The sequence below is a fragment of the Desmodus rotundus genome, chromosome 2 (assembly GCF_022682495.2).
Source record: "Desmodus rotundus isolate HL8 chromosome 2, HLdesRot8A.1, whole genome shotgun sequence".
Classification (NCBI taxonomy): domain Eukaryota; kingdom Metazoa; phylum Chordata; class Mammalia; order Chiroptera; family Phyllostomidae; genus Desmodus; species Desmodus rotundus.
In genome coordinates, this window is record NC_071388.1 from 87,551,105 (window position 1) to 87,622,522 (window position 71,418).

At 40.5% G+C, this 71,418-nt stretch overlaps 2 protein-coding genes, 1 non-coding gene and 2 pseudogenes across 5 annotated transcripts; 3 read left to right on the top strand and 2 right to left on the bottom strand.

Moving 5' to 3' along the window:
- Positions 1 to 8,130: 8,130 nt before the first annotated feature.
- LOC112320726 (U6 spliceosomal RNA) lies at positions 8,131 to 8,233 on the top strand. The gene has a single exon (XR_002976438.1). It is a non-coding gene; the product is annotated as a U6 spliceosomal RNA (small nuclear RNA).
- Positions 8,234 to 12,514: 4,281 nt separating this feature from the next.
- Positions 12,515 to 22,087, bottom strand: DPPA2 (developmental pluripotency associated 2). The gene is made up of 7 exons (XM_024577907.3): positions 22,004 to 22,087; positions 19,794 to 19,941; positions 18,278 to 18,423; positions 18,101 to 18,184; positions 17,459 to 17,720; positions 15,600 to 15,795; positions 12,515 to 13,231 (listed from the first exon to the last, which is right to left on the bottom strand). Exons 1-7 carry the CDS (start codon positions 22,034 to 22,036, stop codon positions 13,159 to 13,161), a joined length of 942 nt encoding a protein of 313 aa, XP_024433675.1. The 5' UTR covers positions 22,037 to 22,087; the 3' UTR covers positions 12,515 to 13,158.
- A 3,240-nt stretch (positions 22,088 to 25,327) lies between these two features.
- On the top strand, positions 25,328 to 26,089 carry LOC112320619 (RNA-binding protein 3 pseudogene; annotated as a pseudogene).
- A 2,773-nt stretch (positions 26,090 to 28,862) lies between these two features.
- LOC112320457 (ribosome biogenesis protein NSA2 homolog pseudogene) lies at positions 28,863 to 30,578 on the top strand (annotated as a pseudogene).
- A 9,095-nt stretch (positions 30,579 to 39,673) lies between these two features.
- Positions 39,674 to 51,181, bottom strand: DPPA4 (developmental pluripotency associated 4). Of its 3 annotated transcripts, XM_045186056.2 has the most exons (8): positions 51,096 to 51,181; positions 50,615 to 50,684; positions 48,659 to 48,812; positions 46,796 to 46,956; positions 46,643 to 46,693; positions 46,132 to 46,414; positions 44,095 to 44,290; positions 39,674 to 42,334 (listed from the first exon to the last, which is right to left on the bottom strand). In XM_045186056.2, exons 3-8 carry the CDS (start codon positions 48,777 to 48,779, stop codon positions 42,304 to 42,306), a joined length of 843 nt encoding a protein of 280 aa, XP_045041991.2. In that variant the 5' UTR covers positions 48,780 to 48,812; positions 50,615 to 50,684; positions 51,096 to 51,181; the 3' UTR covers positions 39,674 to 42,303. The 3 variants fall into 3 exon arrangements, with proteins under 3 accessions (XP_045041991.2, XP_045041990.2, XP_024433940.3); XM_045186055.2 differs by lacking the exon at positions 50,615 to 50,684 and having other exon boundaries at positions 51,096 to 51,177; XM_024578172.3 differs by lacking the exons at positions 50,615 to 50,684; positions 51,096 to 51,181 and adding an exon at positions 49,121 to 50,593.
- Positions 51,182 to 71,418: the final 20,237 nt, after the last annotated feature.

Sequence of the window (71,418 nt, forward strand, 5' to 3'; positions counted from 1 at the left end):
CTTGTAACCGTCATTCTATACTGACTTCCCAAAAGCACAGAAATGCTACCAATTTTTTAACAAAGAAAAAGAAATAAGGAAAATCAACTTCAGGAAAAACAGAAAATGGCATAAAAAAAGAAATGATACAATAAAGGAAAAGTAATTATACTTTTCTACATGATTGTGTTATGAATGTGATTTTCTTAGTCATAATAATATGAAATGGCTATAAGAAAAATAATAATATGAATATTAAATATGGTCTAACCAATTTATGATACAATGATATTTAAAATATTGGGAGATTTGGAGGGTGCTCATGCACATTAGAACTAGGAAAAGAGAAGAGAGCTAAATCCTTATCTTTCCTAGTAGAAAGACAACAAAGTCTACCATGTAAAATCAGGAAGCAGCAACACAAGCATGTTAATTAGCAATATGGAGGCTAAAATGAACACTCAACTTAAAGTATTGAAAATGTAGCTCTCTGAGCAAAGAAAAATGAAGGACTAGAGACTTCTGCTGATCTTAGCAAGTCTTGGGAACTGGTTGATTCGTTATGTATATGCAGTTAAATTACATGCATGCATTTAAACTATATGGATGCATGATTAAAATAATAATTGCAAAAAAAAGATAAAATAACATTTTAAGAGAAGGGAGGAATCACATACATTTTCTTCCAGTCCCATTCTTATCTTTGAAGGAGTTCAAGACATGCCTCACCAAAACATACCACTTAGGCATATGTATTATTATTTTAAGATGAAGGCACTTGAGAAACAGCAGATGCAGGAAGAGCTCTCTGACCCATTCTTTTCTACCTAAAAACATGCCATAACATTTCCTATGAGGATACAGGTGACTTCCCTGTACCAACAAGAGAACATCCTTATCACCAGAGACTGAAAATCAACACTAACACAACCCTCATCTGCCACAAGTTCTGTCCACTCCCTTCCCCCAAGTCTCCTTATCACCCACCCACCCCTACAATTTACAGCCCCTGTCCCAAACTCCTTTGTCTTGTCATTTCTTCACAAAAAACAGTCTTTGGTTTTTGTTTCGTTTTGTTTTGTCTAAAAGGTATAAAAGCTTTCACTCTGGTCACTTCTCCAAGCCTGCATTGTCTTATGAAGGCCCCATATACTCACAACAAAGCTGTATTCTTTTCTTCTGTTCCTCTAACGTCAGCTTCAGTCTTAGGCCCAGCCAGACATCCTAAGAGGGTAGAGGAGAACCCCTTTTTCTTCCTCTACATCCTCATGGATGTACATGCTGGCCCAGTTGTTTGGGAAGCAAGAACTGAGACTGAATTAGGAATGGAAATGGTTATTGGGGAGGAAATCTTCTGAAAAAAATCAGTAAAACACAGGCTTAGGCAGAGGCAGACCTGACAGAGTCACCCTCACCCCAGTGAGGAGTTCAGGAGCAAAGGTCAGAGAAGTCCATATTGGGCAGAAGTAGTCTGGCCCTTGTTCCACTACCTCACTTAGTCATAACAGAGAGCAAGGAAAAGAGAAACGACCCCAGCTGCATGCCTAGTTGGAAGCTGTCAGATAACCGGGGCAGTGGGTCCTTTCTTGAAGGGAGATTGAGCTGTGCTGTTCAGTGTCAGCCACATTTCTATTAGAAAACTTGTGGCCGTAGTGCACATGAAGGCATGCCGCTCTTCTACTTACTTGTAGTCTGTGTTTATTTCCACATTATGTTAATATTAATGAAGTGGTTTTTACATGCAAATAATTTTTCTCATCCTTACGTGGAAGTCAATTTTTTTTTACATTGCTTTTAGAGAGAAAGGAAGGGAGAAAGAGGGAGAGAAACACCGATGCAACAGAGAAGCGTCAATTGATTGCCTCCGTACAAGCACAGACTGGGGATCGATCGCAAGTACCGAGACCTGGGATAGCAGGTCCCAGGTCTGGAATTGAACCCACAACCTTTTGGTTGTGGGACAACGTTCCAACCAACTGAGCCACACTAGCCAGGCACATTCAAATTATTTTAATATTAAATATAACAATATTCATTTCAAACCAATATAAAAGGATACAGTGAAAACTAAGTTTCTAGGCCAGACTCCAGTTGCCCTAGATTCCTTTTCCAGAGGAAGCACAGTGACCAGTTTCTTGTATATTCTTTCAGAGATAGCCTATAGATTAAATAAGTTAATATACATGAAGTACTTAGAATATTGCCTAACTCAAACCAAATGCCATATAAATGTTTGCTGTTAATAGTGAAGGTGGAGGAGGTAGCACTGGCAGTAGAGTCTTGGCAGGCACATATTTATCCACCTCAATCTTTTTTAGTGGCTAGATGTTATTATAACTGTAATATAATACTTTAAACATTCCCTTATAGAAGGGAAAATGAATAACAAGTTACTGTGATTACCATAATCTCCTAAACTAATATAATAAGCAAATACAGAAATCAGATGTCAAAAAGCAAATTATCTATAAAACACTGCATACCCTAAGATCTGAATTAGAGCATTAGAGTGAGAAGTGGGAAGGCTTGTGCTAATTAGATGTTGAGTGTGGAGAAGTAGGAGTCATAAAATGATTCAACTTCGCTTCTAGTTACAGTAAGGTACTAGAAACTTAACAACTAGCACAGTCAACGGGTATATCCAAATAAAGTCTCTGCTCAAAGGGTGAGGCAGGCAATACTGATACCCCAAATATTTTGTATAGTACATGCCAGATTGTGAAGTTATCTTAATTTCAGTAACTTATTTCACAGATACATTCTTTTCCCGCATAGTTTTTAAGAGAAATAAATTTGTGTCTGTGATGCCTTGGGGTTTGAATTGTGGCTCTACCATTTATAGTTGGGTGACCTAGGTTCAACCACGTTAACTTCTCTGTGCTTGTTTTCTTACTAGCAACACAGGGGTGAAACGAAGCACTGTGTGAATGTTTGCTGTTGGCAATGGAAAATCTTATTTTCTGGTTTAATCTAGTTCTAGTCATTGAACATTTCTACACTCAGTTACATTAAAATAACTTCTTTTAAAAAGGGGAACCATATCTAAATGCTGGGTCCCAAGTGATTTATGAAGCCACAAAACTGTATCTAAAAGCCAAAGTTGCCCTGACCAACATGGCTTAGTGGGTTGGGCATTGTTCTGCAAAGCAAAGGGTCACCAGTTCCATTCCCTGTCAGGGCACATGCCTGAGTTGCAGATTCCGGGCCCAGTCTGGGTACATACAAGAGGGAACTAATCAATGTGTCTCTCACTCTCTCTTTTCCTCCCCTGCCCTCTCTCTAAAAATAAAGTAAAATCTCTAAAAAATAAATAAAACCCCAAATCCTCATTCCATCAACAGAGCTGAGGTATATGGCCCTAGGAAAGGTTTTTATAGTAGACCTTTCTATTCAAAACATGAAAATATGAATATGAAAAACACTCAAAGCAATACACACTTTTCCCAGAGGAAATCAGACCACTGATATGTTTAAAATAATTAATAATGTTAATGAGTATCAGCACTCTTAGAAGTACAGCTTAATTGACTACACGTTCTTTGGGGACTAAAAGTGCAGTGTAAGAATGGAATCCTGGCTTTATTTGAGTCAAATTTTGAAGCCCAGAAAATTAAACAAGGATAGGAATCCATATGTTTCAAAGATACTATTTGAACAGTGTTCTATTTAAAAAATCATCATGCCATTACTAGTGTACTCAGTGGGTTCAGAGTCATCCTGCAAACTGAAAGGTTGCCAGTTCGATTCCTGGTCAGAGCTCATGCCTTGATTGCCTGCCAGGTTCCTGGTTGGGGACATGTGAGAGGCAAACAATCGATGTTTCTCTCCCATATCCACATCTCTCTCCTTCCCTTTCTTTCTCACTGTCTTCCCCTCTATCTAAAAGTAAATAAATATAATCTTTAAAAATAAAAATAAAATGTCATCTAGAGCCATGGGGGTATAGTGGGACTAAAAGGGGGAAAAAACCCACTACTAATTTACACTGGTATAATGTCATTGCTTTAAGCATCCTGCCTTCTCCTGTAGACCGAAACTTTGGTATTGAGAAATTACTTTGCTTAAATTTCAGAGCATATCTAACCTAACAGCTGCTTGCCCAATAGGGGGCGCTCCTGAAATAGAACAATTTACAGTGGAAATTGGTCTCCATAATCACATGGAGAAAATAGTATTTGAGGCAGAAATAGCTGAGGGGACGGCAGACAAGTGTGGTTTTTGGATAAGAAAATACTAATTCTTTACGTGCAGTATCAAAATTATTAGTGAAGGGGTAATTGAACCTGCAGGCTCCTTTTATAGTATTCTTTAAAGAACGTAAATTACAGATATTAACATCTTGGTTGGACACCAAGAAGTATAACAGTACGATCACTGCCTTGATGAAACACTCTTATTGAAAAGACAAGTGATACATACTCTTAATGTAAAGTTAAATTATAATAAAAGGCACTAAATACAATAAGAATGCAGAAAACAAAAGGAGCAACACTCAATTCTTATGCAGGGAGAGAGCTATGCTGTTTAGTCTTTTTATTGGAGGAGGTGCAGCAGGGAAAGGTCAGGTGAGTGGAGGTACAAGGGCAAGGTAGGAGGACAGCTGGAACTAAAGCCTACAAGTGGACAAGGAAAAAAACCTTCTCTACTGACAGTCAGGAGTAGAGATTTTCCACTGGGAAATCTGAAAAATAAATTGGAAATAAAAAAACAGATTATGAAGAGACATGAACTTCCTATTGAGACAGTGGCAGAGACAAATTTCAAGAAGGAGAGTTAAATGAAGAAAGTTTGGGATTATTTCTTTGACAAGTCAGAATATTTTGGAGGAAATTGCTATGAATGGTAATAGACAGAGTGCTATCTCAGTTCCTGCTATAAACCCTTCATCATTTTCCAAGGTTCCTGCCTGATAATGGCATTGGTTCTCCTTCCTTTCCCACTTTCTCTTGTCTACTAACAATAATAATTGCTACCTTTTATTAAAGATCTGTTTTCTGCAAGGAGTTTTACAAGCATTCTCTCACCAAAAAAAGTAAGCAAGCAAAACATAACCAGAATCATTGAAATTAAAAACAAACTGATAGTAACCAGAGGCAAGGTGGAAGAGGGTAACGGGGGAAAAGGGGGAAGGGTTGTCAGGAACATGTATAAAGGACACACGGACAAAGCCAAAGTGGGTAGGATCGAGGGTGAGAGGTGGGAGTGACTGGGGTAGGGGGGAGTAGTGGGGGGGGGATGGAGACAACTGTACTTGAACCACAATAAAAAATAATAATTAATTAAATAATTAAAAAACAAAACAACCAGCTTGGTAAGAAACCTCACCACCCTTTTACTGATGAGAAGGAACTCATAGCTGTTAAGTGGGGAAACCAGAATTTGACCACTGTTCTATTTAATTCCAACATTAATATTCTTTTTACTCTGCCTTTAAAATTCAGGGAGGCTGAAGAAGACAGGCATGGGAGATTCTAATCTTCAATAGTGATGATGGGAAATGTTCTTGGGATGTCCCAATGACCCTCTCATTTACATGCACGGAGTAGGCAGCTGTACATTTCATTACATCATATACCATTGTCTAACTTCAAAGGCAAATTTTTAAAAAATAGGTATAATCCTTAACTCTGGAACATTCAGAGTTTCCAATAGTACATTTTGCTAATAAGAAAGTGTGGGCTTTTAGAAAAGCCTCTTTTTAAAAAATATAAAATCACTTTCAAGTGAAAAATAAAATCATCTTCATGTAATGTTAGTTTATATTTTGCCCACATACCCACTCCTTTGCCTTCGTGCAGTAGATGGTAAATAGCAGAAGGTAAGGAGTGTTTCGATCAAGATGTTTTATCTCCTTGACTACTACATGCTTAGGATTATACACTAATTATATCACAACTCTGAAACCACACTCATTTTCAGTTTGTGACACTTAAAAGATGGACTTCACAGCACTTTGCCCTAAGTTTATTTTGCCCTGAAAACCCAGCTAAGCACTCTACTGGGAAAGCTTTCAAGTGATATTTGATCTTTCTATTCTAGTCTCCCTGCCAATCGGGGCTCCCTATACAAGCAAAACACTGACGATAAGACAACTATGCTGTTAGCCATCAGGAGCCCAAGCTCAGGGTAGCCTCACTTTAATTCTACAAAATGTATTACAGGTCACAAACACTCATATTCTCAACACTGTAGAGTTCAAAATGTAAGAAATAAAGTGTAAAGGGTGAAATTTAGAGCTTACTTGGGACCATAACATCTCCCTTCCTTGCCATCCTCCCCCACAGAGGAAGACAAGAAAAATTATAAGCAGCTAAGTTTAAAAACACAGGCATGGCCCTGGTCAGTGTGGCTCAGTTGGTTGTAGCGTTGTCCCATAACCAAAGATTGTAGGTTCAATTCCCAGTCAGGGCACATAGGTAGCTTGTGGGTTTGGTTCCCGGTCTGGGCATGTGCCATTCCCCATAGGGATGGTACCAGAAACAGCCAATCAATGCTTCTCTCACATCAATGTTTCTTTCTCTCCCTTCCTCTCTCTCCTAAAAGCAATGAAAAAAATGTCCTTGGGTGAAGACAACAAAACAAAACAAAACCACAGGTATGAAATACAAGCATTTGGACAGGGTGCAATAACTAGATAGAATCCATTTGCATAGAAAAGAACAGCAAAGGAGACCATGGCTGGGAAAGAAGTAACAATGACATGCACTGGCTCATCTTCTCCTTGGATATTCCTAGTGGTGGTGGGAATCCTGCTGGCTTGCAGAGCAGAGATGTTGCCTTTTATGGTAGTGAGATAGGATACTAAGACGCAAGGAAAATTCCTGGGCAAGTGGAATAGGGAAACTGAGAAGATAGCTGAACACAATGGCTGAGTAATCTACAGCCAGGTGCAGATAGACGGTCACCAGGGCTGGAAGGCCCAGTGTGCCTGGCAGGTGGCAAAACTGGGAAAACAAGGACCTCACCCCCAAGGTAACCTCTCCTCCCCTAGAATTTCCTTCCTGAAGATACCATCTAGGCCTGTTGTATTTGAGCTGCAGGCCCAGGAAAGCAGGAAAATGGAGTGAGCTATGGCCAGGACCAACTGCAATGACTAAAGACGCCCTGTCCTGTCACTGACCAATCACAGCTGGAAAAGTGATAAATATTCTACTGAAACCCTCCTCGGAGACCTCCCCTAAAATTCCCCACCTGCAAGAAAGAGAAAAAAAAAAGCCTCAGGACAAAGGACCTTGTGCACACGTTCTCCCTCTAGGGAACAGCCCACACCAATCCTGTTTCCTTCTTCTTCCCCCACTTCTTTCTTCACAGGTCCGCATCTCCCAGCCAAAGTGTCCAACCTTTTGGTATCTCTGTGCCACAATGGAAAAAGAGTTGTCTTGGGCCACACATTAAATACATTGCAACACGTAATCACAAAAAAACATTCTCATAATGTTTTTAAGTAAATTTACAGTTTTGTGTTGGGCCACATTCACAGCCATCCTGGGCTGCATGCAGCCTGTGGGCTGCAGGTTGGACACCCTTGCAAGGCAATAAGCAGCTGACAGCTTGGCCCAGGCTAATTCCTTGAACCTGACCCCAAAGCCCCCTTTTCTCTGACTTCCCAGTGAGCTACAGCAGGCCAGCCTAGACTCTCCCATTGTTTCTTCTGTGCTAAGCCCTTTGTTGTTTTACCATCCCAAGCTTTCATAAATGGATCCTCATAGTTACCTGGACTTGTTAAATCTTTCCTACACGAAGTCAAGAACCCACACACTACAGCTGGTCCTACCTAGGCAGACTCTCTTAGGGGGCCTGTGTCCGGTAACAGTAGCACATACTTATTCTGAGCATTTATGTGGCTTGTCTGAAGAAGAGAAGGAAGAGTCTATGGAATTCCTTGTTCAGGATTCCTTCCCTCTGGCAAGTGTCTTACCACTCCTGGCCTTCCAGACACAAACCCAAGATAAAATTATGAAATAAAAGTAACAGCTATGTTGGAAGACAGTTAGCAGTATTTAGTAAGAACCCTGGAGAAAGATAAAGGAATAAATACAAGGGAGAAAATATTTTGAAGAAATAATGACTAAGAACTTCCCAAAATTAGAGAAAATAGTTCTTATAAGGAAACTTCTAGCTTTAAAAATATTGATCAGAAAATGGAAGGATTGTGCTCACTTTGGCAGGATATACTAAAGTTGGAACGACACAGAGAAGACTAGCATGGCCCCTAAGTGAAGACATGCAGTTTCATTAAGCATTTCATTTAAAAAAAAAAGGAAAAATATTAAAGTAAATATAAATGAGCCAAGAATTTAACTCAAGGAAAATTCCAACTCAAGCTAGAAAAAGAAACACTGAACAAATTCAAAGAAACAAGGAGGAAGGAAAGTAAAGACAGATAATAGAAATCAAGAAAACAGAAAACAAAATAACAAGGCAGGGTGATCAAAATCAGAAACCAATTGTAGTGGACTTGGACAGGAGTTGCCTAGATCCCCTTGCTGAGAAAGGGAATCTGATCAGGAGACAGCCTCCTGCTGTGAGTCCCTGGGAGAGCCCCAACCTCAGTTAAGAATAAATGCCCCAGGCTTTGGCCTGACTCCAGGAACAAACAACCAGTAACTAATTTGGTTACAGTGTAGAGCACAAAGTTTTCACCCCAGATGGAAACAACCTTGACATTTTAGCTCCAAAACTTCCTCCCGAAATTGACCAAGGCTTTTATTATGCTCCCAGATCCAGCATGCATAATATCTGATTTCTGCCCTGGCTAGTGTGGCTCAGTGGATTGAGTACTAGACTGCAAAACAAAGCGTCACCAGTTCAATGCCCAGTCAGGGAACATGCCTGTGTTGTGGGCCAGGTCCCCAGTAGGGGTACACAAGGAGCAACCACACATTGATGTTTCTCTCTGTTGTTTTCCTTCCCCCTCTAAAAATAAATCAATAAATCTTTTTAAAAAAGAATTTTAAAAATCTGATTTCTTTCTTTCCCCATTCTTGCTTTCTTCCCTTCCCCTTTGTGAGTGGTGATCCCAAAGTTCCTTCCCCAAATCCTGCACCCTATACTCTGAAAGTCTGATTCTTTAAGAACCCTACCTGGGCATTGTTCTTTAGAAAAATTAATATGATTAAATCTCTAACAAGACTGAATACATGAATAACACATAAATAAGAAAAATAAAAAAGAGAAAAAGACTGAAGAGGAAAACAAAACAAAAATCAAATAAAATATAGAATCTAAAAAAAATTAACTACTGACATAGCAGACAAAAAAAATGTAGTGATAACTTTGAAAACTAGTAGCATAAAAGGAAAACTTGAATAAGCCGATTGTAATCACATACTTCTTCCCCTCAACACACATCCTTACCTAGATGTTTTCACATGTAAATACCAAAGATTTTCAAGTGTTAAATAATTCCCTCATTACACACTTTACTCCAGGAAACAAAAAGGAGATAACAGTTGCAAACTCTGTTAATGAAACTGTATAATCTATATTATAAAACTAGGTAAGTCAATATATGAAAAATATGATAAAGTGTCCTGGCTGGTACGGCTCAGTGGATTGAGTGACAGTCTGTGAACCAGGAGGTTGCTGGTTCAATTCCCAGTCAGGGCACATGCCTGGGTAGCAGGCCAGGTCCCCAGTGGGGAGTGCATGAGAGGCACCACACATTGATGTTTCTCTCCCTCTTTCTCCCTCCCTTTCCTTATCTCTAAAAATAAATGAATAAAATCTTTAAAAAAAAGAAAAATATGAAGTTAATTATTCATGTAATACAATTTCAAATAATATGAGCTATTGAATCCAAGAATATTTAATGCATCATGATATTAATTGGTCATAACACATAACTAAAACTTAATTTTTAATTAAAAATAAATTAATTTTTAAAATATTTTAAATTCATGAGGCCATAATGGTACTCTAAAAGGAAAGTTTTCCTTCTTTTTTACAGAATTCCAGCTAAAAAAATGAATCAATACTGGTGAGAGTTTGCAACTATCAGTGCAATGATTGATTCAGACATGAATGAGCATAGATGATAAAACTCATTGGGTGAAGAGTTGTGGGGAAGGGGCAAGTTAGTCATATGGTGGCAAAAGTGTCCACCTGCGAAGTATACATTTCATAGTGAAAACTGCACTTACACCTCGGAGAAATAAGGTGGTCATCACTGAAACAAAGTTGTAATTTTTTTAATATAATGACAAGACAATCTGAGTTATGGATCTTCTTATGCAATGAGATATGAAGCACTCGATCTTAAGTATAAAGTATTTTTCTAAAAATGTTTTATCTGAATTGAATCAAGTCTCTAATCATAATTTTGGGTTTAAAGAAAATGTAGAGAATTAGTCAAAGAACACCATGAGAATGCAATCCAGAATGTGGAATATTGTACAAGAAAACTGACCTTTTCTCTTCAAAGACAATATTATAAAGAAAATATCTTTGATTTAAAGGAAGAAGGAAGATAGTATGATAAATTAAATGCCTGAAACTACTGAATCCTGTTTTTTTTAAAGTACAAAACATATTCTGTGGACAATTATTGAATATGAACTAGATATTAGGGGCTATTATTATTTTTTAATTGTATTTTAATCCTCACCTGAGAATGTTTAGTTTTAGACAGGAAGAAACATCAACGTGAGAAACGTAGATTGGTTGTTTCCTACATGCACCCCGACCAAGGATGGAATCTGCAACCGTTTAGTGTACAGGATGATGCTCCATCCAAATGAGCCGCCAGAACAGGGCAAGATACTATTATAAAATAACTATTTCTCAGGTTTGATAGTGACAGATTATGTTGAATGTCCTTATTCTTACACGGTGCATGCTTAAAGCATTTAGGGGCAAAGAATGTGTCTGTTTACTCTACAATGCAGGGTAATTAATAAAAAAGAAATGGAAAAGTTTTTTAAACGTGGGAAAAATGGTAATTGTAAATTGTTGCTATTTTTTCAACTTTTATTTGGTACAAAATGTTTAAAATAAAATATCTAAATATATACTGCATAAGCTAGCAGTATAAAAAAATACAAGCATGGCCCTGGCTGGTGTGACTCAGTGGATTGACTGCTGGCCTGTGAACCAAAGGGTTGCCAGTTCAACTCCCAGTCAAGGCGCATGCCTGGGTTGCAGGCTGGGTACCCAGTGGGGGCAGGGGGGTGCACAAGGGGCAACCACACATTGATGTTTCTCTCCGTCTTCTTCCCTTTCCCTCTCTAAAAATAAAAATACAAGCATGTTTCTACATTGGAATTGATCTGTTTTTTCCCAGATTTATGAACTGAGATAATTTCTTTCAGCAATGCTTTGTAGTCTTCAGTGTATGTGGCTTATAACTTCTTTAAGTTTATTCCTTTAATAGTGTTAGAGGCTATTTTGATGCTATTAGAAGTGAAATCATTTTCAGATCATTCCTAGTATATATGGAAATACAACTGATTTTGTGATTCGTATATTCTGACAATTTGCTGCATTTGTTCATTAGTTCTAACAGGTTTTTGAAGGATTACTTAGTTTTCTGTATGTAATGTCATGTCACTTGTGTATAGACAGCTTTTAGTTCCGCCTTTCCAATTTAGGTGACCTGTTTTTTTTTCTTCCCTAACTTTTCTGGCTAGAACTTCCAGTATCATCTTGAACAGAAGTGGTTAAAATGAGTATCCTTGTCTTATTGCTGACTTCAGGAAAAAAATACTTTCAGCCTTTGAGCACTCAGTATGTGAGCTGTGGGCTTTTCATAGGTGACCTACATAATGTTTAGGTTGTTCCATTCTATTCTTTGTGTACCGAATGTTTTCACATCATGAAAGGGGGCTGGATTTTGTTAAATGCTTTTTCTGTACCCAGATGTTGTTTTTTAAAAGTTTTATTAATAGATAATAAAATGCATCAATTAAAACCAGAAAAGGGAAAAAGACAAAAAACTAAATAATGAGGGCAATGAAAAATATCTCAATCCATCTGTATCAATCACTTTAATTATCAATGATCTAAATACACCAATTAATCAAGAAAATGAGAAGATAAGCCAAAGATTGGGGAAAAAAATATTTGCAACAGACTTATCTGATAAAGGAATGCCATCCAAAATATAAAAAGAACTTGTAAAACTTAATAACAGAATGAATAGCCAGGTTAAAAAAAAAATAGGTAAAAGACCTGAACAGATACCTCACCAAAGATATATGGATGATAAAGAAGCAAATAAAAGCTGGTTCACATCAAGTGTCATTAGGAAATTGCAAATTAAAACAATGACATAACACTACACAGCAATTAGAATGTACAAAATCTAAGTCACTGACAACACCTTATGCTAGTGAGGATGCACAATGGTATAGCCACTTTGGAAGAAAGTTTTGTCAGTTTATAATAAAACCAAACACTATTAACATCAAATCCAAAAATCATGCTCCTTGGTATTTACCCAAGAAAGTTGAAAATGTATGCCCACAAAAACCTGTACACAAATGTTTCCTTCCTCCCTCCCTCTCTCTCTAAAAACTCAATCAATTAAAAAATGAAAAAAAAGTGGGCTATCAAGTATTGCTGTAAAAAGAAGTCACTCTGAAAAGGCTACCATGATTCCAACTATTTATGACCTCCTGGAAAAGGCAAAGCTATGGATACAGTAAAAATTATCAATGGCTCAGGGGTTGGGAGGAGGGTATGTTGAATAAAAGTGAAGAATTTTAGGGTAGTGAAACTATTTTGTATGACTATAATGGTGGATATGTCTCATTATACATTTGTGAAAACCCACAGAATGTGAAACGCAAAGAGTGAACCCTACTGTCACCCATGGACTTTGGGTGATAATGAGGAGTCCACAACGTAGTTTCAACAAATTTACTATTTTGATGCACAGTGTTGATAGTAGGGAGAATGTTGGAGAGGGGGCAGAATTTCAGAACTCATTACTTTCTGCTCAGTTTTTCTGAAATCCTAAAACTGCTAAAAAATCTATTAATTAGGACAAAACCAAATTATATTCTACATACCTAAATACCTGAAGTAGCAGTGGCAGTCACTTTTTGGCAAACCTTAAATACAGAATCCAGACATTCACATCTGTAACCAAGGCATCAAGCAACATTTGGATACAAGTCAATTTAGCTATGAGCATTCCACCATTTATTCTTTATTGAGACATGACCCATCCAAAAGGAATTATGTGGGTGTATTCAAACGAGGTTTCTTCTTCCTCTTCATTTTAATTAATTTTTCCATCATCCTTTTATTCCTATAAAGCAAGTTAAAAAAGAATTTTGAAAAACTGTTAGAATAAGTTAACCATTCCAAACCACCCCTTGGAAATGACTGACAAAATAAGGAATCCTCTCCTAGAGTTCCTGAGTAGTTAGAATCCCCACCCTCACCTAAGAAGGGTGGGCAAAAGAATTTTATGTAGTAAACAATGTAACAAGATTGTCCACTTAATATCACTCCTCATATTCTATACACTATAATTCATTTCACTTCCTTTATCATTTTTTAAAAAGATTTTATTATTATTTTTTTTTAGAGAGTAGGGACAGGAGAAAGAGAGGGAGGGAAACATCCATGTGTGAGAGAGACATGCGTCTCGCACAGCCCCATCTGGGGACCTCACCCACAACCCAGGCATGCGCCCTGACCAGGAATTGAACTGGTGAACTTTTGGTCTTGAACTGGTGAACTCTTGGTCGGTAGGCCAGTGCTCAACCCACTGAGTCACACCAGCCAGGTCACTTTCTTTATCTTTATACCTCCCTTCCCTTCCCACAGCTTCTCCCACACCCCATCTCTATTCACACATGCTTATGGTTTTCCCATTAAAAAACAAAAAGAAAAAAGTAAGGAAGAAAGTTCGCTTGATATTACTTCAACTAACTGCATCTCCTCCTTTTCACTCAGGTAGTAGACACTACCAGTATGTCCTGTCACAGTGCTTCACATGCTCTACCCTAACTTGTCACTATCACATTTCTGCTTTTATTGACCCTCTCAACTCTCTCAGAAAGGCCACAAATTATTCATAATCTAACATGACCATCTCACTGTGAACCATTTTCCTCAGAAACTCTGCCCCTTGCTCCCTTTTCTCACTTATTTCCCAACCTATAAACTGTACCTTTACAGTCTTCATTGCTCACATGCCATCAATATACTGATTCTCTTTAGGGTTCTTTCCTGTGCCCCTTTTTAATTCCTACCTTCTTACACACAATTTAAATGAGAATGACTCCCCAGAATGTTCCTCCCTAACCCATACTTATTTCAGTTCTTTAGACCCATATCAAGCATGTACTACATATACACCTCGCCACTGAACTAGACAGACATCCAACTTTCCTCCATCTAATAAGATAGCATCCTCTTCCTTTTACTCCTACATGTCTTAAATTTGTCCCATTCCTCTTTAAATTCTTTGCCAAGGTCATATATTGTATCTTTTCAGAATTATTATAATTATCTCTTACTTACCCTCCAACCTAGTTTCTGTTGCAAGATATCAAACACTTCCTTAAAAAAAAAGGAAAAAAATCTGCCCTGGCTGGTGCAGCTCAATGAATTAAGCACTGGCCTGTGAACCAAAAAGTCACCAGTTCAACTCCCAGTCAGGGCATATGCCTGGAATGTGGGCCAGGTCCCCAGTAGGGGCAACCACACTTTGATGTTTCTCTCCTTCTCTTTCTACCTCCCTTCCCCTCTCTCTAAAAATAAATGAAATCTTAAAAAAACAACAACAAACAACCTTAGCTTCCCTCCACACACATCCCACATTACCTCCACCAATTCCATCACCTAAAGCTGAATTTTGTACTAATGGGTAAACATTAGAAGTTCTATATCTATATAAAAACACCAGTGTTTATGTGTATGCCCAATGTATATTTTCTCAAACAGGGGGTATGTAGTGTGTAGCTTTCACTATATAGCCTCAAGGTAGTCTGTGTCCCAAAAATGACTAAGAAATTATGACCCACAAAATAATATGAGACCTTTATTACAGATATAAACCTGTCAGTGGTCTACTCCTACCTTTCCTAGACTTACTTATCAATTCAAGCTTTGATCATACTGATCAATTTGCAATTTCTAAGTATGTCATGTTCTTTTACTTCCATATATTTTATTTGGTTGGGTTGTTTCCACACCTAAATGCCCAAATTATTACTTTCCAACTGATAAGATCTTCCTCAGTAAACATAATCCTTTCTTAAGTTTCCCTAAGCAACTCTAAATATAGGTACTACCCTTATGTTTTCACAACTTCTATTTTTATCACGCTACCTGGATTTTGCCTTACTAATTTTCTTTTTATCCCCAGCTACATATCTGACATGTTAAGAACTCTATTTTTTTTCTTAAAACAGGTCTCTAAAATTGAGGCAATTAATACTCTTACATGTCAGATACTTTGTTAAACTGGATAGGAAACCTCATTTATCTGAGTTTTAATCCACTGCCAAGTTCTTTTTCCTTCCTAACTTTGCCTGATCTATAAACCTGACCTGGTAAATTAAGAAACAGTATATTTGTTCTCTGTTTTCTTGTACTAAATTATTCAGAGACCCCCCTAGACATCTACTTTTTGATGTACCATACAGAAAAATATTAAGGTTTACCTCTTAACACATTCAGGGCATAACATATTGTCTTCTAGGTCTGAGGATGGGAAAGTGCAGGCCGGTAACAGGAGGAGAGAGATCAACTTCTTAGGACTGTCAGGCACCCAGGCCTGCCCGGCATGGAACTGCAGACGAACCCACCCCTCTCTGTCTCCCAGAAGAGGTCTGCCATGGACCACACACCATCTGACACCTGGCGAGGAAAGAGAATCAAATATAAACAGTTAAGATCAGGTAACTGCACCCCAATCCAACCTCTCTCAGCAAGTCACTCTTGGCTGTTCTTATATTTTGTTGATGGATCAACTGAATGAGAAACAAAAATTGTAAACCAAAAGACACTATGATCTAACTTCATGAATTATATAGCATTAGGGATAATAACAATTAACTTTTTGAAATGCTTGTTGTGTTCAGAATATTGCTAAGTGATATTCCTATATTTATTAAGAATGTTATTAACATTTACCTTCTATTTACTTTTTGTATGTACAGGTGAAGTAACTGAAGCCTGTGGTGTTAAATATTATAGTTTTCCCAGAACTAATACATGGATCCAGATATTCTAATTCATGGCCGATTTGCCTAGTTATGACATTGTACTGCTTCAAATATAAAAAACATGCACAAAGATCTTTGTTTAAAAGCCTAAGGAATGATATAATTGGAGAGAGGGATATTTAAGAAAAAACAAGGTAAATAAGGTAAGATATCAAGTGCTTGAAACTGACAGAAAGGAACAGTCACTGTGAGCCTAAATATCCATAAGAGCTCCCAGTCAGACTGTAAAACGACAGTAGAAATTGATTATGTTTAGCACTGTATATCCGGTGAGTAGGCACACTCCTGGATCATAGTTGGTGCTTCATAACTTCTAAATGGAGAGGACCTAAAAAGATAAATAAGTGGGGGGTGCTACTAGCTCATATAGCACATTAATGAAAATTAGAAAAAAAGTATAATTTTTGGGGAAGCAGTCCTCCAGAGACAGCTTTGTGACTGGAGAACAATAGTTTGGAAATTAGCAAAAGATGCCTATTCTTGTTCATAAGATGGAGTGCAGCTTAGAGATCAGTAGGCCAAATTTAGCTTCTGTCTTCTTTTTGGCTGTGTTCCTTGTGTAACAAAAAACATGCCTTACTATACAAGTCAGCCCTGGATAAAAGAGGATCCAGAAGACCTTTGGAAATGAGGTGGAGAGAAAAAACTCAAGCAAAAAAGAACGAGGGTGACTTTGTGCTAACCTGAGACAGGGTCTGCTGGAAATGAAGACAAAAATATCAAGGGGAGAGAAGTGGGAGAAAAGTGGGGCCAAGTTATCTCAAGATTTCTTAAGAGGCCAGGGGCTCCAAATATTTTAATTATTATTCCATGTTTTGTATGTGCCAAGTTGTGTCTTCTAAGTCTCACAATCATTCTGTGAAATTGTTTTATAAATTAGGACACCAGTGCTTACAATGGAACTGGTCAATGCCACATACCATTGAAGTCACAAGACAAGGATCTGAACCAAGGCTACACAAATGCTCTCATTCTTATTTACTATGTTATGGAAGCTTTGAAGGAAAAGAGACAAAAATGCAGAAGACCTTGGGCTGTGGCTGACTACATTATCAGATTATGCTTTCTCCCCAACTTGGCCTTCTGCTTAGTGGTAAGAAATGATCACCATTCAATCAACTGGCTTAGAAATCCAATTAGGCAAAACTTGACAATCAAAAGGTAAGTCTTCTATGAACCTCATATCCAATCTACAGACATTTTAACTAACTTTTCCTTGTACTACCTTTCAGTATTGGACTAATAAAAGTTCATCTTTTTCTAGAATGGTACTCACTGTTTAAGGTTGATCTTACCAGATGTTTGCAGCAGAAAGTTCTCAGCAGGAACAGGAATGGAACATGAATTCACAGCCTTAGCCTGCACGGCTCTTGCAGCAATTCTTGACCATGCTGCCAACATGGCCTCCTGAGCTGAAGTTGTCACTTCAACTGTATTGGTCTCTTTCTCTCCCTTACTCATATTACAACTTTTATTACTCCTTGTTCTCTTGGTCACCATTTTACATTTCCTTGAACTGAATTGCAAAGTGTCCTCCTGTGGTATTCCAGCAACACTCTGTAAATGGGATTCATGATGAGTATTCAGTGAAGTGCTGCCATACTGATTCTGTGTCAATTTTATCATCTTTATACATTGACCCAGGTAGGTCAGCGTGGGAGGGGTTGGTTCTCTTGGAGTAGTGGTTCTCAAGTGGGAGAAATTGTTGATTGCTAAAACCGTGTGGGGGAGGAAGGGTTGCTACTGACATCTAGTGGGTAGGGTCCAGGGATGTTTAGTCTGCTAAACATACTAAAATACACAGCACAGCTCCCAAAACAAAAATAGATTATTTGGCCCAAAATGTCAATAGTCTTGATTGAGAAACCTTGCCTTAGAGAGAGGTACAACAAATGTAGATGCTAGGAGAGGAGGAACAATTCACAATGACAACTCACCTTTACGCTGTATCCATATTCCTCACTCACCAGTTTTTCTTCGGAGTAAGCATGTTCCTTCAGCCTCATATAAATTTCTATTTTCTAAGAAAATTAAGGGGGAGGGAACAGAGTAAAAGTCGACAAAAGCTTCCAATACGTGCTCTGAGCAGCAGAAATTCCCACGAATGTACTCACCTTGCCTTCAGTACTCAAATTAACTTGTCGGCACCAGTCCCGCAAAGTATCACAACGTACTTTATTAAATGAAGGCAAAATGGTTGGCAAGGGAAGAATTGGTCTGGGGCAATCTTTGAATTGTTCAGTCATTTGAGGAAGATAAACTGAGAAAAGAAAACCAAAGTAGTAGTAATTTAAAATTGTAAGATTCTTTATAATCTTACAAAGTTTTCACTTATTTCTTATATCCCAATTTGCAGATACACACACCAAATATTTTACCTCATATTACAAATAAGGCAATAGATTCAAGAATCAAAGGACTTGCCCAAAAATCACATCTCCATTAAAACGGCAGACCCAGGACTTGAGCACATGTTTTGACATTCAAAATTCCATGTTTTTTAGACCTCGTACAGCAACCTGTTGTTTTCTGTGGTCATCAACACCACCTAATAGAACATTACATTGGAGTGCTCTTCCAAAATGTCTAGATTGTGGACCTATAGAAATCAAAGAAAGCACCCCAGCCAACAGTAGCACTCAATTCTGTCAGCCTGCCTTCTTTTCCTCTACAGCAGCTTGTCTCAACTCACACTTTGCTTAGCCATAACGTGTTATTATCTCCTTCATCTTGCAGTCTTTATTTTCAGCCCCCAAAATGAAATCATTCTGAAAGTATTTATTCAATGCTTTTATACGAAGCACTGAGGACACAAAGGGTCATGATTATTAAGAACTGCTAGATATTTGATCAGTAACTACTCACCAACAAAATATTAGATGTTTTCCAAAGCTGTTTTGTCTTCTAAATACTCTGATCTTACTTATAAGTAGAATCTAAATAAGCAGAACTCATAGAAACAGAGTAGAGTGGTGGTTGCCAGGGGGTTGGGATGGGAGAAATGGGGAGATGTTGTTGATCCAAAGGTACAAATTTTCAGTTATAAGATGAGTAAGTTCTAGGGCTCTAATGTACGGCATGGCTGCTGGAGTTAGCAATACTATACTGTAAGCTTGCCAAGTTGCTAAGAGAGTAGATCTTAAACATTCTTACCAAAGGGGGGACACAAAAAGCTTCCTGTGTGAGGTGATGAATGTGTTAATTAACCTTATTTTGGTAATCATTTCACAATATATATACATGCATGAATCATCACTTAGTATACCTTAAAATTACAGTGTTAGGCATTATTATGAATAAAGGTAAATTAGTTTTCGTAAGATGTTTGTAAAGTATGTATTGACCAAAATGAAGAGAAGATTGAGCTTCATTGGTTAGAAATTTGAACTCATGTCTAGCTATCCCACGAGACTATGCCCTGTCCCAAGCACTCCATATGCTGATTTGTGTGTGTCTGTGTCTTAATAGTGAGGCAGTACATGAGGGTTACTTAGCAAATGACAAGCTACAGGTAACTGAAGTGAAATTTAAGCTGGGCCTTATATGCCAAAGAATAGTAAAGAAAAATCTTTTTTCCTGGGCTTCCCAAAGCTGGAGAAACAGCAGACTGAGCAATCCTCATCCTCATACCTATATTGTTTGTCCCAGGCATCCTCAGGCTGGCTCCTGAGGTTGAAGATACACTTGATTCCATTTGATGTTCTTCATTATGTTCCTCATTAACTGGAACCAATGTGAGAATCACACTTTCTTCATCTAATTTATCTTCAAAGAAATCCTGGAAAAAAATGGTCCATCTGATTCTCATTTGATGCATACAATTAAATTGATTACTTTCTAATCACAACTCATAAATGAGAAACTGAGAGCGTGGGTGGAATAAAAACTTATTGAGATTTCCTTAAATTTGATGTTTATTTGTAGGCCCTTTACTAGATTTAAAAAACAAATAAGGAAATTGGCAAAAACAGATTTACAAGTATAAAAAGGAAATAGAAGGTGTTTGTGGAAACCATTTCCTTTATGGCCTTCCTTTCCATCAGCTAAAACACTAAATACTTTCATTTTATTTCCTAAATCTGTATGAAATGTGTTCCTGCTTTCCCATCTTCCATCACGTTTCACAATTCAAGCTATCATTAACTCTCACTGGCAGATGCAAAATTCTCCTGCTATTCCAAAATCCATTCTAACTCCACCCTTTCTTCAGATTGTTCTCCTGCTTGCTTAAAATACTTCCATGGCTTATCATTGCTTTTTAGGTTAATGACAAAACTTGCTCTGCAGCCCTGACTGTTTGTGATTCAGTGGGTTGAGTACTGTTCTGTAAACCAAAAGGTGGCACGTTCGATTCCCAGTTGGGGTGCATGCCTGGGTTCTGGGCCAGGTCTCCGACTGTCGTTGTGCAAGAGGAAGGTGATCAATGTTCCCCTCGCACACCTATGTTTTTGTCTTTCTCACTCCCTTCCCCTCTTTCTGAAAATAAATAAACTCTTTAAAATAAGGGGGGGGGATAGGGATGGGGAGAAAAGACATACAACTGTAATTGAATAACAATAAAAATTAAAAAATAATAATAAGGGGGGGAAAACCCTCCCTCTGTAGCTCACACATTCCTCAACACTCTGGCTCCTGCCTGCCACTCTAGCTTAAGAGCTTGCTGAGCTCAAGCCATTCTGGCCTTATTTCTGCCCCAGGACCTGAGGGGAGAGAATGTATCTGTTTCATTCAGCAAATGGGGCCCTCAGTGTTCTTTTTATGATGTAATAATGACTGAAAGGTAAAGTGGACAGGTAAGAAGTATTATTTACTGGTTTTGTACACTTAACATGCACTGTGCTAGGTGCTTCCTTTATTTCTCATTTAATCCTCATAGCATAGTGGTAGTAATGTATTACTTTTCCTATTTAAAAAATTAGGCAACCAAGTCTTAGAAATTAAAAGAACAATGCCAGAGAGTAACATATGCTTGAGTAAATCTCCGAACTTAGCTTTTCCTCTCAAAACGAAGGTAAATAAACTCCATTCCAGCCCTATTGTAATACTTTTTCCCACAGCAGCCAAGCGGGAGCTTATGCAGCCACCCCCTTTCCCTATTTAAATCAACTCAATAGCTTCCTATTGCTCTCCAACTCCTAGCTTGCATATAGGGATTTTGCATTTGTTTACCACTTTTTCAAAACACTTTCACACACTCAATGGTCAGCTTCAAAAAAATATTGATATTATTGGGGAAATATTACTCTACTCTAGAAATAAATGGGGGCTAAAAGCAGCTATATGATGTACCCACAATCAAACACTTAATGCTGGCCAATTCAGTCCTCCAACCTGGTACAGCAGACTTGTAAATACCTATGAAAACTTCTCAATCCTCCTCTCCAGGCCAGGGCGACCCAAGCCTAGTCTGGAAATCCATTTGACACAAGGCTAATGGGAGTAGGTTCCTTCTTACTCCCGGAGGAAAGAAACTATCGGTTACTTCACTTTCTGGCTTTATCCACATTACCCTTTCCCACATTTTTTTTACTGTAGCTCTCCACTTTTTTACCATTTTTATCTTGTCCACTTACACCATGCCTTTCTGCAAAAATAAGTATCTTACTTTGCATTATTAAAATAAAATCTTTCTCTTTTTTACTCTCACTCAAATACACAAGGCCACAATCACGCGAAGAAAAATAATAATCCACAGCAAAGAGAAGGAGAATCCAAGGTGGAGGGAGGTTTCTTACATCCGGAAACTAAGATTGGTGGCAAGAGGGAAACATAAGTGAGTTCCAGAAAGGCTTTGAAAAGTGACTCTATGGCAAAATTAATTATATTTGAACAAAACTTACCTTTTCATTGCTATCCAAAGTAGAGCTAGTCATTTCCAGGAACCTCAGAGGAAGGCAAAGCCAGCAGAGTTGAGGACACTTGCAGTTTACTCCCTTTAACCTGAGGGTTCCTAGCCTGATTTCTCCTTTTATAAGCAAATGTCTCCGTCTACTTCCTGTTTCTCAAAAGAGCTCTTTTCTTCCTCTTCTTCCTGCCTTCTCATCATCTGACAGTGTGATAATTTTATCAGTTTTATCTCTTATCTGGTCTGCTGGGCTTTGAGTTATTGGCTAATTAACATCACTCTTAATTTTTTTTAATTTATATATTTACTTATTTATTTATTTTTGTTATAGCACAACTTATATATTTCAAATGGACCAAAAAATAGTGTCATTTACAATATCTTAAGATAAAGTGCCTTTGAATGGGAGCTGCTTTTCCAGCACTTTATCTAGAGAATTTACTACTGCGGAAAATGAAACACGGCTTAAATCGAATGGGGGGAGGGGTGGGCCTACACTCTCCTTCAGGTGGCTGAGGAGTTTCATTATTTTCATTGGATGGCATTAGGTGCTGAAGCTCTCGCAGGACAGCTTTGATGCTGTATGAATTCTCCCCTTCTGCTGGCACCGATCTGGCTCTTGGGTCCACATTCCGTTAGAACTATTAACTCCATTCGTACTAGTTTTTGTTACAAATCTTACAAAACAGGGCGATTCTGGGTATTTAGGCCCACATTCTATTTTAAGGCTGTATGTTGTTTTCATAAATTTTCTAAGCCCCTGGTGGCTATCATCGCATGTTGCTGTCTTGCGTAATTTTTAAAAAGAGATTTTTAGCCTTAAGGAATAAAAACTTGGGAGAAAATTCCAAGTAGAAAACTCTCCAATAAAGTTTAGAATAGAAAAAACAGAACAGAAATAATAGAAAAAAAAAGATTCAGAGGTATTTGATAACAGATTTATGCCCAAGGGTGTGTTACTCACTGGGGGATTAGAATTAAATTGTAGGACTTGAATAATAGAATCCCTCCTGGATTTACTTTTAAACATAAATATTAAGCTTGTAATACTGATAAGCTGGATAAGAGAAAAGGGTTTGGCTGTTCAGAAAGGGAGCAGCAAGAGCCAAAACTAGAAGGCAGCCATGGACTAATGAATACAGAAGGAACTACAAGCACAGGGGGATTGCTGGAGCATAATGCTGGAGGCAGGGTGTGACAAGAGATAAGCCTAAAGAAGTCACAGACATTTTCATGTCACTCTAAGGCATCCAGTGGTCTCGCAGGGGACTTTCTCTGCCCTAGGAAAAAGGTTTGGTCCGTTAGTCTCAGCACCCATGGAGCCCAGAGCAGTTTAATTTATATTCAAAATGTGGTCTGCAAGGGCTCAGCTTCAGATTAGAGAAGAAATAAAATGACTTAAAAAATAGATGATGGGACTCCACCCTAGACCTCTAGGAATCTGCCCTTCAATAAGCCTTCAGGTTAAAGAATTCACTAAAGTAAATGCATTTAAAGAATCATAAACTAGATCAGGGTGTGACCAAATGGTTTTAGATTAGGAAGATAATGGTTGAAATCCTGGCTCCTTTCTTTTCAGTTTAGAAAGTGAATCAACCCTTGGAAATTCCCCTAGGAAAGCATTCCAGCCCCCTAGCTGGGTGTGTCCCTACCTGGTGGGGTATTTTTCAACCAGCAATTTAAGAGAGAGGAGCTGACCTGGAGTCTGAACTCTTCACAGTGCCTTAGGCTAGGACATAAGTTCACGTGGGAAAATCATTTAATTACCATTGTTTTTCTTCTTTCTTAGCATTTATGTTTATTTTTTATAAAGGTTTTTTAAATTTTATTTATTTGCTTTCAGAGAGAGGAAAGGAGGGAGAAAGAGAGGGATAGAAACACCGATGTGCAAAACATACATCGATTGATTACCTCTTGTACGCCCCCAACTGGGGGCCTGGCTGACAACACATGCCTGGGTTGTCAGCCAGGCCCCCATCATGCAAATTTAAGGTGTACAACATGTTAATTTGGAACATTTATATATTGTAATATTATCACCATTGTAGAGATAATTAGCATGTATAATACATTCTTTAAGTATCACTAAAAGATTTTGCTCCTGTTATTCTCCTACTCTTTCCTTCTTAGAATTCATTTGAAGATATAATTCTGTATATTTCTGGGATTTTATTTGTTTAACTTCATTTCCTCAGTTAGCACGCTCCAGAGGGCAACAGAGGACCCATGTTTGGGTCCCCCTTGCTCTGTCCAGGTCTATCCCTCTTGAACTGTATTTAGCTCAGAATAGAGGCTCAATCAATGCTAGTTATTCAGGTTGCTGCAGCTTCCTCCTGTCTTCCTCATCCCACCCAAGCCCCTTTTGAGTACATGTGCCTCTCTGCACTGCTGCTAAAGCATACAGTGTAAATGCTGACCACAGACTGACACCACTCTATTACCAGACTCCGACACTCAAATTCTCAAAGTCGTCTTTTTTCCATCACCATTTATCCCCCCATACCCCCTTCCACCTCCCTGACCACACTTCCCACAATCACCACACTGTTTTCTGCGCCCATGAGTTTCTTTTTTTCCCTTTTTTTCTCAATCTCTCCACCCCCAAGCCACCTCCACCCCAGAGATGTCAGCCTGCTCTCTACCTATGAGTCTATTTTGCTGTTTACTCTTTGTGACGGCATGGATGGTCCTGGAGAACATTATGTTAAGTTAAATATAAGCAGGGACCCCACAAAAAATGGGATTATCTTCTGGAGGGTGGGCCTCTTATAGTACAGGCTTCCCCCACTAGGTCAGAGTTCTAGGAAGTCATCGGTATCAGTGTATCAGCTGGCATTGTTTTAAGAGGATGTGTTTGGCTTCGGTGAATTTTTCTGAAGACTCAATGTGTTTCCCCATTTCACGATGGGTGATTTATGAGCACACCTGCCTACACCGCGCCGAGTGTTCAACAGTTGTTAACCAAAAACAGCACGGTCCCCTTGCCACACCCTCCCTATTCACCTAATCTCACCCTAGCAACTTATTTGTTTGTTTCCCTGGATAAAAAATCCCTCAAATGGAAATGTTTTGTCGATTTGGAAGGGATGAAACAAAAAATGGCAGAAGCATTAAAAGGCATTAAAAGCAACCAGTCGAAAAACTGTTTTGAGCAGTGGAAAAAAACGTCTCCACAGGTGCATTGCATCGAATGGAGAGTACTTGGAAGGTGACTGAAGTTTAAACGTGTAAGAATAAATGCACAATTTAAAAAAATTTATTTTAGCCTCAGTCGCTCTCCTCTTCAATGGTTGCTGTCTGTCTGACCCTTCTACTTAAATTCTAGGATTCAAATTCACTGCCATGTCCTCTGAAGAAGGGAAGCTCTTTGTTGGAGGGCTCAACTTCAACACTGATGAGCAAGCTCTGGAAGATCACTTCAGCAGCTTCAGGCCAATTTCTGAGGTGGTCTTTGTCAAGGACCAGGAGACTCAGTGATCCCGAGGTTTTGGCTTCATTACCTTCACCAGTCCACAGCATGCTTCAGATGCCATGAGAGCCATGAATGTACAGTCTGGAAGGTCGCCAGATCCGCGTGGACCACGTGGGCAGGTCAGCTGGTGGAACCAGAGGGGGTGCCTTTGGGGCCCGTGGGCGTGGTCAAAGCTACTCCAGAGGTGGTGGGGACCAGGGCTATGGGAGTGGCAGGTACGAGAGTCGACCTGGAGGATGTGAATATGGATATGGATATGGAAGGTCCAGAGACTATGGTGGCAGAAGCCAGGGTGGTTATGACCGCTAGGCAGGAGGAAATTACAGAGACAATTATGACAACTGAGATGAAGCATGCGCACCTAACATACACAAGGAATAAAACTTCTGATCCAGGATCGTCCTTCCAATGGCTGTATTTATAGAGTTTTGGAGCTACACTGAAACATCTGTTTTAGTACATAAACATATTTTTGAATTGAGCTCCCAAGGTAGCTTGTTGAAGACCTTTTAGAAAGCTCCGTGTATTTTTATTTTTAGTTTTTTCTACCGTTTCAAGACAAATTCTGGGGCATTTAGTTTGGGCTCTCAGGATTGGTTCTGGCAAAAAAAAAAAGTTTTTGACCAGACTTTTTTCCCAGAAATCATGTTCATCTAGGAACATTTTAAAAACTCGGAGACAGTGTTTACCATGTTTAGGAAGCAATTTCCAAATGTAACTATAAGAAATTAAGAACATGATTACTTAGAGGTGGTGTTTTTTATTGAAGATCACTGACCTGATATATAGATGCTTCTTAAAATACTTGTGAATGCCATATTTTTTTAATACTGGAAAAAAAAATATTCTGTTGTGTTTTCATGTAGCATTTAGGATGTCCTTCATGGAGCTGATTAAAAAGATGAAACCTAGAAAAAAAATTTATTTTAAAGATTATTTATTTATTTATTTTTTAGAGAGAGGGGAAGGGAAGGAGAAAGAGAAGGAGAGAAATATCAATGTGTGGTTTACCTTTCACATACCCCCTATGGGGACCTGGCCCACAACCCAGGCATGTGCCTTGACTGGGAATCGAACCAGTGACCGTTTGGTTCACAGGCCCATGCTCAATCCACTGAGCTACACCAGCCAGGGCAAAATACACAATTTTTTATAAATAAATTTTGGGGTTTTTTGGGTCCCCCCTCACAAGCTAGTCAGAGAAAGACAAGTAACTTATGATTTCACTCATATGTGGAAACAATGAACAAACTCAACTATCAAAGTCATCTTTACTCTCCTGGCAGTCAGCACAGCACCTGGTTCAGACAAGAGTCTTAATTAGTTGCAACAAATTACTCTAAATCATGTTACCCCAACTTAAGTTTGTTTAGGGTTCAGTATATACCTCATTGCTCAAAAGCAGCCACTAACAGGATGTAAAACTATTTTAAAAAATAACCTAGGCTGTAGGGTTAAGCTATTAAAATGGAAAAAAATTTATGGATACTTGCATCTTAATATTTATGTTAATAACAGAGTTCTGAAATAAAAATGCATTACTTATTTCAAATATATTTTATGTACTATATTATCAGTTAAGTATTTATAAATGCATTGTATTTTCAAAATCTTTTTTTTTTTTTAAATTAGAGGAACATGCTCCAAAGAGTAAATGTTTATGGAGCACCAATATATAATAGATAAAAGTGGAATGACTCTGGTTAATAAATAAAATCCATAAGGCATCTGCTGAAACCTAAGTTTCTGCGAAACAGTTTGGAAAATATGGCTCAGTATCACTTCCAGATGGAAAAGACAGCTACTGAGCTCTTTAGCCTTCTGAGGAGGAAAACAAAATTGTACTGAAAAATGTTCCCAACTTCTGCCACATTCTTCATTTCAAGAAATTCCCACTTAAAAGGACTATTGAACTAATTTCTACTATAGAACAATAATTACAGATCTTACCTTCTGACTGAGAATAAATGGGCATTTTTGCTTTTTTTTTCTTTTGAAAAAATCTCTTCTGAATCATGGAACAACAGTGTTTTCTTTTGTTCTTTGTTTTTTTAAAAAGTATTTTATTGATTATGGTATTACAGTTGTCCCATTTTGCCCCCTTCACTCCCCTCTGTCCTGCACACCCCCTCCCACCCACATTCCCCCCCACCATAGTTCATGTCCATGGGTCATACATATAAGTTCTTTGGCTTCTACATTTCCTATACTATTCTTAACCTCCCCCTGTCTATTTTCTACCTACCATTTATGCTACTTATTCTCTGTAACTTTCCCTGCTCTCTCCCTCTCCCACTCCCCTGTAGATAACCCTCCATGTGATCTCCAGTTCTGTGGTTCTGTTCCTATTCTAGTTGTTTGCTTAGTTTGTTTTTGTTTTAGGTGTGGTTAATAACTGTGAATTTGCTGTAATTTCACTGTTCCTATTTTTTATCTTCTTTTTCTTAGATAAATCCCTTTAAGATTTCATATAATAAGGACTTGGTGATGATGAACTCCTTCAACTTGACCTTATCTGAGAAGCACTTTATCTGCCCTTCCATTCTAAATGAAAGCTTTGCTGGATACAGCAATCTTGGATGTAGGTCCTTGGCTTTCATGACTTGGAATACTTCTTGCCAGCCCCTTTTTGCCTACAAGGTTTCTTTTGAGAAATCAGCTGACAGTCTAATGGGAACTCCTTTGTAGGTAACTGTGTCCTTTTCTCATGCTGCTTCTAAGATTCTCTCCTTGTTTTTAATCTTGAGTAATGTAATTATGATGTGCCTTGGTGTGTTCCTCCTTGGGTCCAGCTTCTTTGGGACTCTCTGAGCTTACTGGACTTCCTGGAAGTCTATTTCCTTTGCCAGACTGGGGAAATTCTCCTTCATTATTTGTTCAAATAAGTTTTCAATTTTTTGCTCTTCTCCTTCTGGTATAACTATAATTCGGATGTTGGAACATTTAAAGATGTTCTGGAGGTTCCTAAGCCTCTCCTCATTTTTCCGAATTCTTGTTGCTTCATTCTTTTCTGGTTGGGTGTTTCTTTCTTCCTTCTGGTCCACACCATTGATTTGAGTCCCAGTTTCCTTCTCATCACTATTGGTTCCCCATACATTTTCCTTTGTTTCACTTAGCATAGCCTTCATTTTTTCATCTAATTTGCGACCAAATTCAACCAATTCTGTGAGCTTCCTGATTACCAGTATTTTGAACTGTGCATCTGATAGGTTGGCTATCTTTTCATTGCTTAGTTGTATTTTTTCTGGAGTTTTGAGCTGTTCTTTCATTTGGCCCATTGTTTTTTTTGTCTTGGCGCGCCAGTTATGTAACAGGGTGGAGCCTTAGGTGTTCACCAGGGTGGGGTAATGCTGTATGTGGTGGACGGGTCCACTAGGGAACAATGGCCCTTGCTCCAATCTATGCCGGATTTCAGTCATCTCTCTGCTACCCACAATCAAATTGGGCTCTTCTAGTGCTGATTCCAGGGTAGGTGGGCTTGTGCACACTGTAGGCCCCTGTGGGTCTCTCCAACAAACTCTCCTATGAGGCTGGGAGTTTCTCCCACTGCCACGTCAACCCCCACAGGTGTTTTCAATCAGTGGTTTGAGGCTTTATTTCCCCACACTGGAACTCTGGGTTGGGAGGTTTGCAGCTAGGTCTACCAGCTGCTGCCTCACTGCCAGCTGTAGCTTTGCCCACCCCATTCTTCAATCCACCACCTCTCTAGGTCCGCCAGCCGCCACCTTACTGCAAGTCCTCTCCACTCCGGCTGCCTGTCTCTGCCCTTCCTACTGGTCTGGATGAATGTTTCTTCTTTAGCTCCCTGGTTATCAGACTTCCATACAGATTGATTTTGTGTAAGTTCTGGTTGTTTTTTGTTTTTAAATTGTTATTGTCCTTCTTTTGGTTGTGCGAGGAGGCATGGTGTGTCTACCTATACCTCCATCTTGGCCGGAAGTCTTGTTCTTTGTTTTGAGGGGCAGCAGTAGTTATGCTCAGAGACTGAAATGACTTGCTGAGCAATTTATTTAGCATAAGTCTTCTGTGGGAATTATGATTTCACAAGCCAATGGCATGCAAGATAACATTTATCTTAAAAATATTTTTATTGATTTTTAGAGAGAGAGAGAAACATGATTTGTTATTCCACTTATTTATGCATTCATTGGTTGACTCTTGTATGTGCCTTGACTAGGGATCGAACTCCAACATTGATGTATCTGGATGACTCTCTAACCAACTGTCCTGGGTTCCAATGGAGTTCATTTGTGGGTCTCTGAGGCCTGAAAGTTGAAAGTTTCTTCCCACGCCAGGGACTGCCCCCGGCTGCCCGCGGTAACCAGGCCACAGAATGAGTGTATTGAGTTACACCATAAGTGCTATGGGTATCGTTTGGATTACCATGAGAAAAAGAAAAAGAAGGAAGGGCGAGGGGCTCAAAACCTTCAAAGAAGGCAAAAAAAGATGATTAGTCTGAAGGCCAAGCTCTACCATAAACAGCACCATGCTGAGAAAATACAAATGAAAAAGAATATCAAGATGCATGAAAAGAGAAACACCAGACAGAAGAATGAAGAAAAAACTCCACAAGGAGCAGCACCTGCATATCTACTAGGCTGAGAGGGAAAGTCCCAAGCTAAACTGCTTTCCAATAGGTTAAACAAAAACAAAAAGAGAAAGCAGGAAAAATGGGAAGTCCCTCTGTCCAAAGTTCAAGCACTGGGAGGAACAGAGGTATTAAAAGTTATTCAAACAGGAAAGAGAAAGAAAAAAAACATAAAAGAATATGGTTACTAAAGTCTGCTTTGTTGGAGACGGTTTTACTCAAAAACCACCCAAATATGAAAGATTCATTAGGCCAATGGGCTTATGTTTCAAGAAGGCCCATGTAAAACATCCTGAACTGAAAGCTACCTTTTTCCTGCCAATACCTGGTACAAAGGAGAATCCCTCATCCCCACTTTATACAACTTTGGGTGTTATTACCAAAGGCACTGTCATCAAGGTGAACTTAAGTGAGTTGGGCCTTGTGACACAAGGGGGTAAGGTTATTTGAGGAAAATATGCCCAGGTTACCACTAATCCTGAAAATGATGGATGTATAAATGCAGGCTGACTGGTTTGACAGCAGTTTCATACAAGTAACTCCTTGTAACTATTGAAGACTATGCACCAATCAGGAAAAACTGACTGTGATGTTTCTGCATACTACAGTATTACAACGCTTACATGTCAGCAGACATCAAGAGAACTAAACTATTTGTTTTATTGTACAGAACATTAAAATGACCCAATTTTACAAAATAAATAAATAAATAAATAAATAAAATCCTTGTCTAAAAAAAGAAATACAGTTGACGTTTAATATGAGGTGTGTCTTTTTATGCCAGTAGGCACTTTGGAGACATTGCATCCAACATAGAGTTGATTTCCAGCTGCCAGTGAAAAAGCAGAAGTTCCCTGTTGCTGGGAAAAAAAGACTTCAGTTTGGTAGGCGGGCTAATGTCTTTCACCTGAATGCTAGGGTGGTTTATCACCACCATCTGTATAGAATGCCTCCCCAAGACAGATGAGAATGTGCCAAGGGTCTTTGGAGAACTTTTAGGTTCAGGAAGAGTCGACTTCACCCAAATTGAAACTCTCAAATAGTCCTCACAAACTTTCAACATTTAGTCTAAATATCCCCTTGCCATAGTTGCTTCTCCACTTTTTATCCATAAGTCCTCAGTGGGTCCCCTTAGCTGCTGGGCTGCTGACCGCTTATCAATAACAACAGATGTAGAATGATGATATCCTTCCTTCACTTATATCAAAATAACTTTACTTCTAAAGAAAAATTAATATTTTTTGTCTTTGTTACTGTCATAAACGAATGGATTAAAACCACTTCATTTAGGTCATAAATAAATGGGCTCAAAATCATATTAAACCTATACATTGTGGGGGCAGCTCCGCCCACAGGCCCCCCCCTGCACCCGCATACCTCCCCCTACCCCCTCGCCATCCGCCATGGATGAGAATAAGTCTACCAAGACATGATCTGCTTGGGGAGGAAAGGTAGCCCATCTCTCAAAGTAGAAGGGCCAAGAGCCTTCTCCTCAATGGGCTTTTATTGGGTTCAATTTCCACAGGAATACAGGTAAAGCTCATCAATCATTGTCAAGCAGTAAGGACCAAACAATAGATAACATGCAAAGAACTCTGAGGGCTTATTCTGAGTCAGGATCAGTTAGCTAAAGGGCTATAAAACTTTGGGTAACAAACTCATTTCATGCTTGGATGCTTATCAGAAAATTGAGGACATTCTTAGCAAAGCAGGTTTCACAGGATTTTATGCATTCTTTCTTAGGCCTGATCACCTCAGGGAACCCGCCCTTTCCAGCACAAGACTGCACCACCCTCTGTCATTGTTTCAGGCTTAAATCAGGCAGGGGAAGTAAGACAGCCAAGAGATTAGGAGACTCTTGCAGATAGAATGAGGATTCAGGCTATGTCAAAGTCGAGGGGCGAGGGTCCATCGTCCCCTTTTTCTATAGCCCCCCAATTCCTTCCCTGAGGGCCTCTTCATAACCATGCCTGTCTTAGGTCGTCCTTCCCTTGAGGAATCTTACCCATCATTGACTAACTGGTCAGGCTTGGGGGCCAGGCAGGGTAAAGTAAAGTGGGCAGAGGCAGTGCCCCTGCCAGGGAGATAAGCTTTGTCTCCTTAGTGGCTTATGGTCCCAAGGTCTGTCAATCAGCCTTAGCCATGGGGGTTTACAGCTTCTGAAACCAGGAAGGGAGGTTCCCAACAATACACAACAGTCAGTATTAGGAGAATCTGAGATTCAGAATCCAGACCAGTAAATCTATCTTCCTTCATTCTGTATAATGGTGTTAGGACAGAGCTGCAGTCTCAGAGAAGGAAGTGGGGAGGACAACTTTTGGTGATTGGACAGGGAATTGATTTGTTTGTAGGTTCTCCAAAAAGAGTTGCAAATTTAGGTATAGCCTAAATTTGTGTACTTAGCTGTGTCCTTGGTTGTCAAATCAAGTCCTTTCTCATCTTCTTCCTTGCATATTGAATGCATTTCATCAAGATCTGTTTCCTATAAAACAAATGGTATGTGTTAAAAAATATTGGAATCGGAAAGCTCAATTCATGTTGTCCTCCTGACGTGACTGAAAATTGGTGTTAAGAACTTTTCAATCCCTGAGCAGTTGCCCTACTATCTGAGAACTGTAGACAAGGAAGGATGGGAACTCAGGCCAAGTAAAATAAACCCAGTCTACTCCCTTTCATGTTCCTACCAGTCACTTCTGTTCCTTCTTGAGTTTTATACCTCTCCTTTTTCACAAGTTCTGCCCAAACATTTTTAAGCCTGTCCCACTTAAAATAAAACCACACACACACACACAATCTTTCTATTTAAACTACTATTCTCTCCCCTTTTCACAGTTGCTTACTTCTAAAGAATCTTCCTACTCTATCTCCTGCTTTTCCATTCTGGTCTAATGGTTTCTGTGTCTCTTTTTCCCACCTAATTCCTAAAACATTGATGTCCCATAGGATTCATTTCTCTGCTCTTAATCATCCCTCATGCTTTCCTAGAGTGGCCGCATCTATTTCTCCATTTCAACCACCACCTCTGTGCTGACTACATGTATTTCTAGCCCAATCTTTTTTATTGTATTACTCAAGTCTTGGCATATCCCATTATGCTCTTCTAATGTATTAAAAAATAAACTCATTGTCTTCCTGACGCAGATCCTGGCCCACAGGATCTGCTGTTGTGGCCGCAATAAACACGGACTACAGAAATCCTGTGGAGGAAAAGGGGCTGCATGGCCGCTCTCCAAGTTAGAGAGAGGGCCCCTGACCCCTGCTTGGACAGGCTTTTATTGTTTTTCTGGGCACATTACATCCGAGGGGCAATCCTCATTTACCATGCACAGGTTCACCACAGGTGATTACCTTTTAAGGACGACAAAAGACAGAATACTGCTAATTACTTCAAAGAGAAGGATGTTACAGCTCAAGGGGGAAGCTGCTCACACTCCATACTTAGGTGGTTTAGCACAGACTTTAGGAAGTTAAAGATACTCAGTAAACATTTGCTGCCTCAATTCAGGGTAAGGGAGTTTTAGCAAGAGCAAGTCTCATAGCAGCCTAGGTACAATGCAGGCCTGATTTCCCATGGGAGAACCTATCCATAGACATGGGTCCTGCCCGCCAACCTAGCTCCCCACTGGCTTTTCCGAGTGGGGGCTGAGCCACATTTCCCAGGCTTGGAACAGTTCCCCACATCTTCCCCCACCAACTTTCAATCTCCTGTATTTCTTCTCTTTTGAGATGTATTATCATCCACCCAGTCATCTAAAGGCAGAAACATAACACCTACTTTAAAACACCCCTTTTTAAGCTCCAGTAGAGTCAACATGTACAAATCTTGCTTGATTTTGTCTCTCTTGTGATTCAGCTACCATTGCCTTATTTCTTCTCCAAAGCATCTTTAACCAGTTGTTGAAATCTCTAACTGGTCATATTACCCATTCTTGGTGCTACAAAATACTGATTATAGGTTACCTCAAACTGAGTTTCAAACTAGAGAATTTAGAATCTCATACCAGATAGAAAGCAGTTTCAGAGGTTGTGAATAGGCCTTCCCCCTATGATAGCTCTTACACAATAAGCCAAGGACTTAAGTGGGGGTTACTTCAACTGTCAAGTACAACTTATTCCAATTATGCATTCAGAGGCTGAGGAAACGATCCCCAGGGTGTATTCACAAAACAAGTGAGCTAGTCATTAGCCGGGACCCCAGTTGGGACCTGGCACCTTTAAACCCCCAATCTAACAAAAGAAAGGGTGGGGAGGTAGGCCATGATGATAATTTGAATACCAATGTTAATTCAGACCTTGTGTCCAATAGTCTTAAAAATGTCTTATTTCTCTTTTCATTGTTAAATGACTGTAGATCCCTCTGGGGAGGGAGTTGTCATGGTGGTACATGGTTGGTCCTTTCTCCCAGGAAGTCAACCATCTCATCACCTAGTAGGTTCTGGATCTGAAAATCCAGCTCAGGTCTATCTGGTAGCTGAGCCAGAGAGGGTGACTGCCCTCAGCCTCTTGTTTCTCTATTCATTTTTTTGGACACTAAATGCCACCTTTATCAGTTTTGTGAAATTCTACTTGGAGAGTTGCTTCCCTATTCTTGACTTCTGATTGTACAAGAAGCATTCCTTCCTACCATACATACATAAATCAAATCATTATGTTGTACACCTGAAATTTGTACAATGTTATGTCAATAATTATATCTCAATAAAACTGGGAAAAAGAAAAACAAAAGTAATTGTTTACTTTCAAATGAAATATATGTATGTATTTATATAGTGTATGTATGTGCATCCTTATTGGTTGCCCATCTATTTTGCTGCTAGGGAGTCATGCTTTAGTGACCATCTCCACAGACCCCAGTGCGCAAAGCCCCTTGGCTGCTCTCTGTCCTTCCTGGTAGTTGCAGCCTCCTGGTTTCTGCTGGTTAAGTGCCATCACTTTAGGGACATCATTGCCAGATTGACATTAACAAGTCCAGCTCTGTGACTGACTCACCTACATCAGCCCTGTCTGCAGAGGACTGATGACCTCAGCAATGCTATGTCTCCTGTCCAGCATGGTCCTGATGGCCTTGGTGAATGCTGGATCCTCGGGGCCCACCTGAGGAGCATCCTCTGGTGGGTGTCTGACCTCACATATAACCTTTCCATCTTTGCAGACCCACTTTGCTCAGCCTCTTTAGTCTCTCTACCCTCTTCCAGGGCAGCTTGGGCATTCATACTTTGCCCAGTGCTGGCAATCACTTTCTCTGGTCTTCTAAGAATCAGTCAAGCTGTAAATTTGCCCCATCTCCTGGGATCCTTGTTAGGACGTTAAATCCCATGCAAAGCGAAAGTGTCCCTCCCCCCCCAAATCAATGAATTCTTGCTTATGTAGCATTGTGTTTCTCTTTATCAATTGCTTTCAAAATCTAATTTGAGAATTACTCCCTTATCTCCTGCCAATACATGCTGGCTAATTGATATCTGCAGATCCTTTGGTGCATATTCTCTTTTCTCCTTTGTCAAGCCCATTACTTCCCTAGCTGGATTATGTTGGAATTTAACTCTGAGTTATTTGCCTAGTGGCTGGGAGAGCAGTTTGGAGGAGTTTTTGAGGGAATGGAGCCTGTGCAGCACCTTCCAGCAAAAAAATAGTGTTAGTTCTTTTTTTTTAGATTTTATTTATTTATTTTTAGAGAGAGGGGAAGGGAACAGGAATGGGAGGGTGGTTGCCTCTCTCACACCCCCTACTGAGGACCTGGCCCAGAACCCTGGCATGTGCCTTGACTGGGAATCCAACTGGCAACCCCTTGGTTCGCAGGCCTGCACTAAACCCACTGGGCTACACCAGCCAGGACAGTGCTAGTTCTTACTAGGGAACCATGGACCACCTCTGCAAGTTCTGAGAATTCATAGGGGTCTACGGAGCTGACACTCTCATGGACGTTCATTCCAATGTCCCTACCCAATATTTTAGGGTCCAAGGTTTTCCCAACCAGGTTGCTTACTTTAGCATACTAGACTTGTCCTTTGCTAAAATTTTAAGTCTCTGCAACTTTAGCTATTAGAGATTCTGTTTACTGCTCAGCTATGTCCATTCTTCTGGAAACACAAAATATGGACCTCTTTAAACTACTAGAGCCCTGGCTCGTGTGGTTCAGTGGATTGAGTGCTGGCCTGAGAAGCAAAGGGTTGTCAGTTTGATTCCCAGTCAGGGTACATGCCTGTGTTGTGGGTCAGGTCCCCAGTTTGGAGCACGTGTACAAGAGGCAACCACACATTGATGTCCCTCCCCTTTCTCACTCTCTTCTTCTTTCTCTAAAAATAAATAAATAAATCTTTTAAAAAACCTACTAGAAGATTCTGGCTCTCATACATCATACTTAGTCTTCGAAAACTTGTTAATGGCCCTCCATTTCTCATTATCCCATTGATGGTCATTAATAGAACTTACCAATAACCAGCTAACTCCACTATTTTTGTAGGCCCTTTTACACCTATATATTCCAAATGTCTGAATTATTGCATTTGCAAGGGAATTTCCTTTCACCAGGGCACTTTCGGGTCACCTTCAGTGAAATCTTCAGTAATTGGACTGCCATTGTGTGTCAGGGGCTACCCACCCCTCGTGCAGTACTTGGAATCATGGCCTTTTGTGTTCAGCAGCAGGTCAGTGGGCCGGTTCTAGAATGCCATGTTATCACATTTTCTCTGACTGTTCCTGGCACCATATCTGTATTTGTTCATGTCCACCAAGAAGCAAACCCCAAGATAATATTAGGTGTGCAAGAGATTTAATGTAGAAAACAGTAATGAAGGGAAATGAGAAGGGAGCCAGGAGGCTGGGAGGACTGTCAGACCACAATGTACTTCTGACCCCTGTGAAGGAGAGGCAAGGTGGTGTGCGTAGGAAGACTTTTGAGCAGCAGTGTAGTGCTAAGAAAGTTTAAGCAAGGTTAATGAGGAGCCCTCAAGTGTTAACCATTAAGAATGGTCTACTTCAGAAGGCCTGTCTACTATACTCAGTGGCTGGGGTAGCAGATGGTAGTTCCAGTATAGTCATGAAGATACCGGTGAAGTCCAAGTTAGGGCCATTGGCCAATTACTCTCCCCTGCAGTACAAAGCTGGAAGGCACACTTGCATGATCACCACAGCACAACGCTCTGCTTCTTTTGTCTGTTTGCCTTGTAGAAAGACAAATAATGTATACCCACTTTGTGGTGCTTCTTTTCTGGGCATGTCAACACTTTATACTTCCCCCTGGAATAAAAATTACACTCAATGATGGGAAAAGGACAGGACCGAATCAGTTGACTTAAAAAAATCAATTTAGGAAAAACACTGACATCTGCCAGGAGAATGTGAGCTCCAGCAAACAGAGATCACTTACAAGAATCCATTTTCCAACCTATGGACTGTTCAATGGTAAGTGGCTTTTTATTTCTTCTTTTCCATCTGAAGCTCATTAAAATCGAGCTATTTCCTCTTTCATACCAGCACTATTACCAGTCTTTATAGAGACTTTTTGAGTCCAGGGATCAGAATTGGCGGTAAGGATAGCTGAGGCTACTGTGATAGGGTTGTCATAGCTTGATCTTTTTTCTTTTTTTAATTGGCTTGTCTGTGTTTATTTAAATTTTACTGAATTGATTGGGTGACATTGGATTAATAAAATTATATAGGTTTTAGGTGTAAAATTCTAGAATACATCATCTGTATATTATATTGTGTGTCTACCACCTTGATCTATTTTCTTTAATATAGTCTGAGTTATTTATCATAAATCTTTTAACCATGTCAAAGGTTCTTCAGTCTTCTTCCTCCTTTTACGTCTGTGCTGGGCATTGCTGAACTGGCCAATATCAAGCATCCTCTTGAATATGATAATTTCTGGACCACTTCTGCTTAGGTGAGCATATTCTGCAAACAGGTCTCTAGACTGTGTCCAAAAGTGAGATACTATTATCATTTAAAAAAAATAAATGTTTTAATCTCAAAGTTAGAGGTCAAAGCAGAACAGGGTGTGAAGGGAGTAAAGTATGAAGAATAATGCCTTCCTCTTCTATCCTTCTGCCTTCTGACCTTGCTTTAAACCAAAATTAGGCAAAATGATTCAGTAAAGGAATTATGACTTTATATCATTGATGCTTTCCCATTTAAAAAAAATGTCTGTGTATAGTCTCTCAAATTACATTTTTCTGCAGAGAATAGGGGCAAAATATGAGTTAATCAAAGAACTCACATTCTCATCATTGTTCTGAGCAGCAAAAATTCCTAATTTACTAACCTTGTTAGCAATAGTCAAATTCTGTTGTTGGTGCTCGCTATGCAAAATTTCTCAAAATAGCCTAGCGATGGGAAGCAGGCTGGTAAGTCAGGGAAGCATTTTATTTAGGGAATCTTAACATTGAAAAATAGAAGCTAGGCCCTGACTGGGTAGGTCAGTTGGTTAGGGAATAGTCCAGATACACCAAGGTTGCAAGTTTCATCTCCAGTCAGGGCACATACAAGGAGCAACCCATACATGCATAAATAAGTGGAACAAGAAATCATTGTTTTTCTTTCTCCCTTCCTCTCTCTCTCTGTAAAATCAATCAATAAAAAATAGCTAAGAAACATTTGAAAAAATAGTCATAATCAACATTTGCATAGACTTCAATTTGTTAAGTGTGTTGCATATATTCTCATTAATTCTTTCAATCCTGTGACAATATTAAGATCATTGACATGTAGGCAAGAGACACTCCAGTCACCCAGCAAGTAAAAGCACAACTGGTCCTGAAACCTAAGTCTTAAACTTCTTACTCCCTTAATCTTTGCAGATCATTAACATTTCACCCAACACACACTCCCGCCCTCTTGCTTGTTTTGTATCCCCCCACTCACAGGTCAGGTCATTGCATCAGAGTGTAGCTGTGTTGTATTAATCATGCAGTAACACACGAGAGAGGACAAAGATCAATTTTCTAAATATTGATTCCTAAGTAACTTGCAATCCATTTTCACTCATCATTCATCTATAAAGCTGGAGAAGAGTGAGAGGGATAAATGGTGCTGACAGGGGCTGAGAAATAACTTGACTTTAAATAGGGGGGTCACCTTTTTGAAAAAGTGACATTTGATGACTTGAAAGTAAGGAATTCTACTTGCCCTGGCTGTGTTGCTCAGTGGACTGAGCTCCAGCCTATGAACCAAGGGGTTGCTGGTTGATTCCTGGTGGGGACACATGCCTGGGTTGTGGGCCAGGTTGCTGGGTGCGAGAGGATTGATGTTTCTTTCCCTTTTTTCCCCCCTCCCTTCCCCTCTCTCTATAAAAGCGAAGTGTGCCATATCCAGGGAAGGAGCCTGTGGGAGCAATGTTAAACATGATCAGGGAACAACAAAAGCAGCGTGCTGGAAAAGAGGTCAGAGGTGAGGGTACACGAGGTACAAGACACTTGAGGGAAGACCTGGAATGTCATTGCATTAATGGACTTTGGTTTTTCCTTTCAACGAAACGAGATCCACGTGAAGGTTCTAAGCAGTGTCATGATCCGACTTGTATTTCAAAAGGATCTTTTCATATATGGAATTGTTTTATTTTAAAATGTTTTTATTTTAAAATTTTCAAACATAAAAGTTGGTATAACACCCATATATTCTGTACCTCATTAATCAACTGTCAATGGCTAATGCATTATTCTTTGTATATTGTGTATACATACATTTATAACTCAATAATCATAAAGCAATGTTAGACTATGCACATGAAATCCTTTATACTCACAATTTATTATAACCAAGGCATTTAACATTGCTGTAGTATATACTCAAATTCTCCCCATTACTACAAAAACACCCTTTTAACTACAACTATATCACTGATTCCAAGATGGATGCTTTTATTTATTTATTTAAAAGCATGTTTTGAAAAAAAGATTTTGTATTTAGAGAGGAAAACGGAGGAAGAGTGTGAGAGAAACATCAATCAGTTGCCTTTCTCACACCCCCCAGCCGGGGACCTGGCCTGCAACCCAGGCATGTACACTGGCTGGAAATTGAACCAAACACCTTTTAGTTTGCAGGCCAGCAGTCCACTCAGCCACACCAGCCAGGGCTCACCTGGGAGTCTTAAAAAGTAATATGTAACTTATATACAGTAAGCTATATACATCTTAAGGGCATAGATCTGTGGATTTTTTATTATATGGATAAGCCTAGGTAATTGCCACACAAAACAAGTTCATTTAATTATGAGACAACAGGTATAATCAGAACTGATTGCTTGTGAGTAGATTCCTGTTAGATCTTTTTGTCAAGAATATTGTCAGTCATACATTGCATCCCATCAGAAACCACGTTGCTGTTTGTTCTATTTCTGGCGATGTCTGAATACTTGGCTATGATGGACATAATCAATTTTTGTCTCTATGCGTCATCTTGCCAAATGCAGAAATTTATAATTTCAATTCAGTGAACTAGTATTTAAAAAAAAATTCCCATCTCCTTTTTCCTTCCTACTTTAGGCCTGGGGATCTTTGAAGATGTTACCACTTCCACTCTTGCTTCGTGTGAGTTCAGACTTTCTACTTGCAGATTCATTTGCCTGGGTCAGCAATGTGTTGGCAGGACCTCCCACTCCAAAGCTGTTACTTCAGCACCAACTCTTGGAGTCTTGTGCCCCTTGGGAGCCAAGGGCAATTTGGAGGGCTGGCCCAAGGTTTTTCATATCATTCCTGTTGCACATCACACCTTAAACACACATAATCACACCACAGGTGTGCTTGTGGGCACGGATGTATCTCTGTGGCTGTTAACTTTAATTTCCAGATGGGAAAAATGGCTTTTCTCTGGGCTCCCCTTATCAAGCAAGACCATACCACAGGGCCCCTTTGTCATGGAGTTCCCTTTCTTCAAATATTTGGAGAGGATGGGACAGAGACAGTGAAGGAGGCATAGAGTAAGGTGGTTAAAACTTCATAGTAACTTTGGGAGAGTTGGGAAATGTGACTTTAGGGATTTTATTTTGCTGGGGCAGTGATGAGGTGTAAATAGAAAATCTTAATGGTAGAATAGGACTTATTTTATATAGAGAGAATCTTAAGCTTATTTTAGTGTGTTAGGAATAGGATAAGCAGAATTGGAAAGCAAACTAAAATCCCCAAATTAATAAAGGAAGAGAGTAAGGTAATAAAATAGAAGCTTGAGCAATCCAATGAAAAAAGGGCAAACATTAAAATAGAAAACAAAGTTAAAATATACGTGCAATAGTAAGGAATAGTGTATTATTTATTACACTGAAAAAATGACTACTAGTAATCATGTCTTATGGCTTAATCCTACTGAGTTAAGAGCACTAACAATGATGAATTACTTTTACATACACATTTAAGACATATTATGTATTTATGACTAAGAAATAACCTCAAACATTTTAAACAGCAGAAACATACAACTACAACTGATAAGAACACTAGAAAAGTGCCCTGTGTTTTTATCCCAGAGACACACCATAGGAAACCAGATTAAGAAAACTTTGAAAAATATTTTGTATATTATGAAACCCAACTGGTGTGGCTCAGTGCATTGAGTGCCAACCTGTGAACCAAAGGGTTGCTGGTTTGACTCCCAGTCAGGGCATGTGCCTGGGTTGAAGGTTAGGTCCCCAGTAGGGGGCACATGAGGCAACCCCACCCTGATGTTTCTCTTCCTCCTTTCCCCTCTAAAAATAAATACAATCTTTAAAATAATGTTTTGTATATTAACAATGAGTTTTCTGGGAGAACAGAGAATAACAGTTTTTCCTTTGGCTTAAGATAGTCAATAGTTCGAAGTCATTAAACTTAGAAGACAGCAGCCCCCTAAAAGAGCCAGAAGTCTGAGGCAGGGATCCAGTGTGGGAGCACTCTTGTTTCTTCACTCCCTCTACAATGTTCACTTGAGGTTCCCACTGTGAAGGAGCTGCTGAGGTCACTTCTGATTCACAAGGATTATCGTTTGACAGTGCAACTTCATCTTATTCACTGTGATGAGTAATTTGTAAAATGCTTTTCTATTTTAAAATGTAAATGTCTACATCCCAACAGATGAAGTGGCAGGCATGTTGGGAGTCTGAAGGTAACACCTGCTCCCGCCAGTCTGTGGGCCTGGAGAGCAGGAAGCGTGGAGGGTGTCTGAGCAGCCTGGAGTTCAGCATCCGTGGTACCATGGAGTTCGTCGTAGTCACCTTTCTACTGCTAATTATAATCATAGCTGTACTTTTTTTCTTGGCATTATAATCTCACTGGAGGCTTTTCATTAATACCTTATTCCTATAAAGCAAGTGAAATGATCGTCATCTTTTAAAAATCAGACGAGAAATAACAAGAAACCCACTGCTGGAATGCCAATAAAATTGCCCCTAAACTTTAGGATAGTGGGTGGAAAGAATGTGCCTGAGTCCTCTTGGAATGGCATTTTCAGCCAGGTGATGTCTCTAACATGTTCCTGCTCTGTGCAGGCATGAGCAGGAGACGCCCCAGAGTGAATCTTTTACCATTTTCTCAGTGGCCCCAGGATGCCATTCAAGATGTATCCAAAGTGACCTCAATTGTATTTAACTTGCTTAGCAGAGAATTGTGGCAGAAGGCAGGACAGCCAAAAGGGAAAAAGGTAAGTGTACACTCACTGTGCCAGGGCTCAGGGGACTGGCAGTCCTAGACTGGTGGAGGGGAATGTGGCCTGAGGGGCCCACCCACTTTAGACTGCTATCATCACCAATTACTGTGGTGTTCAGTAACCATGACTCCAAGGGGGTGGCAGGAGAGGTAGAAGTGGAACCCAGGATGCTTCCTTGCAGCTACTGGTGGGGGAATGGATCCCTAGAAGCCAAGACAGGGCTGTACCAAGTCCCTCTATTCAGAGGGATGCTTTTCTTCCCATTTTCCCTTTCCATAATGAAAGTTCCCTTTAAGCATCCTATTGATCCACTTTTCCATTTGTACTTTCAGAAAACACCTACAATTGCAGTCTCTACTTCTCTCCTCCCCTTACTCAACCAACACCACATTATCTGTATCCTTTACTCCTTTGAATCTCTCAAATCATCTACATGAGTATATTATTTGTACTTTATTGAAACTTCACTTGAAATCAAGTAAACTTCCCCATGCAAATTCTCCCCATTAACTTCATATTCTAGCTTTCCTCGTTTCTTTTCTGCCTCCTTTAACATGTCCACCCAAAACTGCTGTTCCCTAAAGCTCTGTCCTTAGCCAGATTTCTTTTGTTGAGGAGGCATCTCTAGAAGTTGCCAGACCATTAAACATGAAAAACTGAATTATCCCACAAGATTGCTCTAAGAGATCTTATGCCCTTCCCTCCTAAGCAATGTGAGCCTCAGTCCATTGACTTGTTTAAAACCCTTTAGTGGCCCATCACCCGGGGATGAGCTGCCTGACTTGACTCCTTGTCCGGCCCTCAACTGCTAGAAATTGTTTGCAGAGGTACATTTTTCTGGTTTACTCATTTAATTTTCACAATATCCTTAGATAGGCATTATTATGCCCATTTTATGAGAAAACTGAGGTTTATTTTCATCCATATCCTGTCACACTAAACTACTGGCAATTTCTATGTTTTCCTAAGTACTTCGACAGGATTGGCTCTGGTCACTGTGCTGGAAAATGACACTCCTCCTTTCCATCTAGTCAGTTTTTCCCTTATGTTAAGAAATCTCTTTGTGGTACTAGTCAACACATGGTATGACAGCTGTTTACAAACCAATCATCCACATTAGACCGTAGATACTTAAAAGAAGGAGTTATTTTGCTACTCGTTATTTCTGTGCTGCCTGAAATGCATATACTTAGAATATAGCAATTATAAAGGTTTGCTTCTCTAGAATCATGGGTCTCCAAGTGGACAAAAATGCTCTTTTTCCTAGGAATATACTAATGGGTACTAATTTTCTTGAAATCCTTTACTGATAACTTATGATTGAAATACAGGGCTAATTAACATAAACACACCCCCCCCTCAGCTAAAATCGAGGTGCCCGCTTTTAGTTTGTGGAACAGCACTAAGTAATTACCTATGAACACATCTGGGGCACAACATATTGTCCTCCAGGTACGAGGGTGGAAGGCTGTAGGAAGGTAGCAAAAAGAGTGCACACACTTTCCCTCGTTTTTCAGGAACCCAGGCTTGCCCAGCATAAAACTGTAGCTTAATCCAACCTTCTGTGTCTGCAGGGAAGCTTCGCCCGTGGACCACACACCACCTGACACCTGTGGAGGGAAGAGAGGTAAGTGTGAACAGAGCAAAAGCAAATTATCATGTTAGAAACTGCATCACAGTCTGATTCTTTCTCAGGTGCTAGCTCTTGAGATATGAACCTTAGAATTCTAACTTAACCTGCTCTCGAGTGTTCCTTTTTGAAAACAATGCAAGGCAGTTCCTGTTACAATTTTAAAAGGAAAGGAAAACTAGTTGGGAGTAGTATAGATGCAAGTGGGTAGATGGTGGTGTAGGGGAGACAAAACTTTACTTCTACCCATCTCAGGCTTTCAGCTGGTACTCTTTTTAAAAAAAAAGAAAACATTTTTAAAAGATCTTATTTATTTTTGGAGTGAGGGTAAGGGAGGGAGAGAGAAACACCATCGTGTGGTTGGCTCTCGTGCACCGCCCCCCCCAGAGGATCCTGCTGCAACCCAGACATGTGCCCTAACTGGGAATCAAACCAGCAACCCTTTGGTTCATAGGCTGGCACTCAATCCACTGAGCCACACTAGCCATGGCATGGGACTCCTAAAAAAAAAAAAAAAAAAAAAAAGATTTTATTTTTAAAGAGAAGAGAAGGGAGAGAGAGAAGGAGAGAGTCAGAGAGACATCATGTGTGAGAGATACATCGATTGGTTGCCTCTTGCATGTCCAAACTGGGGACCTGGCCTGCAACCCAGGCATGTACCCTGGCTGGGGATTGAACCAGCAACCTTTTCTTTCACAGGCCAGCCCTCACTCCACTGAGCCACACTAGCCAGGGCTCACCTGGGACTCTAGCAAAAAGATAGATGAGTAAAAGAAAAACAGTTTATTAATGTGTGAAGTGCACACCAGGTAAGAGAAAACACACCAAAAACTAATTCAGAATGGTGGCTTAGAATTCCATCTTATACAACATGTTCTACAAAGAATAAATTTGTAGAAAAATGACAGGACAAAGGAGAGCAGTTTTAGGCCCCCAAGGGTGGTGAACTGTGGGAAGGCGAACAAATGGGAGGAGACTAATGGAGTGAAGTTTGCTTGCAGAGGCCCCTGGTACCATCTCTCAGTCTATAAGAGTGTCTCCAGAACAAGAATTTACATCCTGCCTTTAGGCAGAAAAGGAGAAGTTTTTTTCTGAGTTTGTTTATTTGCATTCACCTCAAAACAATTTTTTTTATGTCGAAGAGGTATATCTGTGGAAGACCTACCTATTCTGGTTTCCTTTAATAGAAAGACTAAACCACATTGGTCTGGCATAGCCTTCATGAAATAGCTTCAGGGGCGTCAGCTCTAACGGGCAGTTTATTGAGATCACCAGTTTATGGTTTTCCTTAACGGTATCTTAATAATGGTCTTCCGTAATTTTTACAAGGTAATGACATAGGCATTATAAGTATTATTAACCTATTTTGCAGTGAAGAAATTGGGAACTAGTTTAAATAGTTTGTTAATATCACTCACTTAAAAGATAGTAGAAGATCCAGGGCTTAAGTTCAGGCAGTTAATTTTAGAGCCCACCCTTACTTCTAAGTCCTTACAGAGAGGAAAGAAATGAATCCAAACAGATTGCTATCCCCTTGTGATGACATCAGCAAGTTAGAGCAGTGGTTTCTCAAAGCGTAGTGGTCCCCTGGCTAGCATCATCAGCTGGGTCTGGAAAATTTTTAGAAATGCACGCTCTCAGGCCCCATCTCAGACCTGAATCAGAAACTAAGTTGGGGATGGGGGGTGTGGGATGCGGCAGCAGGAATCACCAGTCCTTCAGGTAATTTTAATATACCTGTTGTAAAGTTTATCAGAGATGAGTATCAATTAACTGCATTTACTCATCTGAACCAGAACCAGCTTTTGATCTCAGGCTTACCAGAGGCCTCTTGTGGTGACTGCAATGTCTCCATCTCCTCAGTACTGGCTGAGATTCTGCTCCAGGAGGTAAACACAGCTTCTGGCGTGGAAGTTGTCATGGCAATGCTGTCCATTCCCTCAGGCAGAGAAGTAGCCCCTCCAAGACCAGGCACCCCCTCCTCAGGGAGAGCAGTCACTTCAGGAAGACCAAAACTTTCCAGGGTCATTCCCTCCTTTTCCATCTTCAGTTTTCTTTTTGATTCTGTCAACACCCGGGCCTCCTTTGAGGAGACGGGAATATACTACAAAGAGGGTTGAAAAGATTATAAAGTGCTATCAGAAGCGCAGCCTCATTTTTATAACTCTTTGAAGAACTGGTGAACAGTGAGGACAGGGGATATTGTCCCTTTAGAGGGAGAGGGAGAAGGAGTGGCCAAGACAATGCCTTTACTCACTTTTTCATGTTAAAGTAGGTAATTAGGATAAGAACGAAAACTTCTACTCTGCCAAATTTCCTACAAATCACTCACCTTTTGATTGGGGTAAGCATATTCACACAGCCTCTTATATGCTTCCACTTTCTAAGATTGGAAAAATGAATTAATGAGAGCTAATGAGTTAACGATTAAAGTAAGGTTCCTACCCTTCCTCCCCGCAGCATGTTTAATGCCCTGGGCTCTCACCAAGCCTTTGGTGCTCAGCTTTAATTGCTGGCACCAAGCCCTCACGATGTCTCGGTGAAGCAGGTCAACTGGTGGCAATTTAAGAGGCAAGGGAGGAATTGGGATCTTCTTCCGAATTCTGACTTTCTTATTGCCTTGTTCCATCTCTTGTGGACAGGAAGCTGAAGGAGAATGGGATAAAATTAGTAACAATTAACTTTTGTGTAACCTTTCAAAATGTCAGAAGTACAATCACTTTTAGTTATCACAGTACAGTCCCCATTGTACAGTTTAAAGACTTATGATAGACCACAAAACCTCAAAGGGACAGACCTCAAACCTAGGACTTAATACTTCTGAGTTCCATAGTTTTTACTTCCTAACCCCCCCCACTACTCACACATACTTTTGAGCTCCTCGATCTAGACTCCAAGGAGGTTGCCTAGACATTTCCAATCCAGGGGAATGATAGAAGTTTTAGACCTGAGACCATAAATTCTCAGCGATGCCTCGATCTCTCGCAAAACAGATAAACTTCTCAGCAATGCCACAAGCATTTATTTACCCATAAACCTGGCAGCCCACCCCATCAGGGCAGCACTGTTCTCACCGCACACCGGTCTCCTGCTGCCCCTCACACACAGCATTCAGTCAGGCTTGTAGAACAGAGTTTCACATTACTAGACCGGTAAACAGTTTAGGCATTTTACCTAATCATTCTACGTAAATTACAACCTTCCACCCCACCCCCGACTCAGCCCAATTGGTATTATCCTCACTTTTAAAAAAAGGAAGTGGAGTTTCAAGAATGTGGAGTTTCAAGAATGTGACTTCAAACTTACCTTGGTCCATCCCCAAACCATTGCACACAGAGTCTTTAACTCCAAGCCATGAGTTAAAACAAAAATTTTAATTTCCATAGCCAAAAGTCTTATTTTAAAGAAAGGTTTTATTTACCCAAAAATGCTAGCTAAAAAGGTGACAGGTCTTGGGACATGAAGCCCAAACCACCAGGAGCTTTGCGAGGTGGAAAAGGTATACATGTGCAACAACCTGAGAATTTATAAGTGTGTGGGCTTTTTTGTTTGTTTGTTTTTAAGAGAGGGAGAAAGGGGGAGGAGGGAGGGGGAGAGAGGGGGAGAGAGAGAGAGAGAGAGAGAGAGAGAGAGAGAGAGAGAGGGAGAGAGAGAGAGGAAAAAAAACCCCCAACAACCCATCGATTTGTTATTTATTGGTGGCTTTTTGCATGTGTGCTGACTGGGGATCAAATCTGCAACCTGGGCGTATCCTGTAACACTAACCTACTGAGCTACTTGGATGGGGCCTACGGAAGTGTTTCTTAAGTAGCAGGAGGGGGAGGAAAGGTATAAGCCACCTAAAAGAATTCACATTGGCTATGGGCAGAGAAGTGGGAGATGGTGAAGTGAGGTGAGGTGAGGACTGGGAGAGGCGCAGTCACAAAGCCCACATAAAAAGAAACCACCGCAACTTCTGGAGTTTGATAGTGCCTAGCTAAAAATAATCTGCAGAAAAAGCCACCAGGAATTTAATCCAAGCTCCAACAAACACAGAAGGAAGGTGAATAGTCCTTTCTCAGCTAGCCCACAGTCACCAACAAACCGTTTTGTCTTTCTCTCAGTCTTGACTCACTGTAATTGAGAACATATCAGAATTTTCTCCTTGTCAGGGAGAAAGCAAAATGATTAGAACCAAATATATTGTGGGAGTTAGGAGCCAGAAAGTATTAACAGGTGACTCAAAGGCTTCAAAGGAAGTGTAGGATTTGCAGTATAAAGGGCAAAAGTCTCTTGTCTACTCCAGAAAAACTCCTCAGGCTTCTTAAACCCTAAGAAATGGTATTTAAGGGACTTGATGACCGCTTACCTTTGTCATCTTTCCTAGATCTTTTCCGTTTGGTTTCCTTCCCTGAGGTTCTTTCTGTACTTAATTCACCAGCAGCCTCGTGTTCCTCTTCGGCTTTTACTGGTTGGAATTTGGAAGCCATTTTCCCTGCCCCTGACTTCTTTTTGGACTTACACTGGGGACAGAAGAGCCAGTCAGTCGTTCCTCTGGTCTCACCCACCACATTACATTACCCGCCTTAAGGTAAGCCACACCCACGACACCAAGACAGTCACTGAACTCCACTGGCAGTGTGTATTTTCTTAATGGGTCTCATCTTAATGCCCAGGTTTATTTATAAGACAACAAAGTGAGGACGGAGAAATGGGAGAAGGCCAATTTGAATGTATGAGAGAAGACAGAAAATATGAATACGAATAATAGAGGAAATTGCTCTGCTTTGGAGGAAGCCCTTATATCACCCACATTAGCCTCATTACTCACCTGGAAGATTTTTTTCCCCCCAATTCTTTGTTCTTGACCTCTTCAAGTAAGATAGCCAACCTACCAGCCTCTTATCTTCCATTCCGCGTTCTCCTATTCTTCTCCATTACCAAGTTAACTCCATACAGTCACAGCATTCCTTTCCTTTCCAATCCAGTTCCTTTGACCTGAAGGGATTTCCCTCAGCTCCACCCCTACCCATTTCTATTTACATTTTAAAATCTTTATCTTTTAGAAACTCACTTCAAGCGTTAGTTCATCTAGCAACCATTTGTAGGCTTTACAGACCAAGTCCAATCTACTACGTATTTCCTCATTCCCATCACCCGTCGATTGTAGTTTTATGTTTGAGATTTAATTAATGTCTGTTACACTATTTGATTATAAGCCCCACAAAGGTAGAATTTCTTTCCCTTTCACATTAGACACTCAATACTTGTTGGTTATTTGAATAGAAAGAAACGAGAGAACAATGGTGACACGGAGAAACTAACATTTATTGAGTCTCTACCTTCTCTCAAATATTGTTCGACACATTCCTTATTTTCTTCCATTTAATTCTCACAGCAATCTGGTGACAACTTATTAGTTTGTTTTTTAAATGCTGAGGATTGGAGGTTACAAGACTAAGGACACACAACTAGGCATTTCAGAACAAAGTCAACTGACTCCCTCAGCTAAAATCTCTCCATTGTCCAACACAGTGGGGGTGCAGGACAAATTAACATTTGTGTGACTTTTTTTTTAATAAGTCTATAGCATTTTAACATTCTTATTCAAATTTTACATTTGCAAAACTCTTTCATAAAATACTCACTTTTGAGACTCACAAAAGTCTTAAAACTGAAAGGGCAAAAGCAACCGGGTTCTAGGAAGAGACTCTGAAAGCAGTCAGGTTTCCTTGGCGGAGTTCAATTCTTCACTGGAAGAAATCAAACCTTTGCCGCCCTGAAGCTGCCTTTTTGGGATATTGGTCGTAAGCCATTTATTACAGAAACAAGACTCGGAGAACGTTTGACCCTCACCCCCTTCCTTCCCAAGAGATTCAGACAGAAACCTGTTTAAGGAAGGAGGTGTTAGGATGTTCACTTTAGCCTAATTGGAATTAAGTATGATAGACCGGAGGGGTTCAGGCAGGGGTCTGTGGGCTAGACACCTCCACGTCCCCCAGTTTCTGAATCGCGAAGGAAGGATTTTCCTGCCATGTAAGTTTAGCTCTCACTCAGCTACCTGTAAATTCCCCATTCTTACTTCGAAAATCCAAGACTCCATCCTCCCTTTTCTCTTTTGTCCAAAACGTCAATATTGCCCCGCTGCCTTGGGGCATTTTCAGGCTCAGGTGAATTCCCCATGAACATGTATTAAAACTTTATTTTCTCCCATTAATCTGTCTCCGTTAATTTGATTATTAGCCCAGCCAGAATAACTGAGAAGGTAGGAGGAAAAGTATTATTCTTTTAGCCCCCACAGCACTAAGCCTCAAAGCCTTTTCACCTTTCGTTTCTGTATGCGGTGCTCATCAGTATGTGTGGCTTCTAATTATTTATTTCTTGTCTCTAATGACCTGGGGAAAAAAAAGACAAGCTCAGACCCACCACCGTTGGTTTAGAACCTGTAACCTCCGAAGAGAAGTTAAAGGAACTCGTTTTTTCACTCAGCCTCAGTCAAGTGACTCTTCCTAAAGTCTTGGCCTCACCTCCCCTTTTTTGCCATTACCCTTTCCTTCTAGCTCTGATCATTGATTCTGCTGACAAGATAAATATTTCCTCAAAACAAAACAGGTAACCCATTTCATATTATTTTCTCACTCTTATATACCAGGCTGCAATTATAAATAGAACTTTACTTTAAAACAAACAAACCAACCAAGTGTAGAGAGAAAAACCCTAAGGGACTATTTTTTCTCAAAAGAAGCAGTGTCCATGAAGAGGGAGACTCACAAAACCAGAAAACAAAGCGACTAAAATGTACTTACCTTCTTGCCTTTTGCATTTTCCATACTCAGAATAGAACACGAAGTTGCTAAAAAGAAAATCTTCTTGCTTCTGATGCGGACCGTGGCCCAAGATTGCTTTTTAAAAAGTCTCCTCCCACTTCCTGCCACCCAGAGGCACTTTTTCCCTCCTCTTTTCTGTTCCCTCCTCCCACAATTTGGGAATGCTAAATATGTGAACGTTTTTATTTATGAGGGGACTACTGTATGAACGAATTAATAACATTACTGACCCTTTTTGTGTTTTTTTAAAACCCTCACCCAAGGATACGAGTATTGATTTTTAGAGAGACCCAAAGGGAGGGAGAGAGGTGGGGGTGGGGTGGAGAGAGACAGAGACAGAGACATTGATTTGGGAGAGAAACTTTGATTGGTCGCCTCCCCGAACGCGCCCCATAAGGGGATAGACCCCGAAACTTAGGTATGTGCTCAGACCGAGAATAGATCCTTCAGCCTTTTGGTGCCGCACTCCAACCGGCTGGATGGACCGCACGGCCAGAGCTGTGAACTTTTAAACATAATTACCTAAGGTGTGCCTCTGGAGACCCTGGGAAGTTGAAAACTTCAGAAAAATTCCAAGGGGAAAATAAAAGCTGCTGGAGACTTCTGAACCGGGTGTGTGAAGGGATTTAATGCTGGAACTTGTAGAAACAGTAGAATTCCAGGGCCCGACTGGTGGCTTGAAAGCAAAGACATTTTCTTATACCACACAACATTTTATTTCTTAAGCAAGTTACTCAGCCAATTAAAACTAGCTTTCCATCTGTACTAATAATAACACCTTACCATCTGTCAAGGACTAACAATAATAGTTTTTATTTTTTAAAAGATTTTATTTATTTATTTGAGAGAGAGGGGGAGGGAGGGAGAAAGAGAGGGAAAGAAACGACAAAGTGCCAGAGATACACTGGTCTGCTGCCTCTCTCATGCCCCCAACCCCGGCAAGTGCCCTGACTAGGAATCAGCCGGGGACGTCTAGGTTTGCAGCACAATGCCCAACCCGCTGAGCCAGTGAGGGGCCATCATTTTATACTCGTGCTTAAAGAGGGACCTCTAAAGTTGTATAAGCGTCAGGCCCTACAGATCTGCCCCAATGATACATAAATACTGAAATGTTTGTATAAAACAATAACATTCCTTGAAAAATCTCAATATGCTCTCCTTTTTCCTTCCCCTACTACTACCAGCCTCTTTCCAATTAAGTGCACCAAGAGAAGCATTACTTGGTTATTAGGTTTCCAGATCCTGATTTTCCTGAAAGTGCAAAGCGCCAAAGTTATTGTGTGTCCTCGGGCGATCACTAAAACATGTGAGGGCTGAAACAATGCTTATACTTTTCTTCCCACCGTCTAAATTCTTCTGGCTGGGCTGAAGGTCAAATTAACAGACACAGATTAACAGGAGAAAATCAAATTTTTTATAAAAGGGGAGATAGGGAGCGAAGGAGTAAGACAATGGGTGAGCAAGGGGATGCCTGTACCTGTTAAGAAGCCTAGGGGTTTAGAGAGTACGAATTAGAGGCAGGGGAGGACTCAGACCCCCTTTTTGTCCCAGTCAGCTCAGCTGATGACCCTGGGCAATCGCTTAATTTCTCTGAGCTCCTCTTTCCTTACACGCAAAGGGACGGGGAGGTGGGGAGGTGGTCGGACTGGACGGAAGGGAGCAGGCCTATGGCATCGGGTGCGCGTGGCGCCTGGAAAACAGGGCCTGGAGAGTGGGGAGCAGAACGGCCCCCAGGCGGTGCTGCGCACCTTCCGGGCGCCGGGATTCGAGGGGATCTGGGCCCACACCCTTGCAGGTCCCTCTGGCGCCGCCGCTTTCCCCAGCGCGGGTCCAAAGTGGGTCCGCCGCACAGGCCGGACATCTGCGCCCTCCGCAGTGAGTCCCTCTTAGCCCCGCCCAGGTACCTGACGGGCAGCGCCCGCAGCGCCTTTCGGGCCAGTGGTCGGTGCTTAGCGAGAGCACGATTAAGGGCGGCTTCTCCTGGACCCGGGCTGCCCGCCAAGGTACCCGCGCAGCCCCGCCAGCAGTCCCGGTCTTGGCAAGGGCCCCCAGCAGCGCCGCACTAGCACCCTCCTCGCCTCTCCCATGGCCTGCTCTATGTAGGCGCCTCCAAATGAGGGTGACCAAGCCCTTCTTTTTCTTATTCTTTGAAAATCAAATTTTTAATACGTGCACATGGGGCATTCACATAGGCATGAAAATTCCAAACACAGTGGGACATTGGGGACAAGTCCTTTTGGACAAAGGAGAAAAGGGGAGGAATGGGGACTTAGACTTTAAAAGTGAGAATGGGCAATTTACAGGTAGTTGAGAATAGTGGAACACACACCGCAGTGAAATTCTTGCGCGGTGATGCAGGAACAAAGGGCCACTCAGTGTATCTAGCTAACACCCAAGCCTGAAGCCCTCCTATTTATCATACTTAATTCAAATTAGGCTAAGGCAAACATCTGAAGACTTCCTGAAGCAGGTTTTTCTATCTGAATCTCTTGGGCAGGGAACCAGGAGGTCAAAGGAACTTTCTGAGTCTTGTTTCTTAATTACCAGCTTAAAATCAATATCCCAAAAGGCAAAACTCTTGGTCCCCTTCAACATATAAAATTTAGTATACATTAAAAAAAAAGGTATCGGGTAACACTTGTGTTAGGTAGCCGAGGTGGCTAAGAAAGGACGGGGAGCCAAAAAGGTCCAGTTAAGGGCCTTTATTCAAGACTGGATGGACACTGCGACCCAACGGGCTGAGTCCAAGGAGACTACAGCAGCCAGGGAAAGGGGAGGACGATTTAAGGGTAAGTTGCGGACCTCCGGGGAGGGTGGGTCACCCTGCTGATCTGCCCCAGGTGTACAGGCGTTTGCAAGAGAATGCCCTCTGATCTGGATGGCTGATACGGGACTGAAAGTCCGAGAGATTTATGGGCCTTGCCTCTGGGAAAAACTGGAAGGAGAGGGGAGGGGCAGTGAGGATTCAAGTGGTTTCCAGCAGGGTGCCAAGCGGCTACGGCTACGCCTCAGTTACTTTTGATAAAGGGATCTCGTGGTCAGGTATTTAGACGGTGACGCCTACCTTCTTTGTTCCAGCATAGGCGGTGGCTTAGGTCCTCCATATCCCAGTACATTCTAACACTTTGTTTTTTTTTTGTTTTTTTTTTAAATACCACTATGATTTTATTGAGCAACATCACTTACAGGAATTTATCCAAAAAAATATACTGTTTCATCCAAAGATTTTTTTTTCTTTTTTTTATTGTTATTCAATTACAGTTGTATGCCTTTTCTCCCCATCCCTCCACCCCACCCCAGCTGAACCCACCTCCCTCCCCCCTCTCCACCCTCCCCCTTGGTTTTGTCCATGTGTCCTTTATAGTAGTTCCTGTAATCCCCTCTACCCACTGTCCCCGCCCCCACCCCCCACCCCCGCCCTGGCTATTGTTAGATTGTTCTTAACTTCAATGACTCTGGTTGTAATTTGTTTGCTTTTTCCTTCTATTGCTTATGTTCCAGTTAAAGGTGAGATCATATGGTATTTGTCCCTCACTTCCTGGCTTGTTTCACTTAGCATAATGCTCTCCAGTTTCATCCATGCTGTTGCAAAGGGTATAAGCTCCTTCTTTCTCTCTGCTGCGTAGAATTCCATTGTGTAAATATACCATAGTTTTTGGATCCACTCGTTTGCTGATGGGCACTTCGGTTGCTTCCAGTACTTGGCTATTGTAAATTGTGCTGCTATGAACATTGGGGTGCACAGCTTCTTTTGGATTGGTGTTTCAGTGTTCTTAGGGTATAATCCCAGCAGCAGAATTACTGGGTCAAAGGGCAGTTCCATTTTTAGTTTTCTGAGGAAATTCCATACTGTTTTCCACAGTGGCCTCACCAGTCTGCATTCCCACCAACAGTGCACGAGGGTTCCCTTTTCTCCGCATCCTCTCCTACATTTGTTTGTGGATTTGTTTATGTCGGCCACTCTGACTGGTGTGAGATGGTACCTCATTATGGTTTTAATTTGCATCTCTCTGATGGCTAGTGATGCTGAGCATCTTTTCATATGTCTCTGGGCCCTCTGTATGTCTTCCTTGGAGAAGTGTCTGTTCAAGTCCTTTGCCCATTTTTTAATTGGGTTGTTTGTCTTCCTGGAGTGGAGTCGTGTGAGTTCTTTGTATATTTTGGAGATCAGGCCCTTGTCTGAGGTATCATTGGCAAATATGTTTTCCCATACTGTTGGTTCTCTTTGTAATTTGGTGCTGTTTTCTTTAGCCCTGCAGAAGCTTTTTATTTTGATGAGGTCCCATTTGTTTATTCTTTCCTTTATGTCCCTTGCTTTAGGGGATGTGTCTGTGAGGATGTTGCTGCGTGGAATGTCTGAGATTTTCCTGCCAATGTTTTCCTCAAGGACTTTTATGGTGTTACGACTTATATTTAAGTCTTTTATCCTTCTTGAGTTTATTTTCGTGTATGGTGTAAGTTGGTGATCGAGTTTCATTTTTTTGCACGTAGCTGTCCAGATCTCCCAACACCATCTGTTGAAGAGACTGTTTTTGCTCCATTTTATGCTCCTGCCTCCTTTGTCGAATATTAATTGATCGTATAGATTTGAGTTTATTTCTGGGCTCTCTATTCTGTTCCATTGGTCTATGTGCCTGTTTTTATGCCAGTACCAGGCTGTTTTGATTACAGTGGCCTTGTAATACAGTTTGATATCAGGTATTGTGATCCCTCCTGCTTTGTCCTTCTTTCTCAAAATTGCTGCTGCTATTCGAGGTCGTTTATGGTTCCATATGAATTTCTGCAATGTTTGTTCTATATCTGTGAAATATGTCATGGGTACTCTAATAGGGATTGCATTGAATCTATAAATTGCTTTGGGTAGTATGGCCATTTTGATGATGTTAATTCTTCCAATCCATGAACATGGTACATGCTTCCATTTGTTTGTATCTTCCTTAATTTCTTTCTTCAGTGTTGTGTAGTTTTCTGAGTACAGGTCTTTTACCTCCTTGGTTAGGTTTATTCCTAGGTACTTTATTTTTCTTGTTGCTATATCGAATGGGATTTTTTTCCTGATTTGTGTTTCTGCAGTTTCATTGTTGGTGTACAGGAATGCCTTTGATTTCTGGGTATTGACTCTGTATCCAGCTATTTTGCCAAATTCATTTATTAGGTCGAGTAGTTTTTGAGTGGAGTCTATAGGGTTTTCCATGTACACTATCATGTCGTCTGCAAACAGTGACAGTTTCATTTCCTCCTTTCCAATTTGGATGCCTTTTATTGCTTTTTCTTGTCTGATTGCTGTGGCTAGGACTTCCAATACTATGTTGAATAGGAGTGGTGAGAGAGGGCATCCTTGTCTAGTTCCTGATCTTAGTGGGAAAGCTCTAAGTTTTTGTCCATTGAGTGTGATGTTGGCTGTAGGTCTCTCATATATGGCCTTAATTATGTTGAGGACTGCTCCCTTTATTCCCACTTTGCTGAGTGTTTTTATCAGAAATGGATGCTGTATCTTATCGAACGCTTTTTCCGCATCTATTGATATGATCATGTGATTTTTGTCTTTGCTGTTGTTGATGTGATGTATTATGTTTATTGATTTGCGAATATTGTACCATCCTTGCATCCCTGGGATGAATCCCACTTGGTCATGGTGGATGATCTTTTTAATATATTGCTGGATGCGGTTTGCTAATATTTTGTTGAGAATTTTAGCATCTATGTTCATCAGCGATATTGGCCTGAAGTTTTCTTTCTTCGTTGTGTCTTTATCTGGTTTTGGGATTAGGATGATGTTGGCTTCATAAAAAGAGTTTGGGAGTCTTCCATCAGTTTGGATTTTTTCGAATAGTCTGTGAAGGATAGGGGTTAGTTCTTCCTTAAATACTTTGTAGAAATCTCCTGTGAAGCCATCTGGTCCAGGGCTTTTCTGTGATGGGAGTTTCTTGATGACTGCTTCAATTTCCTTTGCTGATATTGGTCTGTTCAGGTTTTCTGCTTCTTCTTCATTCAGTTTTGGAAGATTATATTTTTCTAGAAATGTGTCCATTTCATCTAGGTTTTCAAATTTCTTAGCATACAGGTCTTCATAGTAATTTCTTACGATCCTTTGTATTTCTGTGGTATCAGTTGTAATCTCTCCACTTTCATTTCTAATTCTGTTTATTTGGATCCTCTCTCTTTTTTTCTTGATGAGCCTACTTAAAGGCTTGTCGATTTTGTTTATCTTTTCAAAGAACCAGCTCCTGGATTCATTGATCCTTACAATTGTGCTTTTAGTCTCTATGTCATTTAGTTCTGCTCTGATCTTGGTTATTTCCTTCCTTCTGCTTGCTCTGGGCTGTCTTTGTTGTTGTTCCTCCAGTTCTTGTAGGCATAGGGTTAGGTTGTTTGTTTGAACTGTTTCTAACTTCTTAAGGTAGGCCTGTATTGCTATGAACTTCCCTCTCAGGACTGCCTTTGCTGTGTCCCATAGGTTTTGGGTTGTTGTGAGTTCGTTTTCATTTGTTTCCAGGAAGTTTTTGATTTCTTCCCTAATCTCGTTCTTGACCCATTCATTGTTTAATAGCATGCTATTCAGCCTCCATGTTTTTGAGTGTTTTGGGTTTTTACCCTTGGGGTTGGTTTCTAGTTTCAGACCCTTGTGGTCAGAGAAGATGCTTGATATGATTTCAATTTTCTTGAATTTGTTGAGGCTTGCTTTGTGTCCTATCATGTGGTCTATCTTTGAAAAAGTTCCATGGACACTTGAAAAGAATGTGTATTTTGCTTCTTTGGGATGAAAAGCTCTGTATATATCAGTTAAGTCCATTTCCTCTAGGGTATTGTTAAGTGACACAATATCTTTGTTGATCTTTTGTTTGGAAGACCTGTCCATTTTTGATAGTGGTGTGTTAAAATCCCCTACTATAATTGTGTTGCTGTCAATATCATTCTTGAAGTCCTCCAAGATTTTCTTTATGTATTTGGGTGCTCCTATGTTGGGTGCATATATATTTATAATGTTTATGTCTTCTTGGTGGATTCTTCCTTTGAGTATTATGAAGTGACCTTCTGGATCTCTCTTTATGGCCCTTCTTTGGAAGTCTATTTTGTCTGATATGAGTATTGCTACCCCTGCTTTTTTTTCCTGTCCGTTTGCTTGGAAAATTTGTTTCCAGCCCTTCACTTTCAGTCTGTGTAAGTCTTTTGTCCTGAGATGGGTTTCTTGTAGGCAGCATATGTGTGGGTCATGTTTTCTTATCCATTCAGCTGTTCTATGTCTTTTGATTGGAGCATTTAATCCATTTACATTTAAGGTTATTATCGATAGGTAGTTATTCATTGCCATTATTTCCTACCTGTGTTCCTCTGTCTTTCTCTTTTCCTTCCTTTCCTTAAAGCAGTCCCTTTAGCATCTCTTGCAGAACTGGTTTGGTGGAGCTGTATTCTTTTAGACTTCTTTTGTCTGGGAAACTCTTTATTTGGTCTTCTATCTTAATTGAGAGCCTTGCTGGGTAAAGTAGTCTTGGTTGCAGGCCTCTGGTTCTCATTACTTGGAATATTTTTTGCCATTCTCTTCTGGCTTGGAGCGTTTCCATTGAGAAGTCAGTTGCTAACCTTATTGGGGCTCCCTTGTATGTTACTTCCTTTTTCTCCCTTGCTGCCTTTAAGATCCTCTCTTTGTCTTGGAAATTTGCCATTTTAATTATGATGTGTCTTGCAGTGGGTCTCTTTGGGTTCCTTTTGCTTGGGACTCTCTGTGATTCCTGGATTTGGGTGACTTTTTCTCTCCTCAGATTAGGGAAATTTTCCATCATTACTTTTTCAAACAGGTTTTCTATCCCTTGCTCTTCTTCTTCTCCTTCTGGTATTCCTATTATACGGATATTGTTACGTTTCATGTTGTCCTGCATTTCCCTTATTGCCTCTTCATTCTTTCTGAGCCTCTTTTCCTTTTCTTGCTCCTTCTGGGTGTTTTTTTCTACTTTATCCTCCAGCTCGCTGATCCGATCCTCTGCTTCATCAAGTCTGCTTTTAATTCCTTCTACTGTGTTCTTCAATTCAGAAATTGTATTCTTCATTTCCTCTTGGCTCTTGTTGATATTTTCTATTTCCTTTTTCATGTTGATATAGTTTGCAGTGAGTTCATTGTAGTTTCCTTGTAGTTTCTGGTAGTTCTCTTTGAGCTCAGAGAGCTCAGTGAGCTTCCTGATGACCATTGCTTTGAACTCAGAATCTGATAGTTGAGTTGCCTCTTTTTCGGTTAGTATTCTTTCTGAGACTTCCTCCTTTCCTTTCATTTGGGAATTGTTTCTTTGTCTTCCCATTGTTTGTGAGGCTCTTCTTGTTGGCCTCTGCTTCTTAAATTGCTTTGTTCTGACTCCCTGGATTTATGATATGAACTTCTATGGTAGAATGCCAATGGGATTCGGTGGTGCTGTCTCCTTACTCTCCTGTGCTCACTGGTCTTGAGCTGACATTTATGTGTTTAACACGGTCTAACTCTAGTCTTTTCAGCCCTCCAGGTTTTGTTGTCTCATCGTCAGATCTTTCAATGTCCTCTATCTTTGGTCTCTAATCTTCGTATATGCTGGAGTACTGTTGGCTGTTCGCTCTGCTCCTCAGATCAGCTAGGTATTTCCCTGGCGCTGAGGGGAAGTGGATTCCGCTCCCACCTATGTTGCCGCCATCTTCCTATCTCCCTCATCCAAAGATTTTACACAGATCTTCTTCAGATAAAATGGGACTTTCTGTTCTCTGCTCCTGGAAATGTGTGGGATTCGCGTAGTTAGCTTTACTTGCTACGTTGGTGCCACATTTTCACAAATCACCTTTTCTCTCCTAGTTAGGTCTGAATTACCACACCAGCCGTTCTTCATGCAACGTCTGACATCATTGTGAAAACAAGGACACTCAGCTGCAGACACAGCGCGATGTCCACTGAAGCACAATTTAAGCCAAAAAGCTTTGTGTCATAAGCAAAGACCCGCAGAAAAGCTGGAGCATGTATAGAAGTCTCTGTTTACTTTCTCCAACACCCACTTTCTATCCACTCGTCGATATGGAACAAGTGTGTCTGACCTTAAGTCCCGCCTTTGATCCATTCTAACACTTTGGAGTTAACAAATTGCGGGAAAGCATTTCCTCAGTAAATAAATTAGAAAAAACAAAGTTGCCAGTCCCTCCCGGTGCAGCTTTGGACCAGGCCAATGGCAAGGGCTCATGAACTTTATTTCAATTTCCACTAATCTTTCTCTGGAACATCCACCTGAAGGCCACAACCTGTGTCCCTAGTTTATTTCTAATATGTTACTGAGGATGTATGTAAATGCTTTTAAAAAAATTACTTATTTATTTTTAGAGAAGGGGAGAAAGACAGGGAGGGAAGCAGCAATGTATGGTTGCCTCTCATGTGCCCCCTACTGGGGACCTGGCACACAACCCAGGCATGTGCCCTGACTGGGAATTGAACCCAGTCTTAACCTGAGACCCTTTAGTTCACAGGCAGGCACTCAGTCCACTGAGCCACACCAGCCAGGGCTATAAATGCCTTTTGAAGCCAAAATGAAGTATATCTATCAGTACTCCAGGAGATTCTTCATGCCGTAGAGGATATTGATGTTTCCCAAAGTTTGTTCTTCACCAAGCCAACTGATAGTGCCTTGCCTGGAGATTAATTAGTATTGATTTCCAGGTTGTTTGCTGGCATGTTGCTGGGAAAGAGAGCCATTGGTGAGTCTGCAGGCCTTAACCAATTTTATTGGAAAATGGAGAAATACCTGGCTCTGTACTACTCTTTATGATCACAAGAGCACACCTATATACGATGACCTGCTTTGAAGTAAAGAAGGGAGAATACAATGATTTAGACAAGACGTGGTGACTGAGAACATTCTGCAGTTCCCAGTGTGAGGGCAGAATCCTTTCTAACTACTTGTTATCCACCGAGACCTACTGAGTCTACCTCCTAACGTTTCACTACACTGATTCCTCACCTTCGTCCTCTCAGGGAATGTCTGTGTTCAGGATGTGTCTTCTCACCTGCACCACTATAAGAGCATCCTTATTGAGATTTTTAATCTTCATTTAGTCTCCTTCCAAGTATTGTCTACACTAGGTCTGCTATGTCAGGCCGTGTAGTCCACCTTCAGGGGACCTGGGATGATGTGAATGGTGGCCCTTTTATCCTTTCAGCTCAGATGTCCAAATGACTCAGGAAATAGAAAACATGAGCACATGAGGCTTTTTTTACATAGATAGCATACATCCTAAGGAACTTAGCAGTGAGAGCTGATACAAGCAGGCTTAATTTAATTCTGCAGCATGAACGCATTTTTGCCTGGAAGCCTTAACTAACTCTTGTTCAGTATGATTCATTTCCTTGTGGCTTTAACTTTTACTGGGCTCTGAAATAGGGTGCCTTTTATGATAATAATTACTTTCCTCCTGAGCTAGAAACATAGCCATGCATAGAACAGTGAGAATAACTTAAATGAGAATGATTACTAAATAACCACATCCTCAAAGAGGTAGATGATAACAATTTGCATTCACACATGCCTGTCTTTCATCTGAGTATCTCAAAGGAAGGCAAAATGTAGCTGATACTGTGTTATAGTGGAAAATTATAACTGTGCAATTTCCTTATTCTTGGATGTTTGTTTTTTTTTTTTTTTACAATTTCCTTATTCTTGAGTGTTTTCTTTCTCAGATACGATATGGAGCTAAAGCATCTTCAGACTTCAATGTGTATTGATTTATAACACAGTTTTCTATTTCTTTTTCTTTTTCTTTTTCTACCCCTCTAACATCAACCCTTAGGTGCAAAGGCATTAATGGACCACCTGCCTTTTGGCTTTGAAGCATTTGCTCTCGTTGGGGATGAATGGACATCTTTCTGAGATGTCCTAAAGTTGTAGTCAAAAAACAGAGATGAAGATGAAGGTAGACCATTTTCTGCTGCCCCAGAATCAGTTCAGCCATGGTGCTGACCTTCTAGAAGGTGTCAGGTAATTGGCCTTTCCACTCTCCTGAAGCGAAAGATTCACAGATGTGCTCAGTGGTATAAATGGAATTATTCCACTTGCAGCCCTGAAATACACTATGATAAATTTTCTGTATATCAAAGGTAGGTCTAAAATTCCCTGGAGATACTTGCTACCAATCCGCTTTACATGCTTTCTCATTTTTTGATGTTCTTTTTTAAAAATTATTTTACAACCACAGTTTACATTCAATACCATTCTGTACCAGTTTCAGATGTATAGCAAAGTGGCCAGAAAATCATATACTCTACAGAGTGGTTCCCCCATGTGGCACAAGAGCTCTAAACTGGGGAGCTGCTTAAGTCTTCATAATATTCTGAAAAAATCACCCAGAGGACCAACAGATGTGGACATGCTGTTTATCACTCACATTACTGGGAGCACACTGATGGTGGCAGGTCAGTGCGAGAGAGACTGTACCTCCTCCAGTCTGAGGCTCATTATAAAAGATTCTAGACAAAGGAGGCACACGTGCTACACACTACTCTAAACTATATTATCTCAATGTGTACTATGTTATCTTAATGTGTACGTGCAGAAAGAAAAAGTTAGGAAGCAGTCATAGGACAAAAAGCCGCTCCCAAAAGGAGATGAGGGAGTTACAATCCATTCCCAAAACAATACACATTCCTTCTGGCCAGTGGCCATCTGACCAGCCCTCAACCATGGGAGAAGGAAGGGCCATGTCCATTGACCCCCACACCCTCCTGTATGCCCCAGCCCATGAACCCACCTGGCCCTGTACCCAGTTATTGACTATATTCTCCTGTTACTGGACAGGGGTGTGGCCCAGAGTGGGTCTGCCTAGGGCCAGCTGTAGTGTGTGGGTTCTTGACTTCATATAGAAAACATTTCATAACATGAGTCTAGGTGACTATGAGGATCCCTTTACTAAAGCTGGGGATGGTGAAACAAGGAAGGGCTTAGCACAGAAGAGGCAAGAAGAGAATCTAGGTTGGGCTGCCATAGCTCACTGGGAAGTCAGAGAAAAAGGGGCTTTGGGGACAGGTTCAGGGGATTAGCCTGGGACAAGCTGTCAGCTGCCTATTGCCTTAGGGTTTAGGAGACCCTTGCCTGTGAAGAAAGAAGTAGGGGAAGAAGAAGGAAAAGGGAGTGGACAGGGTTGCTCCCCAGAGGGAGACAGTACTCAGAGGAGGGTTTCAGTGAAATACTCATCATTTTTAAAGCTGTGTCCTTTTAGGGTTGAGATTTCTCAGTGCCAGGTCAGGGGAACCTCAGTTATTACATTTGGTTCTGGTGTTGCTCACCTAGTTCTGGTTTTGCTGCTTTTCTACCCCCAGAGCTGAAATACACCTGAGGCCTAGATGTTATCTCTAGGGAGGTGACCTTTTGTATCTGGTTGTAAATTGCTCGGCCATTGTGTTCAGCTATCTGTCTCAGTTTCCCTATTCTACTTGCCAAGGAATTTTCCTAGCTTCTTACTATACTGTCTCACCCCATGCTGGAATCCAGTCTCTGTGGCTATTCTGCAAATACTACTTTGTACTGCTTAATTCCTTCACCTTTTCCCCAGCTCCAAACCCTTCATACACTTTATCTGTTGAGATTATGACTTTGTATTTTATTTGTGGCTTTAAATGTTCATATAATACCCACCTATAAGCATTTAAAAAAGAAATCCTCACCTGAGGACATTTTTTTTTCATTGCTTTTAGAGAGAGAGCAGGGGGGAAGAGAGGGAAGAGAAAGAGAAACACTGATGTGAGAAACATTAGTTGGTTGTTTCCCATATATGCCCCAACAGGGAATTAACCCTGCAACCATGGTATGTGTCCTGACCTGGAATCGAACCCGCAACCTATTGGTGTACAGGATGGCCCTCCAACCAACTGAGTCACACCAGACAGCGTGACATTTTGACTCCTGACGTAAGTTAAACAGTGAGCCTCTAAATCTCTAAATAGATAGAAAAAAATTTTTTTGAAATCTTTACCTGAGGATATGTTTATGATTTTTTAGAAAGAGAGACAAACAGACAGAAAGAAAGATATTGATGTGAGAGAGAATGGGCCCTGATCGGGCATTGAGCCCCCAACCCAGGCATGTGCCCTGATGGGGGGACAAATCTCAACCTTTTGATGTATGGGACGAAACAACCATCTGAGCCACTTGGCCATTGGGAAAAAACCCCACATGTTTTGATAATCACTCACAGAAAAAGTAATATAAACAAAAGGTAAATGATAATTATTCCCAAAGTAATTAAAATTTTCGTGATAAATAGTAGCAGGTTTCACAGTCACAAATAGCTTCACATTTGGACACTGCAAGGGTCTGTAAATGAGGTTATCCATATGGCCGGAAATCACTGTAAGGGTTAAAACAAAAATGTGTGAATCATGACACTTCATTAGAAGTAATTATTTCTATAATTATACAGCATTTTCGGTAAATATGTCACTTGTTTATTTTTAAATATACATGGCATCTCAAAAAATGGAAGTGTCTTGGGCCTTTCTCATTGTGATATTGTGATTTACAATAAGAACTATATATTTGGTCTTCATCTCTATTTCTAGCAGAGCTCCTAGAACTACTGGAATTTTCTAAGTAATGAGAGCAGAAATGGAGTCTTGTTAAGTTAACGAGACGACTTTTGGGAAGTACCTAAGATTTGTGGTTGTTTCCCTGTGATTACTGTGAGCCAAACCTGTGATTAGAGACTTTCAATCTCTCGCTTACCTCAACCTTCCATCTCTGGGGAGGGAGAGAGGCTGGAGGTTGAATCAGTTACCAATGGCCAAATGATTTAATCAACTGTGCCTATGTAGTGAAGCCACAATAAAACCCAACAGGATGGAGTTCAGAGAGCTTCTCGGTTGGTGAATACATGCAGATGCTGAGAGATCGGTGCACCTGGAGAGGGTGTGGAAGCTCCCTGTTCTTTTCTGATACCTTGTCTTATGCATCACTTCCATCTGGCTGTTCTCAGGTTACATTCTTTCATAGTAAATTAGTACTCTGGTAAGTAAAATGTTTCTCTGAGTTCTGTGAGCAACTCTAGCACATTAATCAATCCTAAGGAGGGCTTGTTGGAACCTCCCATCTATAGCTGTGGGCAAGAAGCACAGGTGATGACCTGGATTTGGGATTGGTCTCATCTCTGTTCTTCCCATTTCACGTGTTCTATTCAGAATTATTGAATAAGATTAGCTCAACTGAATGAAGAGTTTTAAATACACAATATTTTAAAGAAAATTAGTGTGTTTTTCAACATAATACATCACAAAGATGTAAAATATAATAAACTATTAAAGTGAATCAAAGTTTCATTGAAAGAAAATGTAACTCACAGTGTATAAAAACATTCCAAAATATAAAACTTCTTTAGAAAATACAAAACTTAGCCCTGGCTGGTGTGGTTCAGTGGATTGACTGCCGGCCTGCAAACCACAGGGTGCTGGTTCAATTCCCAGCCAGGGCGCATCTTTTTTTTATAATTAGAGAAAAATGTTAAAAATAACCACTGTACCCTGTGTTGAGATTATATTTTAAAATACTTCTTTACCTAGGAGAATTTTAGCTACCTAACACTCAAACTGCACTAAAAAGAGAATTAATTTGTTATATACAATATTAATGAGGGATGGTTGAGTGAAAAATCTTCCCTTTCTGTTTGGAGCATGGTTTCAGGCCAACCAGGAGAAAGGAAAATGTAACTTTCCAATTCATCAGACAAGGTCTCTGAATGGAATAGCTATCCTGCATTTTATTAAGGGTGAGTGGTGTGCTCATCCTTGGAATGTGGTGAGACCCGTATGGTTTGTGTTTAATGTTTCCATCCTTTATTGATGTTCTTGAGATCCTCTGACCTTCTGTACTCAGGTATTCGGCAGCACCCTAAGATCCCAGAATCTTACACACTAGGGCACTCTCCTTGGGGACTAGTCTGAGAACCCTAACAGTGATTGCTAATACTTGCTTCCCACTGATCCATCGAACCCTACCTGTTTTTGTTTACTGATTTCCTCTAATTGTACTCTTTGCATGGGAATTTGTTAGGTATAGAAAACTCTAGGCAAATATAATTATAATAGTTAACACAATGAGCACATGAGTGCTAAGCATTATATTTATATTATTTCAGTTACCATTTCTGTTTTATAGAAGAGAAAACTGATGATCAAAAGTTTACTCAGCATCATACAGTTAATGAGAGGTGAGCTTAAGACTCAAACTCAGATATTTTTGTCCCAGGAGCCTGAGATGTGACCGCCTAAGCTAGTGTTGATCGGAGTGTGGACCCTGACCAGCAGCACCAGGGGCATTCATCAGGAATGAGTTCTCCATCTCTACTTCACATGTACTGGATAAGAAACTTTGCGGTGTAGAAAGCTATTATTTTTTAAAATACCCTGCAGGTGATTTTAAAGCACACTAATGTCATCCATAAGTTAGAGACTTAGTACCTAAGTTAGATAGTAGAGATAATAAGAGATTTCTTAGTATCTAAGTTACATAGTTAGATAATAAGTTAGAAAGTAGAGTTACCCAGTTGGACTTTCTGGGGTGATGGAAATGTTTTATACACTCCACTGTCTAATAAGGTAGCAACTAACTACAGGTAGGTATTGAGCTTTTGAAATGCTGCTAGTTTGACTGAGAAACTATATTTTAAATTTTATTTAACTTTAGTTAAAATTTAAATAGCCAGCCCTGGCTGGTGTGGCTCAGTGGACTGAGTGCCAGTGTGTGAACTGAAATGTCACCAGTTCAATTCCTAGTCAGAGCACATGCCAAGTTGCAGGCCAGTTCCCCAGTCAGGAGCATGTGAGAGGCAACCGATGGATGTTTCTCTCACAAATCGATGTTCCTCTCCTGCTCTTTCTCCCTCCCCCTCTCTATACATCAATAAAATCTTTAAAAAAAATTATAATTAAAATAGCCACATATGGTTAATGGCTACTATGTTGAACGGCACAGGCTTTATTTACCTGCACTGGAGCCCTGGGTTGTGTGGTCTGCTTCACTCCCCCACCATTCCTCCCAGTTTATCTATGCATGAATGTGGGGCTGAGGGGTCTGCCAGCCACCTCCTTGTGGGGTCTGCTAGCTGCAGCCTGGCCTGCCCTGCTCTACGATGCGCTACCTCGCTGGGTCAGCCAGCCGCCTCCTTGCTGAGAGTCCTCACCCCGCTCCTCCTTGCTGGGAGTCCTCACCCCGCTCCTCCTTGCTGGGAGTCCTCACGGCACCCCCCCCCCCCCCCCCCCCGCCCATCTCCGCCCCTCCTACTGGTCTGGAAGAATGTTTCTTCTTTATCTCCTTGGTTGTCTTGGTTGTCGGAATTCTATACAGTTCAATTTTCTGTCAGTTCTGGTTGTTTTTTTGTTTTTAAATTGTTGTTGTCCTTCTTTTGGTTGTGTGAGGAGGCACAGTGTGTCTACCTAGGCCTCCATCTTGGCCAGAAGCTCTGGAATAAAAATCCTGTTTTCTTTCATCCTTGACTGTGGTTCTTTTTTAGATCATCCCCCAAGTGTGAGGAGCAGTGCTGATGTAGTCAATTAGCAACAATTATAGCAGAATGGCGTTAGACATACATGGGAATCAGGGCAGCCTTGTGTAAACACATTATCCAGGAAGCTTCCCACGGTGTTTATGCCTAGAGTTAGTTTTAAAGGGAACAGTTTTTTTATTCAATACACATGACCCTTATATTAGTTCCCACAATAGTAAATTAGGTAGTTAAAATAGATTGATGATCCTGTATAAACAGTGAACAATGCTTCTAATGCACAAGTAAGATGAATCCCACAAAAATTGTCTTAGATGTGACTTTGGTAAAAGGTCATAAAAAGTTCGTATAGAATACATCCTTTTTAATAAAGCATGTAAGAATATATAGGCATGATAACTCATTTAATGTGATTCAAAGGCAATTTTCTGACAACATGTTTGTCCTTTATACTCATATTATTAAGAAGTAGCCAACGTGAAATGCAGTAAATGTAAAAAGTCTGTACACTTCAAAATTGTAAGCTGGTTTGAAAGCACATGGAAGTGGAGAAAGGGAGTGTAATCATGTCCTGCCATAAGCCAGACAGTAGAGTGAAGAAAAAGAATGTGGCAGCACTTGAATTTATTTACCAACTGTCTGAAAGAGAGAGAAACTTCAGCTAGTGAACACAAACATACTGTAGTGAAGGGGTAGCTCAGTTGGTTGGAGCATTGTCCTGATACACCAAGGTTTTGGGTTAAATCTCCAGTTAGAGCACGTACAAGAAGCAACCAATGAATGCATAAATAAGTGGAACAACAAATTGATGTCTCTCTCTCTCCCCGTCCCTCCCTATATCTCCCGCTTCCTTTCTCTCTCTTTAAAAAAATTCAGTAAATAAAAATTAAAATGAAGCCCTGGATGGTGTGGCTCAGTGGATTGAGTGCCAGCCTGTGAACTAAAGGGTTGCTGGTTTGATTCCCAGGCAGGGCACATGCCTGGGTTGCAGCAGGATCCCCTGTGGGGGGCACACGAGAGCAACCACATGATGATGTTTCTCTCCCTCTCTTTCTTCCTCCCTTTCTCGCTCTAAAAATAAATAAATAAAATCTTTTTTAAAAATTAAAAAAAAATACTCCAGTGAAGTACATACTAAGCATATTAAATCCCCTCTGCTCACCTTAGCAAATTCATTAGCAGGAGCCAGGGGTCAATTCCAAGAAACATTTATTGACTCCTTATGGATCAGCACTGATGAGAAGTTAATGATGAGCCCAGCTGTGTTCCTGAGAGAAGCAAGCTGGGAGCAGTGCTTTAGGAAAATTACTCTGTTAAGGAACTATTGTTGGACTCCCTCCAAGGGACCAGGAAAACCAGAATGAGCTGGTTGTTGGTGGGACCGAAAAGGCAATGAAGATGGTTAGTATGTAAAGCATTGCAGAGGTAGACTCCCAAGGGATCTTATTAGATATGGTGGGGAGGAGGTGAACTTTGTTTCAAAGAATGAGGTTTAAATGTGGTATTAACTGTGTTGTTTTACTGTCTCCAGTGGTGGTGGTATTTGACACTACATTTAAAACAAAGAGATGGCGAAGAGAGATGTGTCATGGATTTAAGAGACTGCAGCACTTAGCTACTGTTAGTTATTTCTTTCCATCCTTGAGTTTTGCAGATCTTGTACTCTTGTTCTGTGGTATAATGCAGCAATTTTCAAATTTTCATCTCATGGCACACATAATCACTTAAATTCTGTGGCACACCAAACATATATTATATTTTTTGCCAATAAGACAAAAATAAGTATAATTTTGACTTATTCATATGGGATGGCTATTGTTGTGTTGGCTGTTGTCATTTTGTTATTTAGTAATCTAAGGGAAGAGAGGCCAGTGTCCCTGACTAAATAGTCAGGTATTGCATGTTTTAAAAATTCTTGTGGCACACTGGTTAAAAATCATTTGTATAAAGCTTTGCCAGATTGGGAATTTCTTGATTAAGAGGACTATGTTTTATGTAATTTTGCATTGCTAGCCCTAGTCTAAAGGACAAGCACACTAGTATTGTCTGAGTAATGAGTAAATGGCGCATTATAAATGATGAACACACAAAATGATCTAGGGACTTAGTTCAGTCTTCCTGACTGTTGCTGAGGCTGTCTTTGAGTGTCCGGCCACAGGCACCCTGATGTTGGCTCACGTTGCTCCTCCGGATGGGCTACGTTGCTGTGGAACATGTGCGACATGTGCGACAGCCAGGGCTTTGGCTGGCACGTGGTGGTGATGGTGAGGATGATATCAGGTGTGCGGTTAGGGATAGGGAAAAATAGAAGAAATCTAAGTAGGTACATTTATTTTTGTGCATCTAGTTCCCTTTCTATGACTCTGATCAAATTTTAGTTTTTCTTTTCCTAATCCTCAGATACCTATGCCTAAGAGGCAATGTGTACAGGCACTATGTTAAGTGTTGGGGTACGAAATACAAACAGCAAGTTCTGGAGTGCAAGGTATTCCGTCCATGCAGCCTTTACTGTTCTCTTATAGCTTGTGTTGACACGTCCAGTGAGTCTTTGATAGCCTTCTTGCTTTTCAGTGTAATATGATAAATCCCATGTTTATTTTATTTTTTCATTATTTTATTTTAATTATATTTATTGATTTTAGAGATAGAAAGGGAGAGAAAGAGAAACATCAACTTGTTATTCCACTTATTCATTGGTTGCTTCTTGTTGTGTCCTCACTGGGGATCGAACTGCAACCTTGGCTTATTGGGATGACACTCTAACCAACTATGCTAACCAGCCAGGGTCGCCATGTTTGTTTTATATTGTGTCATTTCTCTTTGAAAGACTCCCCCTTACTTCAAAGAAATGCATAGTAGATGTGTGCAGGTGCCTGGATGCATGGAACTGACAAGTATTGTTAGTATCAGGGAGGTTTATAGGGAGCAAGAGAGGAAGCTGGGGGGCTGGAGGCTGTGAGCAGGCAGAGATATCTGGAAGGACTCAAGTGGTGGCTGGGATCAGAGAAATGAAGAGAGCTGGGAAGCTATACCACACAAAATCCCTGATGCAGGGAAGGTGGAGAGGGTGTGAAGTTTGGCTCCCAGATTCTTGACTTGCACAAATGAGAGGGTGGTGGTTCCTACTGAGACAAGGAACAATGCAATTGGGCAAGTGGGGGACTCCAGAGCTTTATTCTTTCTCAGCTGTCAGCCAGCAGAATACTGGCAGGTCATGGTGACCAGGTGCTCCTCTCAGACCAGCCCAGGGAGAAGATGCCACAGCAGGGGGCTCGTTCTATTATGGAGGTCACCCTGAGTGTGAGGTGCTTGTGGACACCCTGGATATAGTTGAATAAGCAAGTCCAGATATAAGAGACTGGGGGAATATTGTTAAGTTGTGAGAGGCTGAAATATGACATTGGAGAAATTCAAGATGTCAGGGGAGGCAGGGGAAATTGATTTGGGAAATATATCAGTCTACAAATCAAAGAAAGAAAGAGAGAGGAAAGAAACAAACAAGAAAGAAAGGAAGAACAAAGAAAAGAACAGGGAAGGAAAGAAAAAAAGAGAGAAAGAGAAAAGAAAGAAAGAAAAAGAAAGGGAGGAAGGAAGGAAGGAAGTAAAGAAAGAAGGAAGAAAGGAAGGGGAGGGGAGGGGAGAGGAGGGGAGAGGAGGGGAGAAAAAGAAGCAGATAAGCCCTGGTCTGGTAGCTCAGTTGGTTAGAGCATAGTCCCCGTACACCAAGGTTGTGGGCTCCATCCCTGGTCAGGGCAATGAAAGACACAATGAATGAATGCATGAATAAGTGGAACAACAAATCAATGTTTCTCTCTCTCTC

Coding starts and splice junctions, on each gene's coding strand:
- DPPA2 (XM_024577907.3), bottom strand. CDS start 22,036: ATGACTAGCTCTACTTTGGATAGCAATGAAAAG. Junction 19,942..22,003: donor CTTTGGATAGCAATGAAAAG/GTAAGTTTTGTT, acceptor ATTTTTTTCCAG/GATTTCTTTGAAGATAAATT. Junction 18,424..19,793: donor GCCTGGGACAAACAATATAG/GTATGAGGATGA, acceptor TTCTTTTCTCAG/TTTATCTTCCTCAAATGACT.
- DPPA4 (XM_045186055.2), bottom strand. CDS start 51,119: ATGGAAAATGCAAAAGGCAAGAAG. Junction 46,415..46,642: donor ATGCTTACCCCAATCAAAAG/GTGAGTGATTTG, acceptor CCCTCTTTGTAG/TATATTCCCGTCTCCTCAAA. Junction 42,335..44,094: donor TGCCCCAGATGTGTTCATAG/GTAATTACTTAG, acceptor CTTGCTTTATAG/GAATAAGGTATTAATGAAAA.